Raw genomic sequence first — 68,199 nt, 5'->3', positions numbered from 1 at the left:
CAGATCCCACTTTGGACCTGGTGCAGAACGAGGAACAAGTTTCATCCTCCCAAAGGCTTCGGGCCGGGATTAATCACTCATGCAAATCCAGCATAAGGCTTTTGTTTAAAGCACCATGTGCGATTTATCACAAAAAAGCTGCATTTGAAAGAAAAGGCACAGTTATCCTAAGCAATTCATGGTGTACCTGATCATTAATAGCTTCTGACTTAAAATGAAGAAAGAGGGTGAAACTAGGGCTTAATTTAACACAGAGCCCAACTATATAGAGAGGAAGTTCATTTTGTGATTGGTTACACATGCACTTTGTTATATAAGCAAGGCTTAGCGACCTCACAGGGGAACCTATCCTTCTTTGTTCTTCTATAACAGACTTCATATATTTCTAGACATAATAAGTCAATTTAGCAATAGCTCAACCGACTTTGTGACTTTGATCATAATATGAACTTGATTTGGTTCATGCTGTAAGTTAACTTTCCATTAAGCAATGGAAAATCATATTTATACTGAACGGGAACTCAGAATATTTATCAACACGAAGATTTATTAATACAGAGATGCCAGCGCATGTTCATTTCTGCACACGTGAATTGCTCACATTATGCCTGGAATCAATAAAGCTGCACAAAACACAAGACTTTTGGATGAAACAGAGCCTCAGAACATGTAGTCAGTCCTCTGGCACACACACACACACACACACGTCTGTGCTGCGATGGGATCACGTTTCAAACACCTGTACACTCTTTATGATGTGAAAACTTGGTGCAAACAAGTCCTCAGTGGATCCGCTTATGAAAATGAAACAGACTCTTAAACTGAGGTTTTACTGTTACTCTGTACCTCATTTATTTAATCCCTCATGTCACCAATGCTGCATTTATTTGATCAAAATGCTGTTCAAATTATGAAATATTATTACAGTTTTAAGTAACTGTTTTCTATGTGAATTTGTGTTAAACCGTAATTTATTTCTGTGATGCACAGCTGTATTTTCAGTGTATCTTCAGTGTCACATGATCTTCAGAAATCGTTTTCATTTGCTGCTTAAGAAACACTTCCCAGCAGTGTTATCTCTTTTTGTGGAAACAGTAATACAATATTTCCAGGTTTCTTTGATTAATAAAAGCATTCATTTAAAATAGATGATTCTTTGTAACAATTACTTCTAAACAATATGTGCTTGCTGAATAAAAGTATTTCTTTAATAAATGTTACTGACCCCAAACATTTGAATAAGATGATTTTGTGTGTCATTTTAGATTGATCCTTTCCCCAATTTTGCTATTTTAATGACATTTCATCTTGTCCGTGAATATATTTATGGGTGCATCACAACATAAACTTTGCTAGTACATGAAAAAAAGTAAGAGGTTCAAGAAGCATTGCAAATGACATAATCAAATAAAAAATAATGGTGAGACATGTAACTATTCAATTAAAGTTGTTGATTATAGAAAAAACTGATTTGGAGTGGAATTTTTGGAGAATCATGGGTAAAGTAGTATTCACCAGGAATTCTGATGTTTAACACCAATTATTATTAAAAAATTTTTTTTTTTTTTGATGTGTGCTGATGACTTCAGCAAAAGCATCCTCATGGCTCACAGAAGGTCTGTAATAAACGGTTTATAGGTTATCATTAAAAATCCTTTTGCATTTGATTTATTGCTTTCTCCTGCAGTGCATCGAGGGTTAAATCTGTTTTGTTCCAGCCCACATTCAGATGCTGGTGGTAAACACGCTCTATTCCTGCCAAAATTATAGAAAATCTGAGCAAAACCGCAACTTAATAGTGCAAATGCTGCCTTGTAACATTTGTTTCCAATGGTTTGATAAGCTAAAAAGAATGATGATATATAATTTATTTAGATTTATTTCGGGATTCAGACCTCTCCAAGTCACAGTTAGTGCAAAACCACAAGATTTTTGTATTGTTTGAATCATCCAGTATTATTTTTTCTTCAGTCTTGTCCATAGGTTATATAATATGCGTGATGTCTCTTTAAGAACTCATTCAAGACTGTGTTTCTTGGCCATTAAATTTGGCTCCCTGTATGTGACGAGCTGACCTCGTAAAATAAAACAGCTTTTATTGATCTACTGATATGACTGAGTCCTCATCTCCTTCTCAAAAGTGCTATTCATTTGTTTGTGCAAAATGTTTTTAATTATTGTTAAGAAAAGCAGTCTTCTGGCTACAGAAAACCAACAAAGAAATGACCCAGACTCCCATTAGCCCTCATGCTGTGGGACTTCAAGCCACTGCAAAATCATTCATCATGCCTTGTCCAAATAATCAGACGGCCACTTTAGCTCAAACACTTCAACATGCAGCAGCAGCTTGATGAAAGCAAGTTTCATTACGTGCAACATTTGACTTGCAATGATACAGAAGAGGAAAAGGGTGACCTTGTGATAGCACTTAGCGTGAACATTGATTACAAAACACTGCAGCCAAGATTAGAGGGAAATGTCTCGTAGATCAAAAGTGTTTTTACTAGCCCACAAGTTCTACGTCTGCAATGAACCTCGACGTCTTTAACACATCTTGTCACCCGTTATAACTCATGACAGTGTAGATTGTATAGCAGTGCATGCTGCATTTGTTTTTTAAAGTGTGGAGTTCATTCTTGAGTTCTTGCATTGAAAATGACAGCAGACCAACCTATTTTCAAACGTTGCAACATTTTTCATTTATAGGGAAGCTATTGCCTTTTTCATTGTTAGTTCATGTTAACTAATGTAGTTAATGTTAGCGATACTGCAACCTGACCATGCATTGATGAATATACTCTCTGTGCATGTCTGTATTGTGTAGTTTAGTGCAGCTTTGGTTTAAATGCATTACAGTCACTGAAGAAATAAACGTGTGCACATGTGTGAGACGGTAGGTGGGGGTTACTGAGTGTCTGCTTTGCCTCATGCATCACCAGGTCGTTTGGCTGATGCCTGTAAAGCCTTTTTTGCCAGCAGGCAGACTCCTATGGATGCCAGGCTTTATTTACCCACAAAGCCATTCTCTGGAATGTCCCAGGTCACCTCGGGTCACATGGCAGCACTCTACATGCAGTGGATGATTTTGCTGAACTTTGACATTTGCACTCTCAGAAAAAAAGGTGCAAAAATTGCAACTGGGGCAGTATCTTATTTACCCTTAGAGTGCATATGCCCCCAAAAATGAGTTAATCAAACATGAAACATGAAATAACAATGAACAATACATTTGTAGCATTTATTATTCTAGGTTAATGTTAAGGTTAAAACATCCTGTTAAATTCTTGAAACGGCAGCATTGGTGACAATGTTTCAAGTGGTACTGAAAAGCATATTTTTGCCTGTATATTTTACAAATTATCACCGGTTATAGTTATATGATGTTATTTTTTTTTCACTATAACTATCAAAACATGCTTTTTATGCATAGAACATGGCCAATACTTGTTTATAGACAATGCACAGGTTCATAACATCATTGGGGTAACACACATGAATAACGCAATAAATTAATGGAATATTGAATAATGCATGAAGATGATCTAACAAAACACCCTACTATATTAATGATGGCAGTAATAAGAACAAACATAAATATTTACATAAAATATAATCAAATGTCAAGTCATGCAGTGATTTTTGGGCGGTCCTTTTACGGTCTATGGTAGTTCATAGATTTTGTTTTGTTTACATTTAATTTTTAGTAAAATTGCATATAATGCAACAGCTTTCACTGAGGTAACTTTTTTTCAGCGCGTAAAGAAACATGAATTAACAACGAACAATAGATAAGCAAATGTATTAAGTCTATCTTCATGTTTCATTTAACGCTTACATAAATTAATCCCTCACTAACCAGTGTATAATAATAAATGCATTGTTTGTTTGTTTGTTTTCAGCATGGGTATGATTTTGACTTGACTTACGAAATAAATCACTAGAACCGCTAGCAAAGAATAAAGCTCATATAAAAACACAGACACATTCTCTCACACATGCACACAAAGTCTTCTTACGTTAGTCTTTCAGTCTATACTGCCATTGGTTCAATGCTGACTCAATTACCCCCAGGTTCTCTGTATGTGAGGGGCTGTACGACTACACGGACCCTCGGTTTCATTCATTCGTGTGCTGTGTGACTGAATTCTTCAGCTCCAGCTGTGCAGAGACAGGACTGACACTAACAAGCTTCTTTCTGTCTCTAAACGTCCTCTTTGTTTCCCAGCAGATAACACGGTCCACATGAGTGTGATGACCTCTGCTGAATCTGCTGACCTCACACACATCCCCTGAATGAGGGGGTCAATGACAAATAAAAGTGTTCACAATAAGGACACACTAAATCTAGTTTAAAACACATGTTAGGTAGAAACGTAATCTTTGTATTGTTTTGGTTTCATATGGTTTTGAAATTCAATTTTCAAAAATCATACAGTATTTTTATTGACCATGGTCAAATTTTCTGATATTTTAAGAGACCTTAACACACAGTCACAATCAATTTCTGTTACGTTTTCTTTTCTGCATGTTTCTGCATTTTCTTCACATAACAGGACTTTTTTATTATTATTATTAATCAACAATTTTTTTTTCCTGAAAATATGTACAAATAATTTTTTTTTGTTTATATATATATTTTAATACAATATTAATAGGTCTTTTTAAGAATTTCCTTATTTTTATATTACTTTAATGTGATATCAAGGTAGTTGTATCACCCTGAAAATTTGGAATTTAAGCCACATTTTAATTTATGTGTTTAATTTATGTGTGTGTGTGTGTGTGTGTGTGTGTGTGTATCTGCACATTGTAAAAGCTTTTTGTGAAGTTGTAAATAAAACAAAGATTATTGAAGAACATTTTATATATATATAAAAAAAATACAATTTCAGTCATCCTACTTTAAAATTTCATGTTTAATTCAGTGTTTCTCGCAGTTTCTTTGTAATTCATAAGTAAATTTACCAGTGAAATTTCTAAGTTAAAATAGTTTTTTTTTTTTACATCTTTCTATTTATTATTAGATCTGAACAGCAACAACAACAGTTGCTCTTTTTAAGATCTCAGACATTTAAAAACATCAGCTTATGATTCAGTTTGATGATTCCTGCTGTCTAGCCTACCAGACTTTTTTTTTTTATCACAAAGACTGAATATTCATTTCAAAGAAATAGTTATGAGAAAAATGTGCAATCATGAAAGTATGATTGCTGTGTGTCCTTTGGGGGATAAAATATTCCCCTATAATAACAGCTCCAGTTTGTGTGAGCCAACATACCTCCCTGTTATTTGACTTCCTCTTAATGTAAAGGAATGAATGTGCTGAAGAACTGAACTTACGCTAGACGACGTTCAACTATCAAAGGCCCTTGGTTCCTGCCAGAGAAAACATACATCCTCTGATTATTTATGGCAGGGGCCTGACCTGTGAATCTCGATAGAAACATGTATTGTGGAAATAGTGAGTGGTGCGGGATTGATTGGGGTTGAAGAACGAGAGAGAGACGCTGAACTCCTGCAAGCTGGCTCTCATTTTCTCACAGGAACATTAATGAGAACCTGCTGTCAGCGATGAAGACTGAAGGTGAGGGTTATATCTCAGAACTGGTCTGATGACAGCTTTTAACCCTGCACTGATTCTTAGGAAAAGCGCAACTAGAAAATACATGCAATTCATGCTACAACTCGTGGCTGCAGCGTGTCATGTTAAGTGATAAAAGCGTCTTTGTTTCATCTTTTGTCTTCTCCAGATGTTCACTGATGGACTGGAGTGCTGTGGATTATTGTGATGTTTTTACTGACTCTCATTCTGACGGCACCCATTCACGACAGAGCATCCGTTGATCCATTGATCAGATCCATTACTGATTTTCATAATCTTTCATGCCAAAAATCATTAGGATATTAAGTAAAGATCATGTTCTGTGAAGATATTTAGTAAAGTTCCTACCGTAAATATATCAAAACTTCATTTGAACAACTTTAAAGATGATTTTCTCAATATTTAGATTTTTTGCTGATGTATAAATCTCAATTTCGAAAAACTTACACTTGTGTTTCGGGGTCACGTAAACGCTTTCCAATAAAACCAGACCCTGACTGATGCAAACTCTAGAAGACGCCAGCCGCTCTCTAATCAATGAAAGTTACAGATGAATATTGAGACGTACACACAACACAAACACAACAAAGGGGCAAACAGAGGACACAGATCTCCCAGAGAGCTAAACTTGTCTCATCATCATAAAGACCAAGGGCTATTACTTTACAGCTAGGAACAAGCCTTTAAATGCTTCCCAGCAGGATCCCAGAGATGGGAAACCAGCAGCTAACCTGTATTTAATGGGGGCCTCTGACCTATGACCTTTAGAAGCCTTAGGGGGATTTCTCCATCAGGACTATTCCCAGTAAACCCAGTGTTAAGAAAGATCCGAAGAATTCACAATCTACCTTAACATCGCTACATAAACACTCCATGTATGTATAAAGTGTTGCTTGAACACTTAACAGGACACTCACGCTTTGGCTCAGAACTGTCGTCGTCCACTTTAAGCTTCCTCGGACTCTGTAAAGATGATCCGTCTTGAGATGAGAAAGTGTTTGTTTGTGTGCCCTTACAGACTGATGAATGATGCAGGAACCAGAGCCACTGCAAACAGTTCAGTTTCACTCATCGCTTCATTTTCTCACACACACACACACACACACACACTGATATACATGAAAAATGTTACCCATATTATATAAACTCATGAACTATACCTCGCATATTTCATCTTAATGATGACAGATGACTGAATGTTGAAAAGGTAAACACCACAGCATCACTCACGAATTAATATATGAAGTCTAGAGCTGCCAAATGAAAACCTTACCGCAAAAAAATCACTTGCAAAGTGAAACGTTACACATTTTCTGATAGTAATATGTGAAAAATTATTATGTTAATAAATGTTCATTGAAAGATTGTTTGAGGAGCCCAGAATGGTTCTATACCTTAACAAAATGAAGTACTTATTTGTGTGATAGTTCACCCAGGGATTAATCATTTACTCTCCCTCAAGTTTGAGTAAGAAACTTGTTCAACGTCAGGGAGAGTTTTCATTTTTGGGTGAACTATCCCTTTAAGCAAACTTGAGGAAGGTTCAAGTATATTAGTATACAATGTATTCTTTTTGTGACTAAACTGGCATATTTAGTTTATATAGTATACTGTTAAGTGTACTTGCAGTTTATTAGTAGCAAGTCTGGTACACAACTACACATGTGAACCTGGACCACAAAAGCAGTCTTAAGTGTAAATGTCCCGAAATTGAGATTTATGCATCATCTGAAATCTGAATAAATAAGATTTCAATTGATGTGTGGTTTGTTACGGATCAGACAATATTTTTGTGAGATATAACTATTTGAAAATCTGGAACCTGAGTGTGCAAAAACAATAAAATAATCGACATATTGATAAAATTTCCTTTAATTTTGTCCACATGAAGTCCTTAGCAATGCATATTCCTAATTAATAATTACGTTCTGAAATATTTACAGTAGGACGTTTACTACATATCTTCATGGAACATGATCTTAATGATTTTTTGGAAATTTAGATATTTTTTGGCTATTGCTTCAAATATGTATTTTTAAAAATGAACTATTATATTTTATGTTTAAGTATTTGTTTTGTATATAGGCTACTTAAATTTTGTATAAACCTCGATAGGTTTAAATCTCTTGATATAAACAGTAAGTGTGCAGTCTAGGAGGATGAATTACTTCGAACGCTGCTTCTAAAGAGCTTTATGAGCAGAAAACAGCAGGATGGACATCTGAGCTCCTTCCCTGGCTCCGCCCACACGGCGCTGTGAGAAGAGCAGGTAGAGAAGCGCGCTCACGCAGTGGTCCGTGCGCTCTCGAGTGGAACGATGTCGCGCGCGTGTCTGGCTCTGCTGCTCGCGCTCTCCTTACCTGGATATCTGCACGCGCTGCACGGATTATACGCCTTCGATCAGCCCGAGCTCTTTCAGAAGAAGAGCCACTGCAAACCCATACCTGCAAACCTGCTCCTGTGCCATGACATCGAGTACACGGACATGCGTCTGCCCAACCTCCTCGGACACGAGAGCATGACCGAGGTCCTGCAGCAGGCATCCTCCTGGACCCCTCTGGTGCAAAAACAGTGTCACCCGGACACCAAGAAGTTTCTGTGCTCTCTGTTCGCTCCGGTGTGTCTGGATGATCTGGACGAGCCGATACAGCCGTGCAGGTCTCTGTGTGAGAGCGTGAAGAGCGGATGCGCTCCGGTGATGGCCGCCTTCGGGTTCCCTTGGCCGGACATGCTGGACTGCGCTCGCTTCCCTCTGGATAATGACCTGTGCATACCACCAGCGAGCGCAGATGCCCTAGTGGAAGGAAAGGAAGGTAGGAACTCACTTTTTAGATGCGTGTTGACCCTTTACCTTTTCTGCTATGTTGAGCTTCTTCTTTTTTTTTGCCCAGTTCCAAGGGTGTGTGATGCCTGCAAAGAAAAGCCTGAGAATGACAATGAAATTGTGGACAGCTTATGCAAGAATGACTTTGGTAAGGCTTTATTTATTCACTGTTTTATGCATTTTAATTAATGTAGGCCTAGTGGTTAATATAGTTTACACCCCATTAGGGAAATGCACCCTAATGCAATAAAAGCGAAGCTACACATTAAAAAATCCTGGGATGTTTCAAACCTAAATATGAACTATAACCCAACTTTTGGGTTAAAAAAATTTATTGAAAAATGTAACACAATGGTTCGGTCCATATTTGACCCAAAGTTGGGTTGAAACAACCCAAAAACATGAATATAATTTACTCAACCTCGTGTTGTTCCGTAAGACTTGCTTTCTTTTTGCAGAATGCAAGTGAAGATATTTTTAGGAATGTTGTTTTTTTCGTCTGTACAATACAAAACAGCACTGGACTGGAAAAAATATATATATTTGTGTTACACAGAAGAAAGAATTGCACACAGGTTTGGATCAACATGAGGACGATGAGTAAATGATCACAGAAATGTGTTATCTTCAGGAGATTTATCATTTAAACTCCACAAATAATTTAATCATTTTTAATGATTTATGCAAATATTTGAAAACCATCTGATGCTTTGAAGAAACCCAGTCTGAAGAAACTATAATTTAACTTCAAGAACCTTTTTAATCTCTAAAGATTAAAAAACCTGCTTAGACCAGCCTAGACTGGTCTTAACTAATTTAGGATGGACTCAATCTGTTTAGCTTGTTTATTTTAAAGAGTTTAGAGAAAAGTTGTTAATCTATTTGTTCCACCTCTAATTAAAGCTGTTGTTTATATCAATTGCTCTCAACCTTTCAATCGTATTTACACACCAGCTTTAAAGATCAAAGTCAAGGAGATCTCCTACATGAATGGCGACACCAAGATCATTCCAGAAACCAAGAGCAAAACGATCTACAAGCTGAACGCAGGAGTTACTGAGCGTGACCTCAAGAAGACGGTGCTCTGGCTGAAAGATGGTCTTCAGTGTGTGTGTGATGAGATGAACGACATCCATGCTGCTTATCTGGTGATGGGCCAGAAGATGGACGGAGATCTGGTCATCACGTCGCTGAAGCGCTGGCAGAAGGGTCAGCGCGAGTTTAAGAGAATTTCTCGCAGTATTCGTAAACTTCAGTGCTAGGAATCTCCTCCGATCAGAGCACACACACACACACACACACACACACACACACACACAAAAGGTCTTGAATATAAGACCAGTATCAGTCACACCATAGATCAATGCATTTAAAACCCTAAAGTCTGCTTTCCCAGGCCAGTCAGAGCTCAGGATTTAGGGTGATGGAAAATAGCACCTAGCATAGATTCATCTTTTTGTTTTCCCTCTTAAGTTTTGATCAGTCAAATTAACTATTCCCAAAACCCATTCGCTCATTCCTCTCTTCAAACATTTTTAAATATAGAGCCCCAAATAGAGTCTGACAAATTGCATTAAATGAACAAGATGTTGCATTATATCGCTAGAAGTGTGTGGAAAACCCGTCTAATTAACGAGTTATTAACTGCTATCCCGTTATTTCTACTGAACTAGAAATCTCCATCATCATTTGCTCGTCCTCAAGTCAGTCCAAACCAATCAGACTTACGTTCATCTTTCGAAACACAAATGAAGATTTGTTTCATGAAACTTGAGAGATTTCTGTCCCTCCATTGGAAGCCCGTGCCTTCAGTTTAATAAAAAACATATAAACATTGATCAGTGTGCATGCGTCAGCACAAACATATGGTGAATGGAAGCTCTGTAATTTATTCATGACTCACAATAAGCAGTTAGGTTTTATTTTTGTGCCACACACACGCATGTTTGAGCTTCAAGAACCAATGAGATCCTCTATCAAATATCATTAAGAAGCATGTTTTTTTAGCAATGCATGGTCTTTGTGGACTTGAATCTGCCGCAGTAAATAAGTGAGAGCGCTGAAGTGTGAGAAGTTTTGCTTTTATCAGCACAGAGAGATAGCTGGCTCTATTCTCAACATTAAAAATAGATATCCCATGTAACACTAGCCTGTATGTTAATGTGAATGTTTTCATTTCTCCCCAGATGAGCAACACGCTCATGTTTTCTTTAGCCCAGACTTTTTACCTTCTTTCTACTTGAGCCTAATTACTGCACTGTATCTGTATTGTATCTTTTAAACTACAATCAGCAGTTTTATATAGTATTGGTGTATTTCCTTTCTGTGTCAGCTATTTTAATAATGTTGTACTGTATGTGTCTGTGTCTTGTTAAGCTCACAGAGTTGTTTGCCTAAATATCCTCAGTATTAGAGTAAGGTCACATGCTGCACCGTTACAGCAGTGTTGATTTAATTGTGTTTTATTGTGCAGTTAGTCGGTGAAGAACATCTCAAGATAATATCCAAACTTTTGTGGTACTCTGTAAATATTCAGATTTTTATGCTTGTACATAGTTTCAGTATTTTGTCATGTTATTAGTGTAAGTGCATTCATTTACACCCACCGCCATGTAATGTAATTTGCATCATTTTACTTCAACAGCCACACAATACAAAATAAGAGCAAATAAAATTCAAAAGAAAATCATAAGCGGTGTTTTTATTTTAAAAAGTATCTTTTTTTTTCTTTTTTTTTTACAATAAAAAGATTTTTAAACATTAGTAATGTTTTCTCTTGTTGCAGGTATTTGTAGTCTTTAGTTCCCCCTACTGGATGGCTTTCAATTCTCATTTTAATTTTTTATATTTTTACAAAATATAATATTTTTATACTTTTACAAATCAGTGCAGAGAGCATATTTTAACTTTAAAAATACATGCATATTTATTTTGTTTACTGTTAAAATTAGGGCTGCCAACAAAATTCAATCACAGTTCCTAATTTGAAGGCAATGCTACTCAAATTAAATATTGCATTACATCCAGCTGTATTATAAGAACATGTACATTTTACATTAAAATTGCACAAAAAAGTTACTTAAAATAAAAGGTGCTATCTAATTATTTTATTATTCTATTGGTGATTAAAGACAATATGATGCTCACAAAAATGATAAATGCTGCGATGGAAACTAACTGAAACAAAATGAGTTGAAGTATAAAAACTAAACTGAAATAAATATGCATTAAATCTAAATACAAGTGCATTTATTTACACCCACCACCAAGTAATGTCATTTGATTATTGATGGTTTGTAGCATTTGTAGAACAAGAGCAAGTAGATTTCAAAATCAAATCATGAACTGTTTTTTAAATGAAAGTTAAATAACACACCTGGCTACTATAAAAGCACATGAAAAGTAGACTGGTTTTGTTGGATGCTGCTGGTTGTGTAGTTGCTGTGTGATGCTGTGCATTGTTTCCCGATGTTGCATTGTTGATTTGACCACTAGGAGACAGACATGCTGTGGCTCGAGGAATATCTGCTCACACACGTCCTCTTCCGGGTGTGTTTGAAAAGGCTTTCTCTGAGCTGTGTGTGGAGGGCTTCGCTGGGTGTTGAATGAGACCCACAGTACCTCGAACTCAAACCGAGCCCATTTTTAGGAAAAGATCCGTGCAGCGTGGAAGAGACGCGCTGTGATCCGCGTGCAGGTGAGTGAGTGCTGCTGGACGAACAACTGTTGCGTCGCTGCTCGTGTGTGTGTGTGTGTGTGTGTGTGATGGCTTGAGTGTGCAGGGATGATCCTATGTCTCTCCTGTCATGATGAAAAGTGACTGAAGGAAATTCAGCCAGACAGAATAACAGACCGTCGACGTTCCACGTCTTGGATGATGAGGAGATGAGAAGAGTGGGGGTGAAAAAAACTGAATGTCACTTAGTCATTGATATAATAGCAATTATGCTGATGCTTAATGACGCTCGTATAACTGATATAAAAGCTGCATTGAGAGTAAAAATGCAGGTTTATGGCGTTTTGTAACGCGCTCGAGGAATAGGAAGTAACTCAATCGCAACTTTGTGACGCGCGGCGCAACAATGTAGCAACAGAGAGATTGAAACTCCCGGGAGGAAGAAGGCAGCTTGTGTTTACAAAGCAAATGTTTTTTTAACAAACACCTTGTATATGTGCGTGTTGTGTCGTCGGAAAGTAAAAAAAAAGGGTTTACGTATCCATGATGCGAATTCTACTGTGGTAAAGGATTAGCTTATGAATATTAACTAGGTCACGTGACTGGACGCTCCAATGAATGCGTGCAAAGCGTGACCTGAGCCTTCGCCGTATTAGGTTTCATCATTTTATTTTGGCTTTTTTTTTTTTTTTTTTTTTTAAGTTTCCTTTAATTTTCCTTGGCCTACTTTTACCATCCTTCTATCAAAACGAAATAGATTCTTAAACTTTATGAATATTTTATTTCAAACTGACTGAATCATCACAATTTACAATGTCCTGTCACAAGATGGTTTAAACATGTACACATTTTAATTACATGCTGACAGTATGGAATTTGACCGATCAAGTGTATGAACATATAAGAGTTTGCTTTTGGCATTTAATTGATCATTTTTGATATTGTCATTTGCTGAACATGAAAATATGTCGAACTCAATAATAAAATGACATCTTAGCCTTGGTTTAAAGAAAACTGTAATTGGAGCTTATAATAAGTGCACTTTCTAGGTTAACTCATACCGAGAGATTAGATTATTCATTAAGCTGCACTGTAGCTCATCATAGAAGAGAATAATTCATAATTCTTCTCTTAACCATCCGTTTCCTTATTGAACCATAAACACTTTGGGTGTGAGTCGTGTAGACTGGTGTACAAAGTGCTGCAAATGTCTTTTTATGGAGCGGACACATTTATTAACTGAATTTGTCTAAAGGAATGCAGGATGCAGTCTTTTTTAAACCCTCTCATTGAAAATTTCATTTCAGCATTCAACGCTGGTTTCTAGGTATATCTGATCTGTAATAATTACAGGTTGTATGTACTTCAGACAGACTTTTGTTCCGTGATGTGCATCATAATGCCAGAACGCCTTCAAGCCTCAAGAAGGGAAGACTGTCGGTCCGTGGCTCACTCCTATGTTTACTTTCAGGAATGTCAGAAGCTAGTTTTGTCTCGGAGAAAGATGCCTCGCAGGATAATCGGTCGGGCCCTAATGAGCAGGGCCCTCAAAATACTGCTGATTCTCTAGAGCAAAGCAGAAACAGCCTTGATGAGACACACATGACTGAAATTGACATCAGTGAGGACAAGGACGCTGGAAAACACAGATATACTCCCAGTGATGATGATGATGAGGAAGAGGAGGATTCTCAGGCCCAGAGGAAAACTAGTGGAATAATTGAGGATGATGTTGAAGCGGTGAGCAGTGTGGAAACAGACGCTGATGTGAAGCTTGGCTTATGCTTGATCTCACTCCTGCATGTTGCTGTTAATTTGATTTAGCCGAGTTTTCTGTGAGTTTAGAAGAGCTAGACCTCTGCCTGAATGAATTCTGAATCATATCTCTCTCAGGTCTTCGTGAGGTCTCCTATATTTCTCTCTGCAGGTGGTGGTGCATTTCTTTACCCTGTTATGATTGCATTTAAATATTTAACTTTTTTTGTTTTTTAGTTTACAGTATTTTATGTATTTTATAGTATTTTTTTCTTCAGAATTTTAATAACATAACCATTTATTGGTCATCAGCCATAAGATTTATTTTCAATTATAATTATATATCAGTGATCATCTCAACTTATTAATGATGCTCTTAATGCAACAGTGGACTCCTAGCAGAGAAGTGTGAGCATTTCTTTCGAAAGCAGATGATTAGTTTGGTTTCATTATATAGAGTATTTTCATTTGCTGCAACGTCACTTTTTTTTTCTTGCCAATTAGGTTTTTTCAACAAACAATATTTTTTTTTTTGGAGTACAAATACTCCATGCAATCTTTCTATTGATATCGCACAAAAACAGTATGTACTGTATACCAATAATTTAAACTTTTTATTTTTTTTAATAATCAACAGGACACTTCCATCAACTTCTATTACCAACACAACAAGGGTTTTTTTATTTTTGTTTTACTTTTTTACTTTTTACAATAACAACCAGACGTTCTAGAGCCGGTCCTGATGAGAAAATGTTTATTTGATGCTTTATCTTATTAAAAGTTTTTCCTTTTCTTCTGATAACTAAGAGGTTTGCTTTAGAGATCCATCTTTAATTTTTCATGAGGAGATGGCTATAAGGGCTCTGTCTGAATATACACTGTGTGCTGTTTTCACCGGCCAGGCAAAGCGTCCGGTCTTCACCGAGCCTCTCAGCAGAACACAAACCTTAATAGCTGTTTTTATAGTTACATATTAAGCCACATGCAAGGGCACGGAGAAACCAAACCACCTTGAATTACGCTGTTATTTAGCTTAAACTGCAACCTGAGACCAAATAGTGACAAAAAAACGCTCATATCTGGCTTTGATTTGCATATGTATCTGAAGAAGGCACTTTAGGGTTTATTGGTGTTTGTAAGTCTGAAATATATCAGCACTGGTCAAAATCCATATTGCATATTCAATTGTGAATGCTCATTTCCATCTATTTTTACCTTTGCTGTTTTGTAGCACGGATTAAACACTGATTTAGCAGATCTTTATCTTAAAATTATATACAACTTTTACATTTATTTGTTTTATTTTTACATGAATTTTTATGCAACCCAGTATAGAATCAATATAGAAACTATTATCAGTCATCAGGGACTTGTTTAATAAGATTTTTTTTAGCAGAATTATTTTTTTTATCTTATGCTAATTTAACAAAAAAATAATTAAGTAAATAGTTAAAATAATTTTAGCTGCTGTTTTTGTGTTTGCTTGGTTTTTATTTTGTGTTTATGTAAATCTTGTGTCGGTGCATCTTTGCATGTCCACTTTTCCATCATTATTAATCGAGACAAATCGAGGACTCTCTGGTGCGGACTTCAACAGCATTACAGCATGTAATATTTATTAAAATAATAGGTCAGGTTTAGCCCTAATTGGTGCATTTTCTCTTTTGTCAAGACTATATGTTATACACCAGTTATACTGAACATTATGTGTATTAGCTGCAGAGAAAGGCAACACATACTGTACTGTTTTGTAAAAAATATGTAATTTTATCATATTCCAGCATAGGATTAATTCTATTCAAAAGAGTCTCTTATGCTCTTAGGGTTGCATTTATTTGATATACATGCAGTAAGTAAAGAATTTAAAATAACTTTTATTTTTTATTTTTTTATTCATTATTGATGTAGTTAAATGTATGCATTGTTTTAAATGTGAAAATGATGTCTATCTAATAATAAATTGAATGCATCATCACTAAATAAAAGTATAGCATTTTTGCTTATTTCCAATCACACTTGTGAATGCTAGTGTATTTGAAAGTGTGTCCCAAACTGATAAAAATGATCACCAGATGGCAGTGCAGTCAGACTGGGCTATTATTCCTGTAGCTGTAGTAGTACAACTCCCCAGTTGATGTTAAATAATTCTTCTACAGCAGCAGCTGACCTGATCAGTTTGGTTTATACAGCTGTATTTTCTCTGCTTGTGGTGCTGCAGTTAACCCTTCACAAGCCTGACGAGCTGCGGCTGTGCAAAGCTTTCTGGTGGTGGCAGCGCTCTGCATCTGAACTCTAGCTTTAATGCGGTTTCTGCCCTAGTTCTCCTAGTTATTGTGTGTGTGTGTGTGTGTGTGTGTGTGTGTTGAAGGTGGCTATGGCAGAGGAGGCCCACAGAAGCCCAGCTGCTCAAATCTCAGTCACCAGAAACGGAGACGACAGTCACCAAGAAGTGTTTCAGAGGGTAAGTACCCATCATGCACCGCTTCCACTGTTTCTTGTCTTTAGATCCTCTAAAAGTACCTGTTTCAAGCAATGTTTCACCAAAAATTGTCGAGAATGGTGTCTAGCACCTCTTTTAACCCTTGATTATACATGCATTTGGTTCCGCCAGATGTGTACAATGTGAAACAATGGCACTAGAATGACAGGGTGAGTTTCTTAGCAACAGACGAAAACAATCATGAATTAATTAGTGTTTACCTCATTAAATATTCATGAGCTTTGTACAGTCACAGAAACTTTCACACACACACCGTATTTAGTTTCGGTGTCCGAGGGGACTCAAGAAGACTCAAAATGCTTTAATTTGCTTTTATGCACTTGTGCATTTAAGGTGACTTATAACACACACTGCAGATTTACCAATAGTTTTTACCTATAATATGCCCGTTATAGATTGTATCGTCAAATTTATGTTATTCACCTCAATTAGTTTTCAGTGCTTGGATTTAAACCAGCTAATATCCCTGGTACCCAATGTGCTTTAACCCTTTTTAAATGTACAAAACTGATGCTGTTTTGAAATTAATGATTGAAAACGGAAAACATGTCACACTGCTTTTTTTTTGTGATATCATATATTTTTATTCTTGTTCTCTCCCCGTTTTATTTCTTTCCAGGGTGTTTCACACATCGTCTCCTCTGGACCAATCACATCACACTTCAACAGCTCACCTGAAGACTGTGTGGTGAATGAGGGCGAGTACACAGGTAAAACACGAACTAATCATTGAACATGACTATCATCTGAGTATTCGTGCAATGGCTCAATGAATGTGCTTACATAAGATTACACAGAGATTCACAACTTGCTCGGAAACACTGGTGTAACGTTGCTCATTTAAAACACCTCTTTCAGTGTAATAAATGAGATCAGGTTAGGGTTGTTGTATTTTAGGTGAGTAGTGTTAGAATATCCTCTCTCTGTCCAGTTCCTCTAATGTGAACCACATTTGTTTGTCTGCGTTTCTCTTTGAGTGTGTTGCAGAGAAAAGCACAATTTGAATTTAAAAAGAAAGGTGTTCCTGTCTCATTACCGGGTCGTCTGTGATCTTTTTTCCCCTATCTACTTCCCCTTTCATTATTTCATCCTCGTCTACTGTGTGAATTAATTAGGACGTAAACCACCTCTTTTTATTATTCCTCTGTATCTCACATGTCACTTATCAGCTGAGGAGAATATGGAGCTGGATTCATTCATGTGCTGCAGTCGCAATATAATGTCTATGGGGTTTAGGATTAGACAAAAAAATGATATCTCAGTATTTTTGAGTTGGGTTTCGATTGGAATAATTAAAACAATATTTGGCTGAGTGTGTTTTTGTGCTGGTACTTTAGCTGGTTTAGGCCTGTGATGGATAAATATGACACTAAAACTGCCAGTAGGGGGCAGTAAGTCCCTCTGTTAATGAACGATTCACTGAATCATTCATTCAAACGATTCATTCAAAACCCCTGATTCATTTAGAAACCAAGTGACTGTCTTTATGAATGGATCATTGAATCATTTAATCAAACGATTCATTCAAAACGCTTGATTCATTTAGAAACCAACAAAGTGACTCTTTATGAATGGATCATTGAATCATTTAATCTAACGATTCATTCAAAACGCCTGTTTCATTTATAAACCAACCAAGTGACTGTCTTTATGAATGGATCATTGAATCATTCATTCAAACGATTCATTAAAAACGCCTGATTCATTTAGAAACCAACCAAGTGACTGTCTTTATGAATGGATCATTGAATCATTCATTCAAACGATTCATTAAAAACGCCTGATTCATTTAGAAACCAACCAAGTGACTGTCTTTATGAATGGATCATTGAATCATTTAATCAAACGATTCATTCAAAACGCTTGATTCATTTAGAAACCAACCAAGTGACTGTCTTTATGAATGGATCATTGAATCATTCATTCAAACGATTCATTCAAAACGCCTGTTTCATTTATAAACCAACCAAGTGACTGTCTTTATGAATGGATCATTGAATCACTAACTCAAATGATTCATTCATTCCAATGTATTTTATTTAACACCAGTGTTTTTCAGTAGTTCAGTCTGTTTTAGTTAACAGTAACAACAGTGAACTGATCTGATTTGTCAAACACAGAATTATCTTGGATGTAAATATTGATTGACTTGATTTAGCCAGTCATCATCGTCTTATCAAATCAGATGACATACTTTAGTCTTCTAGTCTTATTTTCGTAACCGGATGTGGTTCTGTCATCAGGTGCTTTGTCAGAGTCAGGAGCAGTGGTCCTCGCTGATGACATTAAGAGTCCTGCCATCGAGAAACTGGAGCTGATGAGGAAGTGGAGCATCAACACCTATAAAGTGAGGGATTCGTGTCCTAGTGGTTATGACATGTGTCACTCATCCACGTGTTTAGCGTTAACATGCATGTGCAATTCTACTTTAGTCTGGCTAGTGACATTTCTCAGATATGATCCCTTTCAATATTTCATGTCTTCTCTATAATATTGTTGTTACAAAAGATACAGAGTTCTATATATCCTCTATGCCCCTTTAAAAAAAATCCTTTCTTATTGCCCAATTTGCATTGTTAGGTGTCTTTTTTTTCTTAGTGATTCATAAAATGTAAGTTGGCAGCTGCATGTCTTTTAAGAATTTTTAAAAATGCATATTTTATGAATTGCAAATCTTTACTTTTCTACCGAAGAAAAAAAGTCACCTGCATCTTGATTGGGCTGAGGGCGAGTAAACAAACAGCACATTTTATTTCTGGGTGACGTGTCTCTTTAACAGATTTTGTATCTTGTGCTTGTCTTGCAGTGCACGAAGCAGATTCTGTCGGAGAAGTTAGGACGCGGCTCTCGTACGGTTGATCTGGAGCTGGAGGCTCAGATCGAGATTCTTCATGAAAACAAGCGAAAGTATGAGCATGTTATCAAGCTGGCGCAGACGCTGTGCATGCAGCTGGCGCAGATGCTGCAGACGCAGAGACAGCTGGGCGACGCGTTTGCTGATCTTAGTCTCAAAACACCCGAGCTACATGCAAGTATAAAACTATTTAAAGAAGCTTTTCCCTGTAGTGTTGCATCAGCAATAGCCTCTTGATTTTAAACAAAATGCCATCAGTTAAATTTAAAAAAAATGGATGGTAAGCGCATTAAATTTTAAATGTGGTTATAAATGATGCATACACATTTTAACAGCGTTTTCACTCTTTCTATCAGTATTTTGAGAGCCAACGATCTCAGATCATCTCACAAAAATCCTACATATATTTTTTTTTTAGGTTTTAAATGCACACTTAAATTGCACACTTTCTGGTTGTCAAACTTAGGTCTTCACTATCACCTTTTTTATCAGTTTAACACATCCTTGCTGAATAAGTCTTAATTTATTTAAAAAAAAATTAAATAAATCTATGACCCCAAATATTTGAATGGAAGTGTATTTTGTTACAAAACATTTCTATTTATTATTTACTGAAAAAAATCACCGGTTAAAAAAATAAACAAATCCGTATATTTTCATGATTTCTGATGATCATGTGACACTAAAGACTGGAGTAATGATGCTGAAAATACAGTTTTAATTGCAGAAATAAATTACACTTCAACAGATACTCGCATTGAAAACTGCTATTTTAGATTATAATAATATTTCCCAATATTACACTTTTTTCTGTATTTTTGATCCAATAAATACAGCCTTGATTTCATTTAAAATCATTAAAAATCTTACAGATCCCAAACTTTTGACCAGCAGTGTTTACAAACTAATATTTCACTCTAATCCAACACAGATAAATCTGCATAGAATATGGATTGCCTTCCGTACAGTATAATTCATTCATGGACTGTTTTGGACACACTTCTGGTATTGATGTTTCCACCATGAATACTAAACACTTCATGACTGGACTCTCTCCAGAAACTGCATTGGCTCTCGAAGAGAGCATTTATTTGCAGACGTGGTGAAGTCTCAGTGCAGTGCATCTGTTTCTATGTCATTCTAGTTGCTGCAAATACAGATGCAATCTCTATTTATTAATGTGTTTCAGGAGGAATTCGGCTACAATGCTGAAACCCAGAAACTCCTGGCCAAAAATGGAGAGACTCTATTAAGAGCTATCAACTTCTTCATCTCCAGTGTAAAAACTCTAGTGGATAAAACTATAGAGGACACCTTGGTCAACATCAAGCAATACGAAGCAGCGAGGTCTGAATAGATCTTCACAAGCCACTGTGCACTACTTTATATTCATTTATTGAGCAAAGCAACCCTCATTCTCTAAATTGTTTGCTCTTTTTGGGTAGGATTGAGTATGATGCGTATCGCACAGATTTAGAGGAGCTCAATCTGGGTCCGCGGGATGCCAACACGCTTCCCAAAATCGAGCAGTCTCAGCAACGTTTCCAGATCCACCGCGAAAAATACGAAAAGATGCGCATCGACGTCTCAGTCAAACTCAAGTTTCTGGAGGAAAACAAGGTAGGTTGAATGTATCTTGTGACGTTCGCTACATTCAAATAATCCTTTCATGCTTTGAACATTTACATATTAAAATGAAAGTTAATATGGTGAAAATCACTGTTGCTGCTAACATGCTATGTGAGTTATTCTGCACATATAGGGTTAATGTTAGCAACGTTTGCGACCTAAAAAATAAAAATGACTCCCTGACTGTATGTACATTTTAAATCTTGCACCTTGTGATACTGATGTTCCTGTAATCTTTAAGAATATATTACCTCCTCCATCTCTGAAACGGAAACCTTCATTTTTGTCTGATCGTACCAAACCCTCTTGTTTTTCTTGTTCTGTATCCCGGAAACAAAAGCATTGCATTACAGAAGTAAAATATGTTGCAAAAAGATGAACTTAAGCTGAGTTTAGGCTGATCGTTACTGTTCAGATTATGTATAATAAACATAAAAACAGCTGTTTATCACTAAAGTTGCCTAGACTACCATATTTTGAAGACTATAAGTCACACATTTTTTCATAGTTTGGCTGATCCTGCGACTTATAGTCAGGTGCGACTTATCATAAATTAATTTTACATGAACCGAGAGAAATGAACTAACAGAAATCATTACCGTCTCCAGCCGCCAGAGGGCGCTCTATGCTGCTCAGTTCTCCTGTAGTCTACACTGAAGACATAGAGCGCCCTCTCGCGGCTGGAGACGGTAATGTTTTCTCTTGGTTCTAAATAAATGCGACTTATAGTCCAAAAAATACAGTAATCTAAATGTAAACACATTTTAGGATATAATCAGCAATACATTGATTGATAATTATTTTATTTAAATGTTTTCTAATGCATTGTTTGAATTTACTGAAATAGTTCAATTAATAGTTGAGGTGTGTTTTCATTCCTGCTTTGACCTCAGAGATTTATTCTGATTCATATTTTTAGATGACAGTTTTGGCCATCATCAAGTTTTATCAGCAGTTTTATTTCATCCTCTTCTTCTCAGGTGAAGGTTTTACACAACCAGCTGATTCTCTTCCACAACGGCATCGCCGCGTACTTCGCAGGCAACCAGCAGCAGCTGGAACAGACCCTGAAACAGTTCCACATCAAACTAAAGTTACCCGGAGGAGAAACCCCCTCTTGGCTGGAGAAGCACTGAAAAGAAAACCATGAGGCAACCCTTATCACTCCTTTCCCTTTTGACTCCTTTCTGGACACTAAAACTCTCAATAAACCCATTCGACAGGAGCCCGTTTTGATAAAAGAGAAATATCAAGCTCCTCTCTTTGTCCTTGCTGTGTCTGACTTCACACTTGAAGTTCAGTTTTGAAACCAATGCTTTTTCTCCAGGCAGAGAGTTTGAAACAATCGAGTTACCTGCACTTTAACGGTAGACGAATACAGACAAATAAACAGGAAGAAATGAATGTTGTAGAGACGAAGATGATTTAAAATCAGTCTGAGACTACTTGCTTTTTCACTCTTTTTAGACCAAATTTTTCTTTATGTAACCACACTGTTATATTGGTATCAAATACATTGGCATAAATGTCCACGCTGGCATGTAGATCTGAAAAGCTGGCTTAATTTAGTACAAAGTTGAAGTTTTGCTGCGCTGTCACAAGAAAGGGCAGGATAATCAGAAGCTGTGGATTAAATCGTTGGCTTCTTCTGTCGTGATCCTTTTGTAGATCGCAGTGAAAGGTGACGAAGCTTTGTTTCTGACCTGATGTGCCTTGCTCTTTGTCAGTCATCGTCAGTGTTGTCAGGAGGTGGAAGAACAGATGCTCTCATTGCCTTCCTACAGAACACAGAATGGACCAATAAACACAGCCACACATGCATACAGACCAGCAGCTTGAAATGACAATCCATGCTATCTGTTCTTGTCCAGTTTGATTTATTTTAAAGCATTGCATTTCTTAGATAACTAAGCCAGGAATCTATTTTGTATAAAATATAAACTGATTTGATATTAGAGAGCATGCATCTGTGAGGACTGACTGACATGCATACACGCTTCTATATATTTGTAAAATCTTTGGGCATAAAAGAATTTTGTTTTTGAGGATTTGTTGGTTAATGATGGATTGGGTGAAACAGACAGTCCTGAATGTTGAACCATGGGAGACTATAAAAATAAAACTTTTTATTCTTAATTCTTGTGTATAACTCGTATGTTTTTTTTGTTTTTATTACATATGACGTCACGGTGCAGACTGCCTTCAGAGGGCGCTGTTGTCTTTCTTTCTTCTTCACGCAGTGTTGCCACGGACTTTATCTAGTGTTACATAATCACTCAATTATTCTCCACTTTTTGGAATCCAAAGCCCCTTTTGTCCCAGACAATATTAAAAAGCCTTTATATCTGAGCTGATAAGTACTTGCGGTGCTTCTGTTATACAAATAAACTCAAAAGATTATGTCGGTTTAATGTGCATCTTTAGTTTTATGTTAATATACAGTTAAATAATTCTAAAAGGGTTTCTCTTGAAGTTTGTCGAGGTCTCCTAGTGGCTCCTAGTTTTATTATTATTATGTAAAACTATGATGGCATTGAGAATGTAGTTAATTATATTTTTACATTAAATTGATAGAAACGGGCTTGAAGTAGCCTATGCTTGACTCTAGTGCCTAAAAGCAGCTTCATTTCGTTTCCCTAAAAAGCAAAATGTATGCAAATCACTGCGCGCTGCCTTTGGATTTGGAAAAAATGGTAATGGTATTCGAGCTCATACAGTTTTTGAAGATACTGAACACATTTCAGTCAGCAGTTCTTAAATTACCCTCGAATTGCTATTTGTTTCTGGACAATGCTCCATCATCTCCATGGTTGCCAAATACACCTGCTTATGTTTAATAAACAGCCAGCCACACGTCAATATCAATATTTGTGTTACACTCGCCACAGCTGACGTCACACTCTTTCACCTGAGCCGGTCCCTGCGCGTGCGCGTCAGCTCAGCTCGCTCCTCTCACGCGCACGAGCACGCGCACGCAGTGTGTCCGCTGGCTGTAACGCTCTGCATCTTCGAGCGTCTCTGCACTGTGTCTGAGCTCGACACACACCTGCTCTCGAGACATGCACCTGCCGCATCACACATTTATACATCCGTTCCTCAGACTGTAAACACGGTGAGTGCTTCAACCCAGTTTGAACGGCTTGTTTAGTTCTGTAAATGTAATTGTGGATTTTACAGGAAATTCAGCTGCTGAATGATTTTGATGTCCTGTTCTAGACCTTATGCGTCCCTTGGGCATATATGCATGTGTGTGTACCTTGTATTCTCACATCATGGGGACCAAGCGAGGATTGTAAGAGCAGTACATTATGACCTTGTGAGGAGTTTTTTTTCTGGTTCTGCTTATAAATCATACAGAATGAAGTTTTTTGATAATGTAAAGATGCCTTTAGTTATGTGTGAGGGGTAGGGTTAATGTAAGGTGATAGAAAAGCCACTTATGCCTTTGGAATGAACCCATCAAGCGTGGAAACACATGATGTGTTTCTGAGTACACTGCAGATTGACAGGTGTATTGATTCCACCGTTCCAGCCATCATTCTCTCTGCTCTCTCCTCATTAACACTCATCTTTAGTTCAGTAGCCTTTAGTGTGATCGCGTCCCTTAAGGGTTTTACTGGAGGATCCTCATGAGTCAGCTGCTTTGTGATCTCAACGGACTTTAATAAGAAAACTATAGCACGCTTCCTGCTCAAAAGCCACCAGTGCCTCCTTTATTTACCTTTTTTTGTGTCTGACCACGGTCTGCAAACATTACATCATCTGAATTCTGTCATAAGTCATAAAAGGTGAAGAGTGTAAAAATAGACTTTTGAAGGTTTGTGCTGTTTAACGCCCCGAGGAGACCACTAGAGCTGCTTTTATTGTAATTCTCTGAAGCCGGCTTCTTTAGGAGACCGTCTCATTTCTCATGGTGAGATGAATCGGGAGACAATCCATTCAGGAGTTCTGGAACAAAGCTTCGGGAACAGTTTTCCCTCGGGGTGGGGTGAGCAGGGGGGGTGTCTGTTGTCATGTTGCCATGGTGACACACCCTAAAGTGCCCTTAAAGTACTGACTTGATAGATTAGCATGGATACACTATCTTAGCATGACTGTGAATCTGTGAGCTGCTTTGGGTTCTGACAGTGAAGCTTTTTCGTTCTTGGGTGAATAGTTTAGTGGGTTATTGCTAACTGTACAGGAGATATCACAGTGTGGATTTGTAATCAATAAACACAGACATATTAAAGCTCAAATCTCTATTCACAGACAGACAGAACAGTTAATAACAGAAATATGTTTTTTATTTAAGCTTTGGTTTGTTTTTTGAAGGTACATTTTTGAAGCTTAAACTTATTTTTCAATTTTAGTATTAGATATTTTAGTTTCAACTTATTCTATTTCAGTTCTGCCGATGCGACATTTCTAAAGTTTTTTTTAGCTTTTTCCCTGGTAGGCTTAATAATTGGTGACATTTAATAATTGTTCTTAAAAAATTATCTAATCAAATAAACAGATATTAAAGATCAAATTTCTATTCACAGAAAGAATTAAAAACAGGAATACAGCATCTGAACAGAAAACACTCTTATTTTTATGTTTTCAGTTTTCATCTCATTTTGTTAAAATACATTTATTTGAATTCTACGTTTTTTTATTTTTTTTTTAAATGTTTTACATTTCAGTTAGTTGCCAATGCCGCATTTCTAATTTCCCAAGCTTTTAAAGCTCACATTTTAATCAATATAAATGATGTTTCTTCAGTATTGTATTTAATCTTTATTTCAGATATTTTAGATTTTTAATACTTTCATTGAACAATAATAACACTGCTGTCATGGTGAACGCTTCTAGTTGTTGTAATTCTAATGGGATCTACAGGGACTCAATTCAGCAGCAAGCATCTAGATCCTTCATTTGCACACACATAAACATCAGCCGTTTGGACCTCAGCATCCCTACTTATCTGGCAACCCAAGCCATTGATTCATTCCCTGTATAAAATGATCAGAAATCCAGTATGTTGATATTGCGCAGCCGCTCTATATTAAATGTGAATGTCATTTTGCTAGACATCAAGATGCATTAGGATTGTTTTGGTATTCCGGGAGCTTGGATTACACCAGTGTGCTTTTATTCCCACTCTCTTTGTTTGCACATGATGCTGTTTATATTTCATTGCGGTCATTTCACGTCTACTATTACTAGCTGTTCCTGTTGGGACTTTGGCAGCGAGAGACAGAAAATCGTATCTGTTTGTGATGAAGAACACGTGTATGTTAGTGTTGAGTGACTGTGATATGAGCATGTGTGTGTGTGTGTTCGTGTGTTTAAACTAAACGCTCATTCAGTTCAGAAGATTTAGTATTAATGCCCGGTACGCAGAATCAGTGACAGTTTCCCAGTCAGTGCACTTTTAAAGCTTTCCCAAGTGGACAGGATGATCTTCATGACTCAAATATCCCTCATGGGTTTCCCAGAAACTGAAAAATTCCTTCTCATATCAGATTTGCTCTGACTGATGCTTTAGTGTGTGTTGCGCAGAAATGGTTGTAGTTTGTGATTCATTCTTTGACCTTCAGCATTAGTTTGTCTTCTAGGAATTCTTGAAGATTTCCCTGATCTGATTCCCTCTTTCTGTCTCTTCATTATAATATCATCCTCTCAATCTGTATTTAGGTCAAGCCTCATCCGGCCTCTCAGCTGTGGTTAAATTTAATAAGGAGAAGATTCATCAAAGAGAAATCACGACACTATCACACTAAGAAAAATACATTTCATTTGTTGAATTAAAAATAAATAAATCACCGACAGAATCAGACAAAGAGAGCTTTATAATTAAAGATATTCTGCACCTTTAGTATGCGTATTATCAGTACAAAATCAACTATATTACACTTCCTTACTCAAACGTACATTCTCATCACTCTAGATTTTAAATGAAGTATTTATTTTAACATGTATTCAAAATAATTTCTTGCAATTTTTTTTGTGTCAGAAATATTGATACAAATTTATAATACAAAAAAATAGTTTGAATGCGAATCTAAAATATTAATATTTTTCATTTAAAGTTAACGAAATAGTTAACTTAGTTAAAAGAAAGAACGAAAATTTGCTGGCCATCCAAGATTATGATGAGTTTGTTTCTTCATCAGGTTTGTAGAAATGTAGCACTGCATCATTGTGTCATCAATGGATGCTCTGCAGTGAATGGGTGCCGTCAGAATGAGAGTCTGATAAAAACATCACAATAATCCACAGCACTCCAGTCCATCAGTGATATAACAATAACTGTGTCCTCAGTGACTTAAAGAGATCTTGAAGCTGAGAATATTTCCCTTTTGCGAGGTCTAAAGTGTAACAGCTGGTAAAAGATCAAAGTAGGCCACACATTGACTGTAATACCTGCTACACAAAATTACGGTGGTCAGCGTTCCTGAATGTTTTCCTTGCTGTATGTATTTGACATATGCTGAGATCCACAAATCATCAGCATCACACTTGGCATTGCATGAAAGTTTGCCTCATGATTTGCATAGCAGATGACGTCAGCATGTCTGGGTCTCAAACAAACCTGTGGCTTCTATCAGTGGTCTTTGTGAAAGCAGCTTAATCTTCTCAAGACCCTGTGGCTGTTTGGACTTTGATAAATGGCTGGCATGCAGAGATACACTTGCACCAAATGCTGAATCCAAAGCACAAGCACAAGTAAGACTTGAATCTGCTCAACTATTTATTAATCTCTCAAAGCTTCTTTGTTTGGGTTCTGTTCCTTGCTCCCAGATATTCCTCTGAAGGAACTGTATTACACATCCGGTGTGTTTCTGATTAAACAGACCCAAAGGCCTAGTGTTATGTTAGATGAAAATTAATCCAGTTTTGTACTTTTGTACTTCACTGAAGAAAAAAATCTGAAATAATAAATTAGGTCAAAAATATTATTTAACGTCTGAATCAACCTATACACATGAACTAAATGTAAGAGGTAGAACAGTGTTGAACAGAGGCTTTGAAATTGAACAGAATTAAGACCATAATTATGCGTTTAACCTGAATACCATCTACTTTATTAGATGATCCTGTCCTGACATCCTTTCTAAACAAAAGGATTAATCGCTGACAAACAAAGAGTGAGAAATATCAGGAGATTTTCTCATAAGGAGGATTAATTTGGAACAGCCGAGCATGTGAACAGAAGTGTACTGGTCTGGGTGAAGTGTGTGTGTGTGTGTGTGTGTGTTTATTAACACACTGTTCCACTCTTTCCAAAGGTGCTCCGAAATCCATCAAGTATACTTAAAAATGTCTGTAACACTCAGATTTGTGACGAGGTCGATTTCAAATCATAGTCCAGAGACTCTTTTTATAATTAAACTGAAGTATTCTATCGTGTAATGCATCGTAGCATCATTCATGTATTTAAAAAGAATTCAACACACTGTAGAAACAAGGACATGCTTTATTGTTTCAACAGTTTTAAAATCAACCCTGTTTGTGAATGCTACTCCAAAATGAGGTATAAATAAATAAATAAAACAGGATTTGCAGCAGGCAGAAAAAAAAATCAAATGATTTTGTGTAAGGAAAAGAACAGCTGAATCACTTATATTATCATATTGTTATAAGAACATGGATTATTTATCAAATCCATGTTAAATCACCATACAGCATCTCAGCTACTCTTCTGAAGAAGAAGACTTTAAAAGGAAAAATACACCTACTTTTACATATGAATAAATTATACATAGTAGCTTGTGCCAAACTCAGCTGAACCAGCGTGGAAACAGAGTCTTCCTGTGACGTCTGCTGTCTTTTAATAAGTAAAAGCCTAGAGGATCGAATGAGAGCCTGTAGCTGTATGATGAGCTCCGGTTTGCAGCACTTGGTGTCTTGTGTTATCTGTTTCTAGAACATCCTTTCATCTTCTGCACTGATCAATCCCAGCACTCACAAGTAGCAATGTTACAATGTTACAACTACAGTGTATCTGAAATCTGTGAGAACTGGTTGTTGGCTGGTCTCCTTGACAACCTCACTTTACTTTGATGTCAGCTGCTTTGCATATTCAAATAAGAGAAGTGGCACGAGTGAATCACCACCAGTATGAAAACTACTCTAATTATGTAATTCTGCATTGAATGGCCAATACACTCACCAGTATTAATTTATAATAGCCTAAAACGAGTTACTAGCAGATAAACCAGAACAGTGTTTAGACGATTTACCCCATGAGCCGTTTTACCTACATTGTAAAGATGCATTCAGTAGGATTTTAACTGGTGTTAGTATTGCTGTTCTTCAGGTATTTTAAGTAAGTGTTAGCTGCACGGATCAACCATCATATCCCAGGTTTATTTTTTATTTTTTTGTGGACACAGAAAGCTATTTATAGTAAACTGGTATTATTACATTTGAGTGTACACCATTCGGATGACTTTTCACAAACAACACAAAACAATGTATTTCTTAATAATAAAACAGCATTTTTGCATGTGCACCGAACTGAATGCACCCTTAAAGCATTAGTTCCAGAATAAAATGTGCATTTAATAACCCCGTGTCATCCAAGACGTTCATGTCTTTCTGTCTTCAATCACAGAGAAATTAAGATTTTTGTGGATTTTTCTCCATGTAGTGGACTTCAATGGAGACCAATGGGTTGAAGGTAAAGAATTGCATTTTCAGTGCAGCTTCAAACAGCTCTACATGATCCCAGCTAAGGAATAAGGCTCTTATCTAGAGAAACCATCAGTCATCTTCTTTAAAATTATTTATATACTTTTGAACCACAAATGCACATCGTGCACTAGCTGGACGTCACTCTGGAACCATACGGTGAAAAATCCTGAAATGTTTTCTGCAAAAACCTAAATTTCTTTGCGACTGAGACATGAAAGACACGAACATCTCGGACGACCTGGGTATTCTGGAAGTGGACTACTCCTTTAATGTAGCCAGATTTGTTATGTAAAGGTATTTAATGATGAGTGCTGCCATGAGAAGTACAAATCCCTTTTGGAGGTTTTCATTAGTGAAGATTTGGTTCGTCCGTCAAGATCGTTTTACACAAAGCAGGCTGTCCCCAGTGAACAATAGCACTGCCTTAAGAAGTGCACAACCACATCTCTTTTGATGTCTGTTACGTTCTCATTTCCTCTGTTTTTAGGTTCCAAGTTCCTTCGCCTGACTGCACCTCAGTAATTTTAATTCTGTATATGTGTGTGTGTTTTGTCTGTCCCTCTTGCAGTTCCAAGGGTTGACCTCTGACCCCACCTCAGTGGGCAAAAGCTCGGAAGGAACAGCACGGCATTATGCGACTAGGAAGTGAAGATAAAATAAGTGAGAATGTCAAGACATCGGCTTAACGTTCAGTTCTGAATCCTTTGCGATCAATTCTAATTAAGAGATTGATTATTTACCCGGCTGTTAGTTGTGTTAGCGACTATGAGTGAGAGATACCTTGGGACTCCAACAGACACCACCTAGAAGCTGTATACATTTCCCTTCACATCCTGGTCCTCCAGGACTGGTGTCGTTGCTAATGTAATGCTTGTCATGGCAAGCGTAACTGATGCGGAGGGGTCGGCAAGCGACTGTACCAAGCCAATAGTGAAACCGCTTCCATTTCAGCCCTCTACAACCTCAACGAATTCTCCTAGTCATGGACACGACAGCACTTCTTGTCCTCCACCACCGCCTCCGCCTCTTCCTCCTCCACCCCAGACTCAACCGCATGCTTCACGCAAGAAACGACGGGTGCGGAGCTTCTTCTGGAAAACCATTCCAGAGGAGAAAGTTCGGGGGAAACCCAACATTTGGACTCTAGCAGTGAGACAGCAGCAGTATCAGATTGACGTGAGGACGGTGGAGGAGCTCTTTGGGCAGCAAGAGGAGGTTCGAGCCCAGACAAGCGGTGGACATCCTCGTCCCGGGAGATGCAGAGGTTCATTTAAGGAGAGCAAGGATCAGGTGAGGAATCTTCCATCATTTGGAATAGCTTCAGCTTGTTAGACAGTGCATTTATTTTGTCTCTGCACGGTAGACGTGTGTTTTGCACACCCAGCAGTCTTGAAACATCCTATTTAAGTTGAATTGATTTCTCAAATTGACTGAATAGAGTATACTGTGTTGAGATCTTCCCCAGGCTCTACCTACTGTACGTCTCTGCCAAACTCAAAACATGCAAATAAGTAAAAATACAGCAGTTTCCAGTTGAAATGAGCGCTTTTATTCTTGTTTTATTTGACTAAATTTAAGATAGAATACAAAAAAAGCCCATAAAGACTTATTCATACACATTTCAAAACCGTCCCTAGGCTTATTTCCATTGTGGTCCTCGAAATTTCAACAATGGAAGAAGAATTCTATAAATTAATCATAAAAAGGCCATTTTATAACTTCCCTTGTAAAAATAATTTCAACTTGTATCTGTTTAATACATACAGGTAAATTATTCCAAGCAAAAATCATTTCACAGGGTTAGAATTCCAAACTAAGTAATGACTTTGTAACAATTTGGAGCAGTTTGTATTGTGACAATTGTAACATTCGGTGAGATCTGAAAACTGATACTTTTGAAAGTTGGCGTCACTGTAGGTTTGCTTTGTAGCTCACGTGACGTGATACTGTGTTTCACACTGGTACAAATCCTGTGAGAACAGCTCAGGTCTGTGTTAAAGTAAGGTAAAGTAGCACGGTTGTGTCAGTGAATGCATTTTTCCAGTTTAAGGTTGGGTTCGGAGTAGGGGGAATGTTAGGATAGAGCATTAACCTTTAAGTGACAGTCACCGGACGTTTAAATACTGAACTGCCACAATACTTGAACCAACCTAATAAAATTACAACTGCAATTCAAGCCTGTAACGTGCATTTAAGTGCCACATTTCACTTTGAAACTGCCACACAATATAAGGTACTTATTATCAGTGTTGCAGAAACCCAATATCACCAGATTTTAGGGATGCACCAATGTGGAAAAGATAAATCGGTATTGATAACCAATATTGCTTATATATCAATATTGGCCAATATTAGATATAAATATACATTTTGTAAATTTGAATCTTAAAACTTTACAAGTAAACAATGATACATGCCTGGGGACAAATTTATTATATAAAAGCACAATGATAATTTTTTTCCCACATAGCAAAAATAAAGAAGCATGATCCGATATGGATTTGACTATCAGTGAATCATGCATCTCTACCAGATACCCAGGTTTTTCATTTCTTTTTGTGTCTTCTCTGCCTTCTGAAGAGCTTCAGCTCTTTGGTCTTTGGAAGTCAGTGTAATTGGATCTTGTTAATCTGTTAAAAGCATATTTAGGAAAATGACGTGTTGAACAGCGTGCGCTGTATAATCACATGTCGACTTGGGTCCCTGATAATTTAAGATCTGAGAAACAAATCCCTTAATCAACACTTACAGCACATCAATACTGATATACATCATCTCAACTGAGTTACTGCACCTCTCCCAAAACGATCTATACGCATTGTGCTTAATTCAGCAAAGATTTATTCCCATTCTGAAATCTGTCTATTATACATCTACTATATCAAGTTACACTGGAACATCTTTATATTTAACACGGTTTTATTAGTAATTGTTGGTTTGCGTACATGCATGCATTTTTGTAAGTTTGCACAGACACTGAAACTTTTATTTTTAATGTGTCTAGAACATATTTAAATATGTAAAAAATTTAGCTATTTATAAACAGCATGAGCATCTTCAATTCAAATCAATATTTATGAATCTTTTTAGATTCATAGAATGAATATTGTATTCAATCTATAAGATTAAAATAATTGCATCATATTTTTAAGGGGTTTACTTGATTTGGTATTATAACAGTATATAAGCATTATGCACAAATCATTACTGTTCCATAAAAATTGCACTCATTTCGTATGATATGATGTATTTTTGTAAGCTACCAGTTGCTTATAATGCATGCATTTCCTTTCATGTATGAACATCTTTTATACTAGCTTATAAGAAAGATTATTGAGTGTGCAACCACCTGCACATAAGACAAACATGTCCCTGTGACCCAAAACACATGCTCCCGTGAGCTTGCTGATTTGTGTCTAAGCGACCAGCTGTGTTTAGTGTTGTTTTGTGTGGTTGTCGCTGGTCTGAGTAGCTTTGTAATTATCCACGAAGGCATGGCGTGTACCTGTGTGGATCTAATGACGGTTCTGTGGCGTGGAGCGTGTGTGTGTGTCTCGTTTGTAATTTCAGACGCCACCCAGCTACTCCTTTGAGTTTGTGATGTGTCACATATTACACGTATCACACACAGGTCATGTAAATGTGTGTCAGAGAGAGAGTGACAGATTGTGGGTCTGTTTAGTTGCCAATAAAATGACTCAGAATGAGTCACTACTGAGGTTTTCATAGTGCTGATATTATGTTAATGAGAAAAAAACATGGACAGCATTGTGGCCTTTAAAGGGATAGTTCACCCAGAAATGAAAATGATGTCATCAGTCACTCACCTTTTATGTTGTTTCAAACCCAAACCAAATTGTTTTGTATGAAGAACCGGTTTAATTTAGGCTTTAATCCATGAATAAACATTGCTCAAAAATGCTTGTTTGATGCATGAGAATCTAGTATTTAAAGTGTGAAAATTTTGGCTCTCAGTGGACGGACAGAAATTTATCAAGGTTTATTACAAAAATCGCCATTGCATTCTGAAAATGGATGAAAGTTTTATGGATTTTAATGAATTACATTTTTTGTTGAACAAGCCCTTTAAGATTAATTTAAATTAATTTAAAAATTCATATCATTTCCAGAAACTAGAAAGATATTAATTCCTGTTGCATAATAATAATAACAACAATAAAAGAGTTCACTTTCATGTAGCATTGTCCAGTTACTCCCAGTGTGTTTATTTTTGCAATAATTGTTTACATTTACATAACAGTGTCCCTGTTACTACTAGTAATTAGTTTACTATAGAACAATGTAGTTACTATAGATTTAGGGTTAGGGTTATGCATAACTGTTGTTATTATTATTATGTTAAGTATATGTAACATGTAACAAGGACACTGTAAAATAAGTAAAAAGTGTTACTTCACTTGTCTTTGAACTAGTTGTTTTGCGACATCAAAGACAGGAGTTTTCTTCATTCAAATCAGCGTGCCACAAAACCCTGAAGGCCAAACATTTGAATGGGAATTAATCACAGAACACACACATTGTCTGTGCTTTGTGTATCTTTCCATCCGTTTTAATCACCATCTCTCTTCCTCCGCTCTCCCAGATCAGCATCTTGGACTCCAAGAGAGGAATGAACATTGGGATTTTCCTCAAACAGTTCAAGAAGTAAGTTTCTCAGCGTCTTCATGTGTAAAAGCTTGTGTGTAAATGAGCTCCAGCACAGAAATAGGATCTGGCGGTCAAGAGAAACCCAATGCTCTTGTGGAAAGATCAATAGCTTTCAGATTGATACTTGGAGGTTAACATTAGGATGCCGTCTGCAATCACTGTTACGAATACTAGTTACAGATATATATATGATAAGATATGTTTTAATGAAAAAAGGGCAGGTGAAAGTGGATGTGTCCTGTGTAAACAGGGATTCTGTTTATTTATGAACAGGTTTTTCCACATCCTCAAAGGCAGCAGGACTATCAATGATTATGCAAAAAGTCAATGCTTTCTTCTGTGCTCAAGTAGTAAAATCATATTTGTGTCACTCGTACAGGAGACAATGTTACAATTAGTCCCAGGCCTCGAGAACAAAGGACTTTGGGAAAAAGCAATGCACTTACACTATCAAGTTTTTTTTTTTGTTCAATGTTTTCACACCTTTTTGACTTATTATTCATATTTGAAAAGTAATTCTGTGTTTTATTAAAAGAAGTAATCACCAAAACCTGTTAAAAAAGAAGCTCAGATGTACTCAATGCAGATTTCCAGGTGGGCGGTGTACAGTATGAGCTCACTTTTAACAATCAGCCAGTAGTTAAATGGTTAATTGTTACTTTAGTTTTATATATGTACTGTTTTAGTTTAGTTTTTAAATTGATTTTACATTTTCTTTTTACTCATTTTGTGAACTATTTCCTTTATATTTTGTTTTAGAATTAAATTTAGTATGTAATTTAAAGTTTTTATTATGAGTAATGAGTCGTGCGATGAACATTGTGCATCGTATACTGAAGGTAAGAACTTACTAAGTTCTGATGTTCACATCGTATTTTTGAGGATTTTTACAAATTTTATCAGGAATAATAATTGTTTTTTTCAGCTATGCAGGCAAAATTGTGGACCAATAAACAGTAGAGTGAACTTTTAGCAGGATTCGATTAATAAAAGTGATCTTTGAATTTATTTTATGTTGGATATCAAAGGTTTTGATGTCTGTTTGGTTATGGGGATTTGTGGACACCAATATGCATTTACATTTTTACAGTGACAATTAATGAACTACTAGGTAGTTAGATTTTTCTACATAATCTTTAGGGCAATTAATCAGAATCATTCAAATCAAAATTCCTAGTTTATTGCTATTATGACACACCGTCATTAAAAATACAGACTTGTAAATCATTTTTAGAGCCAGTGTTGATGGTATGCAGTGTAACATACCCCTAACCTTAATGTAATGTACTGTGAGTACAAAGTAATTTGTCCTTGTGAAGGTACAGCTTTCTTTGGATCATACACTGAAGTGTCCTGCGAAGGGTTAATCTCATGTTGAAGAAGAATAAGATGGCTGAAGCAGAGCCTAAAGCGAATCGTCTGTTTGTGCTTGTGTTTTGCTACCTCAGGTCCAATCATGCAATAGTAGAAGATATTCGTCTGGGCAACAGTAAGCAATATGGAGCAGAACCGCTGAAAGAACTGCTCAAACTTCTACCAGAAGCACCTGAGGTGAGAAATACCTCACATGTGCACTGTATTATGTTATTAGGAGTTAAAGAGATACAAAGTGTATTATAAAAAAATGATTTAAAACTCTCTGATTGTCAGAGATACATGTAGCCAATTTTCTTTTTTTATTAATCTTTTTATAAACAGTTCAATATACAAATAACATTTACTTAAAATATTAATAAAAAAAATACAAATAATAAAGGGTAAATAAATAACCATTAAAAATGGAAAAAACAAAGAGCTTAAACAATATTTAAAAAAAAATCCTTTTAAATTTATTTTAATCTTAGTAAAAAAAAAAAATCTATATATTTTTTATTATTATTCCTATAAAGCTTTAATTACTTTTTGTTAATCCCTTAATATTTCAGTAATTTTGCTAATTTATTTTATTAGTAACATTTCAAATTTTTTATTTTTTTTCTATCTAATATTAATCATTTATTGTAATTCATCTTTACTTCAATTAACAAAAATGTTTTTTTAGAGTTTAAGGTTTAGTTAACATTAACAACAATGTTAGGGCCAATAGATAATTAAAAGGAATTTGTACTAGACTATTGATTAGTAAATTAAATGTATTTTGTTCAATTATTATTATTATTATTATTGTTTTTAAACTGGAGCCTGTACTTGGCACAGTCTGTAATCTTTAATCAGATGAATGCTTATAAATACTGGTGCTAATAATTATGTGTTATATACAGGAATTGATAAATGGCAGAAATTTTAATTTATACTACGTATTCTATTTTCATCACAACATAATGAAAAATTTGCATTAAGATTAATGTTTGAAAGGATTGTTATTAATTAATATACAATTATTAGTGCTTTAAAGATTAACATTGTGCTAGATGATAGCAAATAAATCAGCCGTTAAATTAAAAATGGTATGAATACATTGGGAGTCCCTAGTACCGGTGCATATGGATTTAAATAACATGTAATCACTAGGTGAAAAGACTGCGGGAATTCAAAGGAGACCCAAATAAGCTGACACTGGCTGATTCCTTCATGTTCCTGCTGATTCAATTGCCTTGGTGAGATCTCTCTTCTGAATGAAGTACAAAACACCTAACAACATGCACAAAAGTCAAGTCACTTAAGATTGTCTGTTCACTTTTAAAGCTATGAAGTGCGTATTGAGGCTATGGTACTTCAGGAAGAGTTCCTCCCGTCCTGTGCGGTCATGAGTCATGAGATTAACATTGTGCGTCAGGCTACTGAAGGTAAGATCTTTATGTCATATTTTGGAGGAATTTTTTTTTTTTTTTCAGCTTAGCAGGCAAAACACTTTGAGGGGTCATGCATGCCTTTTATTTTGACCTCTGTGGAACATTTCTCATTCTTTCTTACACAAACTCATCCTTGTAATTCAATGCACAATTCACAATGTGGACTGATGAACAGTAAAGTGAACTTTTTAGCAAGATTCAATTCGTGCATTTTGAAGAGTTATTTTTTTGTCACTCAGCTGTGGCTGTATCAGAAATCAAAGGTTCATGACCTTTCAAGTCAGCAGCATTGAAATGTAAAGATATGGCACTCCATTGATGCTGGGAGCCTTTAGAAAACTCAAATTGAGTTTTATTAATCCTGCATTAAAGGATTAGTTCACCCAAAAATTTAAATAAGGCTTCGTTTTACTAACTTATGTCTCTCTCTGTTAATCTTCATTTCTACATTTATTTTCCTTGTTGGCTGATGCAAAGTATGCTGGGAACTAGAAAATGCAATAATTTTAAGTTCACCTTACTACAACAGCATTTTGAGTTTACAGAACGTATTTCTATTAAGTCCAATGAACTTCATTATTATTTGAGTGAAATTAACTTAAATTAAGTTGGTTTTACAGTGAGTGTATATGACTTTCTTCTTTCAGTCGAATCCAGTCGGAGTTAAAAATTGTCTTTGATTCGGTCCAAAAGAAGTGAAATAAAAAGCATGCGGAAGCGCAGCGGAGAGGTCAAAACAAAACAACGGTCACTAATTAAAAAGTACAAAACGAGGATCTGTAAAGAAGAATATCGGGGGATTTTGATATATAAGCAAAGAGGAGAGGTTTTCCTTTGCTAAAGTAAGGAAACTTTACTTCTTTTGACCCTGTAAACAAACATTAGTTTTTACAAGACTTTTCTTACAAAAACACATTGAGTCGCTACAGGAGGCCTTTGTTTACCCCCCGGATTCGTGTGAGACACCTTTCTTTTTATTGATGGGCGCTTTTTATTTCACTTCTTTTGGACAGATGCAACGCAACACCCGCTAACTGCAATGATAGAGTTTGAAAGATCAAAGACTATTTTTAATATGACTCCGACTGGATTCGTCTGAAAGAAGAAAGACATATACATCTAGGATGCCTTGGGATTAAGTTAAACGCAGCCTAATATTTATTTTTGGGTGAACTAACCCTTTAACTAATTCTACTGTAGCAGTCGTTAACTTAAATGTGGATTTGATTGCTTTAAATGTCTTACTCTGTAGACAGGAGGACAGTAATAACATTTAGAGTGTTGGTGTTGTGTAATTATAATTTAATTCAGTTTACACTGATTATTCCACAGAACTAATGACTTGTGAAGAGCTCCATGCCATTCTACACTTGGTTCTCCAAGCGGGAAACATCATGAATGCAGTAAGTCTCTTTCTGTCTCTGTTTATTGTCTTTCCAGTGTTCCTTTACTCCTCATCTTCCCTCTTTTTTGTGGACATTTCCCCCAATCCTCTTTTCACCTTTGCTCTTTCTTTTCAACTACTCCTCCAAAACATTCCCTGACATTTTTAAATCAAGAAAGGGTTGATGGCTTTAACAGCACAGCAGACACTGAGTGATGTTCTCTGTGTGTTCGTAGGGTGGCTACGCAGGCAATGCTGTGGGCTTCAATCTGTCCTCGCTTCTCTCTCTGGCTGACACCAAGGCCAACAAGCCTGGCATGAACCTGCTTCATTTTGTGGCACTAGTAAGTAGGACAAAACCAGATGCAGATTTACTGATCAAATTCTTTTAATGTTTCAGGAAACGTTTTGTTTTAACTGCTTTGATTCCAATTTTTCTCCCAAAGGAAGCTCAGAAGAAGGATGAGGCCCTTTTGAAGTTCCCAGAGAAGCTAACACATGTTCAGAGTGCAGTCAGGTTCAGAGTGAAACGTTTCAACATCTTAAATTGAGTTGTTTTAATACTGTAAAGATCTGGCCATGCAAGACTACACCAGTATCAAACCAAACTACCAAACATCTGTTTTGATTTAACTACTAGTATTAATATTTCATTAGTGTTTGGCTTTTTCTTGTAGTCATTATGTACCCAAACTTTTTATGAGCCCTTCCTCAGCTTACTTACATTTTTATTGTTGTAGAATTTCAGTAGAAAATATAGAAGCAGAGTTTTCCTCTCTCTATGTAAAAACACGTTCCTTGGAGCAGAAGATTCGGGATGATGATGAGCTGCGACAGCAGCTAGATCCATTTTTGCAGGTAAATAAATCATTCACTCAATTTAGATTCAATTTACTATATGGATTAATGTTTTTATGTGAATAAGAATGGCTCACTTGCATTCTTGTTTGCTAGAGCTCTACACAGGCCCTGCAGGACCTTAAACATCGCAGGCTGGACTTGCGCAAGGAGGGTAATGCCCTCATTGACTTCTTCTGTGAAGACAAAGACACCTTCAAACTGGACGAGTGCTTTAGAATTTTCCAAGATTTCTGTCTAAAGTTCAAAAAAGCTGTAAAGGTACATATCACATTGACAAACATGAAAAACTTCAGATTCATATGAAAAACAGTAAAATAAATAATTTCTTAAAAGACTTTAAAGGCTGGGACACACCAAGCTGATCATCAGCCATCCACGAGCGTCTCTCGAAGTGTGAGAATGTTTGAGGTTCTTGAGATGCACTGCTCGTCCGGCTATAAATCTAAACTGGTTTTTAGCTTTACTTTGGCCAATCTCTATTATTGAATTGCACACAAACTGCATTGCAGTCATTTCCAAAAATGTAATTTGTTAGGAATTTTTATGAAGTCTGTGAAACGGAGAAAATACTGCTCCAGGCAGATCAGGCACGCTGGTCACGATGCTCGAAATATGGGAGGACAAATATGTGGGGGTTTATATAAATCTACCTCCGAGAGGAACTGACCATCTTCAGAAATGTTTTGATGGCATTTCCTTTTCATCTTACCTCAATATAATTCATATTAAAGCAGTCTTTATAAGCGCAGATGCTTTGTTTACAGCTGTAATGCTGTATCACTGCTGTTCCATAAGCGCCACCTGCTGTCAGAGTATAAATCTGCAATTTCATTCAGTTCGTCTGCTGTTTCTGTAATATCACAGATTTAATGTCCGACCATTCTGTTTTTGCTTTAAATCTTGAAATGATAAACATCTGCTCATGCTACATGTCACTGTAGCCTGTTAAATTGCAGCTTTTTGATTTAGACGCAGCTGATGTGAGGCAAAAACACCGTTGTTCTTTGCAGACAGCTTGGTGTGTCCCGGCCTTAAAACTACAAATCATGCTAAACATTATATTAGTGAACACACACTCCTTTAGTGATCTCTTATCCACTCTCCTGCAGGACAACCTGGACAGGGAACTGAAAGAGGAAGCTAGACAGCGGCGCTTACGGGAACTGGAAGAGAGAAGGTGTGCCTGGGGTGCAGCCAATGCTGAGGCAGGTAGTAGTGAAGGTTTTGGTCGCAGCAGCAGTGAAAATGATGTTGACATCCTAACCAAAGAAGGCCTTCTGGACTTCCTGCTTCAATCAAGACCTCAAAGTCCACACAGTCCTTTGGGGCGCTCGGCTAGTGCCCGCCGTTACCATCACACAGAGTTCAGCTCTCCGTCTGCAGCAAGTGACTATACGAAATTCAACAGCCTGCCACGTTCAGGCAGGAACCATCAACGAAATACATTGGCATGGCTTCTCTTACAGGATGATAATAGGGAGCTGGGTCCACAAAGTCAGGTTTACCATGAAAAGCTAGCTTCTTCACCAAAGGCTGAGACAGAACCCATCAGTCCTTTAGCTAGATACTCAAGCTTTGGCTACAACACGAACAATGGTCCCTACAATAATAATAATAATTACACTTCTCTCTCAGAAGGTGGAGTCACACCACGAATAAGTAACACAAAGCACGGGATACCTGGTCAAAGTGTTGGACACATAAATGTCTCAGTGGAGAAACACAAACTAGTTCCAGGTCTTCTACCCTTTGATATAACCAGCCAAATCAATAATAACAGTCATGTTTCTGTGGATAACCAGTGTGAAGTGGTTGTAACAGATTTGAGAAGGAATGAAAACTCTCCCAAATTATTTGTCCTTGATACGCCCCCATCTAGTCAAAGTTCTGAGGAGGGACCTAAACCAGAGAAATTATGGAATGACAAAATTATCTCATCACAGAGAGAGGAAGCAGACTCGAGTACTTTTTCCTCAACAACTTGTGACACCCCGTTGCCTCTGGATCCCACTGTTTCTAGTAGGAAATCTGTGTTGTATGTCATGGACTGCACTGAGACGGATTGCTCCATTGTGTTGGACTGTTCCGAGATTGAGAGTTCTCCTAACATAAAAGAAAGATCTGAACTTAACCCAAAGCCACAGGAATCCAACCTTCCAAGAGTTATTCAGGACACCGATTCCCTTTCCTCCAATTTTGAGTCCACCGATCGTCACTTTGTGTCAACGTCAATTGATGAACATCTCACGGGAATGGTCAATCAAGCAGGTCCAGAATCTGTCAGTCCGTCTGTAACAGCTGAGGAAGGAGAGACAGATAGCTGTGACACAGCTGAAGGGCGAAGAGTTGGCGAAAGAGCATTTGGTAGACCCAAAACAAAACTTGTCAAAACCAAGATTCCATCCAAAGTAATTGCTCATGCAAGCCGCCCGACAAGAAACCTCACAGCAACTGAGACTCAGAACATGCGCAAAGTGGTGCCAATTACAAGACAGAATCGATCTAGTAGCAGCATGAGGAAAGCCGAAAAACCTCCTGAAAATATTGAACCCAGACGTCCACTTCGTGACCAAAGCATGCCAGCCAGAAGAGGCGAGAGGCAAGGTAGACCTACACGGCATTCAAGTCTCCCTCCAGAGGATCCCAGGGCACCAAGAGGAGTAACGCCAAGCACCTCTCTGTGGGCGAAGGACTCGGCTCAACACAGACCTCCCATTAAGAAAACGAATTCCAAAACTGTTCGAAACATTTCAAAACCAGCACCAGAGGAAAAGATGTGTCGTTCCACGATGCGTGCCTTGGCCCAAGCTCAAGCCCAAGGAACCTCAGAAGGACAAGCACCTGACAGTCCTAGCAACACCCCGAAAAGTTCTTCGCCTTTGCCTAGCTTTGCTCGCAACACTGTAGCATCTTCTTCCAGAACTATAAAAGACTTGCCCTCACCTGCCGTATCAGGAACACCATCAAAGAGCGTATCCAGGAGTAGCTCCCAGAGATTGCCTGGTGGTAGAACGGACTCTGTCAGTAGTGGACCTTTGCCAAAGAGTGGGGATCAACCTATTAGGAGGGTTCAGAGTGTAAAGGCCTCCAGTCGAATCAGTGAGACAACTCCTTCAGAGTCTGGACGAGGGCGTTCCCTTAAAAGTAGCAGTTTCTCAGAGAAATCCATGCAGATTAGAGACTCCATCTTGAGCAGGACCAACAAACCCACATGGAAGTAGAGTGAACATATTACACAGTGGCTCTGTTAAACAAGGATGATCAACATTTTCTGCATAGAGTGAAGAGGCACAATAGCCTCTTAAATTATTCTGAATGTATCTAATGAATTTTAAACGTAGCTGAAGTTGTGTCACTGGATGCTCAGTCGAACAGAAAGTATACTATGGTGTTTATGTGTACGAGAAGGTCTGCATAGAGTGAGTGTCACACAAATATCTTCAACAGAATAAGTAAGCACACCACCTGATTTTTGTAACTGTGCGAACTTTACACACAGGTGACACACATGCATTGAATTTATTTTGCACTAATCAGTTGTTCCACGAGGTGGAAGCACAGGCCCAAGCCATTGCTTTACAGTAGAAAATTAAACTAAAAAGACGAAACAACTACAAAAAAAAGACAGCCACATTGACAAGCGCATGCATGAGGAGAGCAGTAACTTTAGTTTAACCTGTTAGCGTTCCATGGTACACGGCGTGTTTTAGTCGATTTCAGCTAATTTTACAGGAATGCTAAGGGGTCAAAAGAGTGCATAATAATTTTATTGCTAATAACTTCTGGACGACAAGAAAGCTTTGACTCTTTCATAAACCCCTCACACATGCTTTTGTCAATGCTTGTTGCAGTCTCTTTAGTTTAGTTTTCTGCTGTGAAACAATGGCCCGGGCCAGTGCTGCCACCTTGTGGAACAACTGATTAGTGCTAAACCAATGCACATGTGTGACCTGCATGTGCTAATGGATGAAAGTTGTGTCACGCGCACTTTACCCTCGTGTACACTTAAAATCAAAGTATACTTGGCCTTAAGAAAGCAAAGTGGGCTCCAGATGTTTAAGAATCACGTGGGCTACTGTCACCATTTGACAGCACATTTAGTAGCACTTCCACATCCACACGAGGATGGTTTTCATGGCCTTGTCTTACATATGCTTGATATATTTTCAGCTGTCACAGAAAACACATCAATCACAAATTGTAATTAGTGTTAGATTAACCATATATATTATCACCTCTATTAACTTATTAGATTTTCTTAGCTGTTCTCACAAATTGCTGTAAATAGAAGACAATTTGTCATATATCCATATGCTTGCTTTGCAATTTTATATAATGTGTAGTAAATGTAACATTTCCATTAAAACAGCTTAATGAGCACTTAAAGATTCATCCACATTTCACTCCAATGTTTTCTGTGTATGATGACAAATCAAGCTGAAGACTGTTTGAAAAATGTCTATGAATGTTATCCAAATACACCTTAGTGTAGCTGATGCAATGAGTATTACAGCTACAGTATAGTAGTTAGAAGATGCCTCTCCAGTCACAGTGATGTTTTTGGAAATGTTAAAAATCGTTGCTTGTTTTCAAATTGCCTTTTCATGCAGGGTACATGCGGCTGTACACTGTCTTGCTGCTGATGACACTATATTTGTCACTTCTCTGTGAATATACTGCTGGCGCTTTCTTTTTAAAGCCATACTGTTAACCGAGAGTGGCAAAACCTGGTGCTAGAGGAAAGGCTAGTTTAGCCCAAACTTTTGAGAAAGCACAGACACTGTATGCATCAAATATTCTCACAGTATCTGTTTGACAGATAGTCGACAAAAGTATGTGTTGCTCAAAACTAACAAATCAGTGTTAGAATAAGTGGCAACACTTTACAATAAGGTTCTAAACATTAATGCAGTAGATAACATGAAATAAAAATTAACTAGGGATGCAAGATATTATCAGAAATTTATTGAAATCAGCCGATAATGACTTAAAATATGAAAAATTATGCGGATACACTTTGCTAATAAGACGAGTAAGTTGCATGTTCTCAGGGTGTGACCGTGATAAGATCATGTCAGCAGTGTGGTTATGATTAAATAAAGCAGTAATTAGTCATAAAATCACAAGAATGGTTTGATTTAAAGCTCAAAAGGTAAAGCTTATACAAATAAAAATCACAAACAAGATACTTGTAAATTCAAAAATGTATATATAAATACAGATTTATTCATTAATGTGTAATATGTGTTTTTTTTTTCAACTGAATTATGAAAACTGTTTTGCTTTAGACCATCTACAAATATTATATATTCAAATAAAATAATTAGGTTTGCTTTATAATTACCTTATAGTTATTTTCAAAGCTTTCAATGTATACTCATTATAAACAAACTTCATTGTTTATTTAATTCTCAAAAGTAAGTTTTAGTTCAAACTAAACTAATCAAAATGTAAAAAAAAAATGTTTTTAACTCTGTACAGGAGAGACTTAGTGTTGTTTCCAGTCTAATATATCAATGTAATATATCAATGTATCTGCATCGACTAAAATGAGTTGAAAAATATAAAAAAATTGTGCATCCCTACAATTAGCGTCTAGGTTACGTATATAACACTCCCTGAAGGAGGGAACAGAGAGTTATGTCAGAATAGTCTCACAAATAGGGCCTCGCCCAAGAGCCCAATCACTTTTGAGAGGTAACAAAACAAGCCAATGGTACGCTGAGTACCTTGGTATGCGGGTTTTGCATCGCGAGCTCCGCCCCACTGTGTGGGTATATGCACAAGCACAAGCAACTTGTATTCAAATGTTCATTGAGGAGCCAAGCCATGTGACCCGTCCATTCAGCAGAACAGTGATTGTAGCAAAGGAATGTAATGTAATGTACATACGTAACCTAGACGTTCCCTTTCAGTCGGCTAATGTCTTTTGACATTATGTCATAATAGACTGACGAATGGGGTCCCTACAAAACACCACAATGGTTGTCTTATAGTGACCTGTGTAAGTGATAGCACCCTGTCGTGAGGCCTGGATGGGCGAGGTGTCATCTGGATGGAATAGGAATATGGAAGAGAGATAAAGAGAGAGATGTAAATAAAGAATATCAATACAAACAAAAAAGAGAGAACCTATAAATCACCCAAAAAACAGCAAAATATCACCGTTTTCATTTGCCCTCTTTATGTTTACACACATTACAGCACTAAACCTCATAGAAGCTCAGGCCAAACTCTCTTTATTCTGTTGTTTTAAACATTTCCTCTACTAGAACCCCACCTGCTGTTGATTCTCTGAAGGAGCATAAACAGGACTTGTTAAAGCTGGCTTTTCCTGCATCCTGACTTTCCTGGTAGTCTCTGTTCTAGCTCTGAAGTTACCATAGTCACACTGTTCCAGTGGAGAACTATTTACCCTTAAAGATGCTTTCATTTGTAACACTCTTCATATCAAATAACTGTACAACTTAAAGTGAAAACCCCTCTGTGCATGACACTTAAAGGGACAGTTAAAAACTGCAGAACACAAAAGAAGAAATTTTGAGGAATGTTGGGGAAAAGCACTTCTCAGAGCAATATCTTCTAAAGAAAGGCATACATTTGAGGAACTGTATTAAATACATCATACAGAGGTTAATTAGATACGACAATAATGTTGCGGGATTGTTTTGCACACCGTATTAAACATTCCTGAAACTTAATATAAAAAACAATAAACTAAACGATTAAATTTGCAGAAAGCAAATGCTCTGTGGTCAAAATGAACCTAAATGCAAAATAATACACCTGATTAGGGATAGCAAAAAATCATTTCCAAAAGCACAAAATAACTTTATTTGAAAAGTTGTAATTACTTTATACTCACAGTCTGTGAAAATATTAAATACAATCAGAACATGTTTGTTAAATATAGTTTTATTCATCATATGTTCTCATTCGTATTGTTTTATTTGAAATATGATTTTATAAAGTCAGAATTGTATTATAATCTTATTTTTATCAGTTTGACAGACTCAAGACAGTGACATGCAGAAGAAGAGAATCAAGCATATGCTGTATTCAAATTAAATACATTGAGTCTAGTATAAGTGATAGTTTTTTTCTCAGAGAAACTATCCGTGCTGCTCTTTAACATGCGTTAATACAATGTATCTATTTATAGCCTATTATGTAGCATTAATACTACAATTTAAAATGATGTGGGTTACTAAACATGTTTTTTAATTTACTTCTATTCAGTGACATTTCTTCCCTCATGTGACTCAAACAGGAGCATGCAGATGGAAAAAGACATTCACAACGAAGATGAGTATTAGAAATGTTTCAGAAGTATACGAAAAATGTTTTTGTGTTAAATTTAATCATATGTTATTCATTAGCTATATGTATTTCTATAGAGATTTACCGAAGACTTCGTTCGTCCAAAACACACACAAGAACTAAATAAAGACTAGAGATCAACACAAGAACTGTGTTCCAGTGCATGACGTCATGACAGAACTAGAACGTTCAGGCGCAGATGAATAATGAACAGCTGCAGCTCAGCGCGTCTCTGATTACGTCACTGGAATGTTTGGAATGTAAACAAACCAAAGAGCGCTAAAATAACACAAAGCACAAGCGTAGTCCAGAAAACTCCACACTGATTAGACACATTAGTTAAAAACGAACAGCAGCTAAATATACTTCTCTAATAATATGACCTGTTTAAATATAAAGATTTATCCAGCACGTGAACTTATTTTCCTTCATAAAGATCATAATCATAAACGCTGATCACTAGCTAAACAGAAAATGCAGAAAATTAAAGGGTCTTTTGCTTATTTTCTTTGATCACACCAGGTAAAACAACATAGATGTTTATTATTTACACGTTAGCTAATTAATTTAATTAACATTTTAATTAATAGCCTAATAAAAAAAAATTGGGTTTAGGATTTAAACAATTATTTGTCAAGCTAATCACATGCAAATATTCACGCTGATCTTTTGAATCAAAACACTAGAGGGCAGAAAATCACTGAAAAAATTACTTCTGAATTTGATTCTGAAGATACTTTGTTTTAAGTGCTGTTAATAAAAATGTCATTACTCAAAAAGTACTAACTAACTAAATAAATACATAGCCTTATATCTATCTGCTGTATTATTCAAGTATGATGCATGTCTTTCAGTATGTTTTTAAAGAAACAGTATATTATGTTAAACGAGAGAAATAATAAATCTCATTATTTTATTATAGCAATATAGCACTGATTTCAATATACTCAGCCAAGACTTAAGACAGGTTTTTGCTTTTAATTTTTAAGGCGACTTGTCATGCATCCTGAGGTCTAAGTGAAAATAAATCTTTTGATGACATACACAATTTTGACCTTGCATATTGTCAGGTTATTTAGCGTATTTATTAGCTTCTTATATATATATGACTCATTCTTCATCTCAAAGCACAATGATCTGAATTCTCCCTTACGGTTTCTTACTGTAGTTCTGTGGTCAGTAACTCTCTTCAATTGTATCTGGTTTCCCAAATGAGAACAATTAAATTTTGTCAGATTTAACTCACTTCTAGGCAAAAATCTGTCCCCCCAAATAAATATGATTAAATAGGAACACACGCGCGCACACACACACACACACACACACACACAGGAATTTAGATCATTTAATGCACAACACAAAATCAAGTACAAAATTTTTATTTTTTATTTTCAATGGTCAAACTTGCAAAACGTCTAGAAAAATATACAACAAAATGCAGAACCTTACCACAACAACAAACAAAAGAAAGAAGAGCATTCACATTTCCCCGCATAACAGATAAAAGCAGATGGTCTTCTTCCTGGTTTGCTCACATCTCGCCGCAGAAGCCTGAATCGCTGGAGAGCTGCGAGGTGGAGCTCCGGTTCGAGGACGAGGACTTCCATATGTCCAAATGCATGTGTGGTCCAAAGGGGTTGAAGCTGGAGTACTGTTTTCTCGGGCAAGCGCCGCCCGGTTCACGGCTGAAGGGTGCGACGGGCGAGATGTGTGCGGACCGCTCCGAGCCGAAGTGACTCGGCTGAGGCTCGCTTTGAGGAGTCCAGATCGAGCCGAACAGACTGGACATGGGTGACAGACTTCTGGTTCCTGAAAAGTATGGCTGGAAAAACAACACAAAGATTGCTTCAATATTCCAAACACCTACTTACAAACACCTCGAAGTTTTAACTCTTGCAAGTGAAGAAATTGTGTCACAAGTACGGTAATTTTAAAATAATTAATATAGTTATTGTGACCCTGGAGCACAAAACTGGTCTCTGGGGTATATTTGTAGTAATAGCCAACAGTACATTGTATGCGTCAAAATAGATTTTTCATTAGGATATTAAGATCATGTTCCATGAAGATATTTAGTCAATTTCCTACTGTAAATATACCCAAACTTAATTTTTTATTAGTAATATGCATTGCTAAGAACTCTTTCTGGACAACTTTTAAAAGTTATTTTCTATATATTTAGATTTTTCTTTTTGGACCGTCAGATTTCAGATTATTTTTTCCAAATAGTTGTATCTCAGACAAATATTGTCCGATCCAAATATACCATACATCAATGGATAATGTGTTTATTGCATAAATCTCAATTTCAAAACATATATATATATATAGTTTTTGTCAACAAATGTAAACAATGCCTAATTTGCATATTTAACCCTCTGGTGCTGTTCAGTCATTTTTGAATTTATTTATTTATTTTTTTTTTTTTACATCTTCAGAATAAGTAACTTGGTAAAGGTTTTGGCTCTTGCTATGTGAATAAAAATCATGGACATGACTCGAAAAGGTTAAACTGTCCTGAAAATAATAGTCTCACTTGTATTGTTTGCGGTCAAAAAGGACTGCGTTGGAAAGGAATGGGAAGCGGGTTCATCTAGTGGAGATGATTGGTACTGCACCCAAAAAACTCACTGAAAGCTCATTTTTTGAGATATCAACCTCAAATTTGCAACACAACTTAACAATAAATGTATGCCTTTTTTTTTTTTTTTGCCATTTTAAAAAATATTTGGAAAACATTTCATATTTATATGATGTACATTTTTCATAAACTTAAGAGACTTCCATAGCTTTTTTAATTTCACTTTTTTTCCACTTCAGCAATAATCTGCCAAGTGCGTTCATTAAAGCATTAAAAAATGTATGACAGTTTATACTCATAAAGTGGTTAACAGGTAATAGATGGATTATAACTTTTCAATAAATATAATTTAATACCCAAAAATTCCCTAAAAATACAAAATATTAAATAGAAAATATTATCAAACTGAACAAATAAAATAAATTGCTAATACTTTACAATAAGGCAACAAGGAACAACAAAAAGGAACATTATTTAATGCTCTGTGTATAAACATGAACTAACAATTAACTTCATTAACATCAACAAAGATGCATAAATACTGTAATGAATGTATTGTTTGTTCATGTTTGTTCAACCAAGATTAACTAATGGAACCTTATTGTAAATTGCACCGCCACACGAACATCACAAGAGGGTTAAACACCACATTTCAGAAAAACTTAAAGTTATGTGACTTTTAGAAAGATCTGGACAAAAGCGAGCGCTGCTGTCGATCTCACCTTGCTGGTGTCCCAGGTGGAGCTGATGTTTTGGGTGGTGTTCTCACCCCAGACCGGCTGATGGCTGTGCGTCACAGTTTGGCTTTCATGGCATGAGAATGCATTTTGGTAATTGCTGTTACCTTCAAGAAACAAAGGAAGAAAACGGTCACTCATCTTTGTCCAGCTGCATGCTCCAGTGCTGGATGAGCATCACAACACTCACCTGATGACACGTAGCTGCTCTGATGATTGTAGGGAGAAGGACTCTCAGCATGCTGGCTGTTCATGTTGTTCCAGAGGAAGCTTCACAAAAAGAGTTTTAATGTGATGGCGTGTGGTCAAAAATAACATGCAGAATAATTAAGAGACATACCTGTGGAATCCCGATGAGGGGCTCTGGGGGACGAACGGGAGGGATTCGCTCATGTTGTACCTGAATTCATTGGTCAGAGGAACCGAGGCGGGTGACCACGTCTCTTCAATCACACTACAGCCGACTGTGTCTGCAGGAAACCGCACGAATCAAAAACATTATTTAATTAGAGTGGGAACAAAAGACAAGGATCGACTGAACTGTACAATCAGCTCTTTATTATACATTGCATTATCATCTGAGAGCTGAATAAATATGGTTTTGATGTATGGTTTGTTATGATAGGACAATATTTGGACGAGGTACGACTATTTGAAAATCTGGAATCTGAGGATGCAAAACAAATAATAAAAAAGTAATTGAAATATTGAGAAAATCATCTTTAAAGTTGGTCAAATTAAGTTCTTAGCAATGCATATTGCATGAAGTTTTGATATATTTACAGTAGGAAATTTACTAAATATCTTTACTTAATATCCTAATGATTTTTGGCATAAAAGAAAAATCATTTTGACCCATACAATGTATTTTGGGCTATTGCTACAAATATACCCCAGAGACTCAAGACTTCAGGGACATATGCAATCATGTAATCCATAAAAAAGTAACTGTAATCTGGTTATGGACATTTTATAATGTAATCTATTTACAAGTACTTCAATTGTGCAATCTGATTACATCATCACTACCCAGAATGCCCCTCACCGATGCTTTTGTCCACACCTGCGTATACATCGAGAGCCGGCACGGGACACACGTCTGGGCTCTGGCACGCTTCCCTGACACACAGATTGTTCATACTGTGGACAAACACGTTTATAGATCATTAAAGCACTTTCAGAAACCTTAAATCAAGTAAAAAACATCAAACGTGAGAAATCGACTCCTTTACCTTTGAGTTTTGTAGGAATAGTTCATGTAACACTCCCGGTCTTTCGGACACGGGTGGTACTGGTTGTTGTCTCCTAAAAACAAACAAACAAATTTTGATTAAAAGTGTTATTGATAATAGTTTAGCACTCAGGTTAGAATGGAGCGTGTGATCTCTTACTCCTGCAGGGATGTCTGCTGGGGTCCTTCTCTCCCTCTGCACTGCTGGCACTGCTCCAGCTGCCCCAGGACCCACGGCTGGCTCTCACACTGCCTGATGAGCTGCTGGAATCAGAGCCGGACTCCCACTGCAGACGCCGCTCTGGACATTTACGCCTCGGTCTGCTCAAACACGAACCTGTGTTTATGTGAAAAGAGAACGTTTAACAAAACTCATGTGGAGAGAGATATAGTAGATCAGGTCAGTGTTGTGCGCATGTTTAATAATTAAGATTTTTAAATGTTTTGATAGTTTCTCGTGCTCATCAAAGCTGTGTTTATTTAATCAAAAATACAGTAAAAATTGTGAAATATTATTTTAATTTAAAGCAACTGTCTGCTGTGAATTGCTAAAATTAAATTTATTCCTGTGATAAAAGACTGCATTTAATTGATCAAAAATACAGTAAAATTTGTTAAATATTATTTTAATTTAAAACAACTCTCGTCTGTGAATTTATGCTAATATGTAATTTATTTCTGTTATAAAAGACTGCATTTATTTGATCGAAAATACAGTAAAAATTTGAAATATTATTTTAATTTTAAACAACTGTCGTCTATTTAAATGTAAGCCAAAATGTAATTTATTCTTGTGATCAAAGGCTGTTTATTTGATTAAAAATACAGTAAAATTTTTGAAATATTATTTTAATTTTAAACAACTGTCATCTATTTAAATGTAAGCTAAAATGTAATTTATTCTTGTGATCAAAGGCTGTTTATTTGATTAAAAATACAGTGACATTTTTGAAATATTATTTTAATTTAACACAACTGTCGTTTTAATTTATTTCTGTGTTAAAAAATTGCATTTATTTGATCAAAAATACAGTAACATTTTTGAAAATATTTAAATTTAAAACAGCTGTTGTCTGTGTGAATGTATACTCAAATATTATTAATTCCTATGATCAAATGCTGTATTTGTTTGATCGAAAATACAGTAAAATTTGTTAATTATTATTATAGTTTAAAATTACAGTTTGTTATGTGAATATATAGTAAAGTGTAATTTAATCCTGTGATCAAAGCTGTATTTTCAGCATCATTACTTCACTCTTCAGTGTAACATGATCTTCAGAAATCAGAATAATATACTGCTTTTCTGCTCCAGAAACTGTTGAATATTTTTGTGGAAACCATGATACACTAGTTTGGGGTGGATAAAAAATAAAAAGAAAGAAAACATTAAGTTTATTCATCAAGGTCGCAATTGACAGTAAAGACTTTTATAATGTTACAAAAGATGTCTATTTTAAATCAATACCGTTTATTGAAGTTTCCGAGAAACACTATTAATCATAACACTGATAATAAGAACCATTAATAATAACTGAGCACACTGATTTCTGAAGATCATGTGACACTGAAGAATGGAGTAATGATGCTGAAAATACTGCTACGCATCACAGAAATAAATTACATTTCACAACATAATAGAACAGAAAACACAGCATCATGTGGTCATGTGGTCTTCGAGAGCTGTAGATGATCAGGATCAATGGATGACATCACTTCCTCACCGCTGTGTTTGACAGGGCTGTCTGGATTGGCTCCTGCTTTAGTTGGTTCAGTGTTGCGGGATCGAGCAGCATTACGCTGAGACTCTCTCTCGCTCTCCGTCACCACGAGGACGCAGTTTTCAGGAAGCCTGTTGGATTACAATAGCAATACTATTAACCCTCTGGTGTTGTTGTCATTTATGACCAAAATAAAACGTATACAATTTTTTACTTTATTAGAATGGTTTGACACATGATAAGGTTTTGTCACTTGTTTTGAAAAAAAAAAAAAAATCATGAACATAATACGAAAAAGGTAATACGAAATGGTCCTAAAAAAAAAAGTCACTTGTATTGTTTGCAGTAAAAAAGGACAACGCTGGACACGAATGTGAAGTGGATTCATCTAGAGGAAACGTTTAGTCCTGCACCCAAACAAAATCTCACTGAAAATTCTTTTTTTTTTAAGATATTAACCTCAAATTTGGAAAATAACTTGTCATGATAAACAATGTTTTGGAAAAAACATTTTTCATTTAAAATTGTAAAATATTTTTTTTTTTGCATTTTGCATTATTATTAACTTCTAAATTAAACTTGGGCTTACTTTTAAAAAAAAAAAATAATAATAATAAAAAAAATAAAATAAAATAAAGTAAAACCTGGGTCCATCTTACAGGACATATTTGATAAAAATAGTTTGTCTTGGGACCAAAAATATGTTTAACAGTAAAGTGCTAAAATATTGACATTTTAGTGGCTCTTACAGATAACAAGTTGGGGTTTTTGTTTTTTTAATGAGATTTTAATCAATGATCATACATTTACAATTCTTATTCATATGCATCAGTTTGAAATCTAACTTTTTAATTGTGAATAGTATACCGTTGCCAATAAATGATTCAAATGCTTACTGAGTTGTTAAAATAATCTATTTATAATATATACACAAGTTATGTTACATGTGTGAATTAAAGCGATGCTAGAGTGCAAACGTTCTTTAGCGTAAAGAAACAGTGAATCAGGAATCAAGACGGTTCGCTGTCGGTTCCCTCACACATCTATCAGATGAAGGTTTAAAGCAGAAGTGTGCAGCTTGTTACCCAGGATTGAGCTCGACGGCTCTCCTGCGGCTCCTGCCCGTGCTTCTCTTGGCTTTGGAGCTGGAGACCGACACTCCGAGTTCTGCATCTTTCTCCGGTCTCTTCTTCGGACTTCTGCATCTTTCTGTCTTCTGAAGCACAGGCACAAACACTTCATCAGTGATCAGAGAAGCTTCTGCTATAACAAAAGGCCATCTTCTTATGCCTATCCTTTCTTACCTCTACATTATTTCTCGTTTCTGCATGATTTTTTCTTTCACACTCCTGGTTTTCCGCTGCTTCGCTCTCAGGATGAGGGACTCTGCTTGTTATGAGGCTTTCCGGAAGGATTTCCATAGGAAACATATCAGCTGGCACTGCCTCGTCCCCTCTGGACTCTCTAAAGTGCTGTTTCTTCTCGCTTTCATCTAATACGTTGTTGTTATTGTTATTACAAACTTCTGGGTGTAACTGGAAGCTGCGCTCTCGATCGTCGTCGGTGGGAGGACTGCAGCGGTCCGAGGCAGCGGAAACACCAGAAGCAGACGCAGGGCTGTTCTTATATCGACCGTAAAGGAACGACACCTTCATTTGCTTCTTTGGAGGCTGGGAAGACGCTCCAGAAGTTTTCTTGGATGAAGACTGAGGTCGAATCGTCCCGTTGGCCACAGCTGGAGATCCCCTGCCTTTGCCTTTATCAGACGGGTGGCTCGTGTCCGAGTAGTTCTTACAGCTGCCTTTTCCTCTACTGTAAAATAATAATAATTAAAACTGAGATACCATCATATGAACATCACATATTGCTGCTTCTTAAATTTGCAGGTAAAAAAAAATTATAAATAAAAAGGGTGTGTGAAAAACTAACAAGCAATACCTTAATAACAATAATAATTTGATTCATATACATAATATTTCTGAATATCGCATCTTTAGTTCACAATACTAGTCGTAAAAAATAATAAGAAAATAAAATAGATTTTTTATTATTAAAAATAATGATTTTTATAAAATAAATTTACAATTAAAATATTAAATATTAAAATATTTTTATTAAATAAAATTTGCAAAACACAAACGAACAAAAAAATCATAATAATGTTTATATAATAAACTTTTTTTATAACTGAATGTTTTATCTTTAAAATAAATAATTATTTACTATTTTTTTATATTACTATTATTAATTATGTTTAAACTTAAAACTAGTATTTTAACAAATTTTTTTTTTTTTTTTTTAAGTGTCTTCTGCTCATCAAGCATGCGTTTATTTGATCAGAAATAAGCAGAAAAAGCAGTAATATTGTGAAATATTTTTACTATTTAAAACAACTGCTTTCTATGTGGATGTTTATTAAACTGTAATTTATTTCTGTGATGCTCCGCTGTATTTTCAGCATCATTCCTCCAGTCTTCAGTGTCACATGATCTTCAGAAATCAGAATAATATACTGATTTGCTGCTGATAATATATTGTGTTATTATTATTAGAGCCGTCTCACCTGACGCCGTTCGAGACGCTGATATTTTCTCGAGGTACTGAGTTGTGATTGCTACGTGGACTCAGTGTGGAGAAGTCGCTCAGAATGTGCTGAGCTTGATGGAAAGCCATCAGACAAACAGCAGCTAGAGAGGAACTGCGGAGAGAAGAGCTGTGATATGAATACACAGAAGCACAGCGGGGTGTTTGGTGCTGGTTTGAGTATGATATGAGCTCCTGACCAGGTGAAGACCAGTGTGATGATCCAGAAGGGATGCTCCCAGCCGGGTCCTGGGACCACCTGAGCACACAGAGGCAGCATGTGGTGAGGAAGAGTCACGTTCAGGGTGAAGAGGAAGAGGGAGCCTCGTTCTGTCACCAGAGTCAAGTCTCTGATCACCCACGAAGAGGTGAAGTCTGGAGTGAATCTGGAGAGATGCAGGGAGAATCAAAATAAAAGTGTCTTTAATGGCATATGATCTGCACTTCATTAAAACAGACACATGCACGTGGCTCTTTGACATTAGCACTCGAGACTCACGCGATGGTGATTTCTGAGGACGAGTTGTAGTCCACTTGGAAAGACCTGCAGTCTTGCACCTCAAAGCCATAACCTTGACATTTATATCCATTAATGCTCATGGACACTACAGTCAACGGCAGCTCGCCTGCATTCTCCACCTTGAAGCTCTTCTGGATGGAAAACAAGGGCTTTCTTGACTGTAAACCTGTGAAAAGACAAGAAACTGAATGGAAGATGCTGCTAATGCACTTTGCATAGGGTCCTCTTTCACTATTTATCTGTGTTTTTATATATATATATATATATACTCCCAAAAGCAAGTTTTTTTGTACAGGAGAGTCTTGGTGTAGGTATCGTATCGGTATCGGTATCGGTATCAGTATCGGCCAAATGAGTAAAAAAAATATCGGATATCGGCAAAAATCCAAAATTAAATAAAATTATTTAAAAAAAAACCTTTAACTGATGTTAACTGAACAGCCAATCAGTGTTTGGCCAGAACATGCTGAATCAGCCAAACTGAGGCTGATGTGAGGAAAGCCCCACAATAGCCCACCGTCAGTTTAATAGAGATGAGCTGACAGAAGAAGTGGAGCTCACCATCTCTGCACTCCATGAGGCTCGACTGGGGCACATTGAAGCGCAGTGAAGCTGCAGGACCGGGGAGCTTCCCTCCGACTCGCAGGAGCTCCTTTGCCCCGTAGCCTTTAACCAAAACCATGTCAAACACGGTCAGGTTGTTCCTGTCACAAAACAGAGAGAGCCACAGTTACTATGTGCTAACAACTCCTAGAAAAAAAGAGTCTGCTTGCATTTGTGTGCACTCACAATATCGACAAGATGTTGTGCTTTTGTAAAATCAAGAAAACAAACGTGTGATTTTTATTGGTTTTTAAAGAAGTCTCTTCTGCTCACCAAGGCTGCATTTATTTGATCAGAAATACAGCAAAACCAGTAATATTGTGAAATAATTTTATTTTTTAAAATAACTGGTTTCTATTAGAATTTATTTTAAAGTGTAATTTATTTCTGTGATGTGCAGCTGTATTTTCAGCATCATTCCTCCAGTCTTCAGTGTCACAACATACTGTTCAAAAACTTTTGACTGGTCATGTATATTTAAGGATATGTAATTAGTCTACTGTATGACTACTAATGGACTAGATAAAAATTAAAGTTTGCAGATTAAATTGTAAATAATTTTTTACATTTTGAGGTTATGACGACATATCGGTCCATAGCAACTTAATCCATTCAACACATTTCTAATGAAAGAGCTCAGTGCTAAAGAGATAAATGATTTGCGCAGAGCAGAACCTGATGAGGATCACTGAGGAGACGTGTTTGTGTTCTGTGGGTCGGTACAACACCGAAACCGTCCTGGACTCCTCCGGCCGAAGGAGGAATCTCAACACACTGCTCTGTTTGCAGAACACAAGAGTTATTAGATACACAACACACACTTCATAGTGTTTAATAAGATCATGAGCTTACCTTGTGATCAGCAGCCAACAGAAGAAACTCTGCTGTAGTGATGTTCACAGAAAGTGGACTAATATTAAACCTGGAACAGATACATAGATGTCCTGGAGTTATTTTTCAGGAACACTGTTAACTAAAATAAAAAATAAATAAAAAAATAAGATTTTTTTTATTAACTGAAAGCTGAAATAAAATAAAACGAAAAAAAAAAAAAAAACTATTAAAATTACTGAAAACAAACAGACAAAAAAAAAAAAAAAAAGAATAAAACAAAATAAAAAAGATAAAACCAGAAATAAAATAAAATATAAATATCTGCTGAAAAAATTAGAATGATCCTGTGAACTAAATAAATAAAAAAATGAATAAAATAAAAGTAAAGAAAATAAAAAATGACAAAAGCTAAAATAAAAGAAAATATAAATATCTGCTGAAAAATTTTGAAAGATCTTGGGAACTAAATGAAAAAAAACAAACAAACAAAAAAAAAACAATTGAAGTACTAAAATGATTGAAACCAAAATAAATATAAAATAAAATAAATTAAATAGAAAAAAAAAACCATGACAAAAGCACAAGAAAACACTCAAATTAAAGCTAATACAAAATACAAATAAATACTATTATAATAAAAAAAAACACTAAAATAACACATCTCATGACTCTTTAACCTTATGTGAAAATATATGTCCTATTTAAATCAACAATTTGGCATTTAAACGTTTGTAATTACTGTATTTCATACTGCACCAGATATTAAATTTTTCATAAAGGCATTGTATTTAATGGTCAGAATTTAGGCCACATGAGTGTGTGTTTACAGTAAACACCATTTGGTCAGCACGTGGAGGGCTTCGAGGGGAACCGGGTATGAGGACAGCATTCGGACCTCCACAGAAACCACCGAACCGGTCGGGTTCTTCAGAGTGAACTTCTTCACCTGGAATTAAATACAACAATTAGCTGTATAATGCACTAAAACAAGCCATATTTGATTCCCACTAAAGAAACTCTCTAAAGAGTTTTAACGTGTGAGTTTAAGAGATCTTTACGAGTGTTTCATACCTTACTCTCATTGACAGGTGTGGCCCCGAAGTCCAGGGGTGAAGAGTGGTTTACAGGAAGTCTGGGCCACCTGACACACACACACACACACACACACACACACACACAGCGAGAGAGAAACAGATGCATACAGACTCAATAAAACAGTATGTATATCTGCAGTGCATGCATATATGTTTAAACATCTTTCCACATGTTCACCTGCATGAAAACTCTTTGCTGCAATGCCAACGGCTACAGAGCGCAGACGCCAGACTGCTGTCTACTCTCCAGAGAGATGAGGAGGATTCTGGGAGAAGAGATTGCTGCCACTCAGCATGTCCTGCACGGATCAAACCAAAAACAATTCAGTTTTTACTTGCACCGAGTGCATACTCTTAAAAGATGCAAAAACTACTATATCACAATCTATTCAATCCACTTTTACACACTAGAGGGCTTTAAGATGATCTAAAAGTTATTTAAAATAAGACCAGATGTGCAACAATAAGCTGAAACATCTAATAATTACAATATTTATTTTATAATAAAAAAAAAAACTTCCTCAAAGGGTTATTATGGAATACTAAAATCATAAAAAACATAAAATAATATTATAAAAATCTGTAAACATATTTCAGCTAATTGCCAAATCAACATTTCTAATTTTTATGCAATGCAATTATATGTATTAAACTTTTTAGAAATTTAAATGAAAAATAAAAAAAATAAATTATATATATATATATATATATATATATATATATATATATATATATATATATATATATAATATAATATTATATTATATTATATTATATTATATTATATTATATTACATTACATTACATTACATTACATTACATTATATTATATTATATTATATCATATTATATATAAAGATCTCAATGATACTACAATAACACTTCTTCCAGGTTTTAAAATTATTATTTCTAGACCTTTAAAAATTACATTAAATAATAAAAAAATGAAACGCCATGGGCTTTTTTTTTTTTTTTTTATTAAATGCTTTTTACTATTTATGCCAAGCTCTAAAATAATTTATTGGGTAGAAGTTGTGAATAAAAAAAAATATTAGTAAAAATCCTTCTACATTAATCATGAAAAATAATCAGCTTCCGAATCATTTTGATTAATCATTTTAGCTGTTTTTTCAGTTGCGGGAACTAGATTAAAATAAGTTTTCAAAACCAAACCAGGGCTAAAGAAGCCTTCGAATATTGTTTAGACAATGGAGGACAAAAAGGTGTGTGTCTCACCTGCTCTGGACAAACGGACAGGACAGAGACGTCCACACTCCTCGGCAGACGCAAACACAACCTCTCCCTGCTGAGGATCAGTTCAGACAAAAACATGCAACGTCCGGGGCTTAATAATGTCTCCTGAAGTCAGATAATGCAGCACAAAACACACAAACTGCTTTTTCCCGAATATCAGCGCATGAGCTCGATCGCAAACAAAGCCGGAGCAGAACATTTGTGCGTCTCACATTTGTTCCAGAATGAATCTTTGTTTGAATGAATCATTTGAGTGAGTGATTCAATGATCCATTCATAAAGTCTTGCTTAGTTTCTGAATGAATCGTGCGTTCTGAACAAACTGGTCACTCACTTGATTCCTTTCTAAATGAATCATTTTAATTAATGATTCAGTGAACTGCTCATAAACAGGGACTCGCTGCCACCTACTGGCAGTTTTAATGTCATATTTATTTATGAAGCATGTTCAGAAGTATTTTTTACCTTTGAAGCGGAAGAGTATGTTTGGAGGTGAAGCTCCACTGGAGTCCCCACACTGGTTCTCAGAGTCACTGTGCCCCTGAGGATTGTGGGTAAAGATGTGCTGAGCAGCTGAAGAGACAGAAGCTTCCAGCTCCCAGGCCTCACTTCAAGGGACTTTGTCAAATTTAAAATCTATGAAATGAGAAAATGTATTTTATCTCCGGAAAGCTGTAAAAACGGCAGGGTCCTAACTAATGTCATATTTTGTGTGCTATTCATTTATATTGATTTTTAATGTTTTTTTTTTTTTTAAGGAAATCTTTTCTGCTCACCGAACCTGCATTTATTTGATCTGAAATACAGCAAAAGCATTAATATTGTGATATATTTTTATTATTTAAAATAACTGGTTTCTATTAGAATAAATATTTAAATGTAATTTATTTCTGTGATGCTCCGCTGTATTTTCAGCATCATTCCTCCAGTCTTCAGTGTCACATGATCTTCAGAAATCATGAAAATATGCTGCTCGAGAAACATTTTGATTATTAGTAATATTTAAAACAGTTTAGTAAGTTTTTTGATGAATAGAAAGACCCAAAGTTCAGAATTTATCTGAAATAAAAAGCTTTTGTCTTTCTTTTTTGGGGAAATAAGTTATAAAAATCAATACTTTTATTTAGCAAGGATGCTTTAAATTGATCAAAAGTGATGATAAAGACATTTATAACTTTACAAAAGATGACTATTTCAGACAAATGCTGTTCTTCTGAACTTTCTGTTCATCAAAGAAACCTGAAAAATTATACTCAGCTGTTTTCAACACAATAATAATCAGAAATACTAGACTAACGATGCTGAAAATTCAGCTGCGCATCACAGAAATAAATTACACTTTAACAGAGATTCACACAGAATGAAGCTAGTTGAAATAATAAAAATATTTCACAATATTACTGCTGTATTTTGAATCAAATAAATGCAAGCTTTTGAAAAAAACATAAAAAATCGTACTTTACAGGAATTTTGTAACTGGTCATGTATCATTATCAATATCATTTCGTATTAATAGTGTATTATTATAGAACTATGTTAACTAGTTAAAAACTACATTAGCATGTGATTACCTTAACGAGTCTGTGCTGGGACAGAGAGATGTTAGTGATTCTGAAGCTGATGAAGAAAGGGTTAAAGATCCAGAGCTCGAGCTCAGACTCCTTCTGCTTCTGACGCACCTGAACTAAAGATCTCAGCTCGGAGCCGAAGCGTCTGAAACACACACACACACAGCGTTTACGGTCACTTCACACGTCTGATGAAGGCAGGACACTTCTGATCACATGTGCATAAGAGACTTTAACATTTAAAACATTGGGTGCGATTACAGAGAATCAATTTACCAGTCAACACTGTGTCTTCACAGTCTAACAGTGATTTAAATATTACATTTAAATGCAGATAAAGTTAAAGCATAAGGCTCTTACCTGTGTGTGCTTTCCAGCAGTGGATAGAAATGCACCGTTCTGTTTGCTACAATCTCTAAGCCGAACTGACTCGGACAGCTTTTACTAGTAGCCGACAAAGAGCCTAAAAACAAAAAAGGGAACCCAGTCAAGCAAACGCAGCTGACGTCCGTATGAAGTAGTATTTTAGGTTACTGACGTCTACAGAAGAGCCAAGCCACTCGAGTGAAGTTCTTAGAGGAAGGTTTGAGCAGCGCTTCGCTCAGTTCAACACTGCTGTGTGTTCTGGACAAGAGCTGGATCTCCTTAAAAACACACGGGATGAGTCAAACCAGGCGTTTCGGAACTAAACTCATCAGAAGATGTGTGCACATACCTTCACAAAGAGCGTTTTATCCCCCGAGTTCAACACCAACACTGATATCCTGGGATCTGCTGCATTAAAAATGAACAAATGATTAGAAAATACATCATTTGAATATTGCTTCCAAATGAAAAAAAAAAACAAATGGTGGCCACAGGGTGGCGCTGTGACACCAGGAGAGCAGCGGAGCATTTTAATAAAATTAAAGCATTACTTTATTATTATAATAAGGAAGTGAAATAGTCTTTGCTCATATCTAATTACCACTTCAAAGAGTGCTTGGATTTACAGTTAGTACGTAGAGTAAAAACGGTGCAAAATAAAATGCAACAAAATGAAACAACCATAAGTATGTGCATTATTTTCGGAGGCTTAATAACAATTGTTTATAATGAATCTGTTGCACTGAATAACTGATTATTTACATACTATAGTTAAGTAAAGCATGCTGTGTGTGCTTTCTCTTAACAAAAGAAAAAGAATGAAAATGTCGTCTTGCTGTTGTGCTCTGGTTGTTTATATTACAACATTTTTACACGACTAGAACACATCTTTATGATCTCGCCAAGAGCCCACGAAACAAAAACATGTGCGTCAGAAATCATGCTGAAAAACACCATGGACACGCAACAAACTGACCAGTGTGTGTGTGAGAGTGTGTGTGTGTCTGTCTGAGTGTGTGTGTGTGTGTGTGTGTGTGAGAGTGAGTGAATCATAAAAAATGTAAAATGCTGACGGGGTCAAAGATAAACGAGAAAATGAAACCAAAGCCAAAAATAAATAAAGGCAGCAAAACGCTTCACACAAAAATCACTTGAAGGATTTGAGTTCAAATAAAAAAGGATGAAAGTAGAAAGGGACGAACCGGCATCATCTTCTGGTGGAGCGAGGAGCAGAAGTACCAGGATGTTCTCCAGCACGTACAGCTTGAGTTTGTCCAGGTGTGTGTCCCCTCTTTCAGAAAGACTGAGCCGAAGTGCAAACCTGCCGTCCTCAGACACTAAACACCAGCCCTGAGAGAAACAGAGCCCTTCAACACAAACCACAGGAATACAACGCCAGCAGAAAGATGATCAATCAGATAAGAGAATTAGATGTGAGTGTAAAGCTGTGATCTCGTAATCTAGTGTCTTCAGATTAGGGCTGCACGACCCAACAACCAGAAATAATCTTCATTTGATTCTTACAGTGAAGACTAAGCAGCACTGAATACTACGGTTAGACTAACCTGAAAAACTTAAACCGCTGTTTATTTCATTTTATCTGTCGTGTTGTATTATATTTGTGCTATTTGTCAACCAGTAAACAAGTCAAACAACTATTATTGTTTTATTTATGTTTATTTAATAATTCAATAATTTATATATTTAATATTTATTTATTTTTTTAATATTATTTTATTATTTAATACTTTATTATATTATTTAATATTTTATTTAATATTATTTTATTTATATTTATTTTATATTTTATTTATATTATTTTATTTATATTTATTTTATATTTTATTTTATATTTTTTTATTTATATTTATTTTATATTTTATTTTATATTTTTTCATTTACTTATTGTGGTACGGTAGTGCCATTTTAAGTAAAATGTTTTTTGTTTTGTATTTTTTTACCTTTTTAATAGTATTTTACATTTTTTAGGCAGATGCACTTTCCACAAAATCCCAGTCTAAAAGGATTCATCGTCTCCAAATAAAGCAATCAAGTTTATCTATTAAAAATTCCTGTTTTTCTTCATAATGCAGAAAAGCAGGATATCGTGATGACAGTTTTTTCCAGTGTCATTCAGCCAAGCTTTAGTTGTTGTTTCTGAGAACAATACAGTAACAATAAACAGTAAATGAAAAAAAGTAGTTTTCCACACAAGACAATAGCAGCAGCAACAACGAGGCTTGGAACAGAGCTTTCTTTACTCTCTGGATACCAACAGTGTGATCAAAAAGCATTAAATAAATTAGCTTGGCCAGATTCCTTCAGAAATGAGAACACAACCCCATTAAAACTTTTTTTTTATTTGCATTTAAAGCATGCAAATGTTCGTTTGATGCATTCAAATTGACGTTTATGGCACTGAATATTAGTCTCTGTGTGAACAGGCCTGAGACTGGAAGGCAAACTGAGATCAATATTTGTCCCGGATGAGTTACAGATATATTCGAGGGTTAGTAAGAGTAACGTTCTTTACCTGGGGCTGACCGTGGAACATTTTAGGTAAACTGCAATCAAGCAGCAGACCTAAAATAGTTATATTAGAAGAATCTTCCTGCAGGAGCAAAATAAATTTAAATACACCAAATTAAACCGTCACAAAAATACATCTCATTTACATTATGAAGCAGGAATATAATCTGTAGCAATGTAATATTATAACTACACATGATAAAACAAGAATTTTTATTTAAAAAATGCCAGATGCAGGAAGAACACACACAAATGCAAAAATGGCTTGAATTCTGATGGCTCCTAATGCAATAATCGTTTCTTTCTGTGCAGGCTGCAGGAAAAATATCAACAGGAACAAGACTTTAGTCATGTGGGATTGCATGAGTGTCTCTCCTGTGTGTGTGTGTGTGTGTGTGTGTGTGTCGCTGGACCTCAGCACAAAGGATGAACAAATAAGAACATCTGCGTGCTTAAAAACACACCACAGCAAGCAAGAAGCAGATGCATGACACACACCTGAGTTTGTGTTAGATTAATGCTCTGTATGTGGGGGAATAACAGAACACTGTCTTTCCTATAGACGTCCTTGACTGACCCCCCATGGACACCAACCCCGAAAACCTGAGAGAGAGAGAGAGAGAGAGAGAGAGAAGGGGGGGGGGAGAGGGAGAGAGAGGGAGAGAGAGAGAGAGAGAGAGAGAGAGAGAGAGGGAGAGAGAGAGAGAGACTAAACTCATTTCATGATATATGAATAATGCCATACCAGTGTATTTCTCAATCATTTAAATATTTTTATAAAATGTTTTATGCTTAAAAGCTTGAAGTTTAAACTGAGCGCATTATTAGATAAATCAGTCAACAATTTCTTAAGAAAAACCAGTCACTTTTGTGACAATCTAATCGTTTGCTTTGAAGTACATTGTTACAATGTAGCAGTTTCTCATTTACTTCACTTTCACAAGGAAACATTTATATTCCCATCAACGGTTAACTGTTCTGGTACGGATCATACAAAAGTGGAAAATAATCGTTAAAAAGATTTTTATTTCAAATAAATGCTGATCTTTTGAACTTTGTTCATCTGAGAATCCTTAAAAATAAAGTGTATCACCATTTCCACAAAAATATCATGCAGCACAACTGTGTTCAACACTGATAATAATCAGAAATGTTTCTTGAGCAGTAAATCATATTATTCTGATTTCTGAAGATCATGTGACACTGAAGACTGGAGGAATGATGCTGGAAATACAGCGGAGCATCACAGAAATAAATTATATTTTCACACATTCACATAAAATTTAACATTCTAATAATATTTTACATTTTTTCCTGCATTTTTGATCAAATAAAAACATAAAAACAATAAACATTTAGAATTAGTAGCCATTTCCAAACTTTGGACTGAAGGCGTGGACATACAGTTTTATCTGGAGTCAGTAACAGACTACAGTTTGTGAGTAATCTGTGATCTACACGCACTTCTGTGGGAATACCACTTAACAATCACTTCATGCTTCTGCACTGCTGCCAAGCTAAATAAACCTCTCCGAAGTATGAATCCCTCCCACGTCTCCGTAAGAATGCCCCTCAGTCATATAAAGTGAGTGTGATGGGAAACTTGCCTGGTATGATATCAGCCCATGGGTTGAGGTGTTAATAAATAAAGTCATTTCTTCATTGCCCTCCACTGTGGGGAGGAAAATGATTTTAAAAGACGCTCCCCCTCCAGGTGGAATCACCTGTAACGTGAAATAAAACACACTCTGAGCAAGAATGCTTTGATATGGGAGAATGAGAGTGATTCAAGAGTGGAGCGAGAGAGAGAGAGAGCGAGAGAGAGAGCGAGAGAGAGAGAGAGAGAGAGAGAGAGAGCGAGAGAGAGAGAGAGAGAGAGAGAGAGAGCGAGAGAGAGAGAGAGAGAGAGAGAGAGAGAGAGAGAGAGAGAGAGAGAGAGAGAGCGAGAGAGAGAGAGAGAGAGAGAGAGAGAGGGGTCATAGTTACCCTTCTGTGGAAAGAAGGCGTGTGGAAATGTCTGCTGGATGTAAACACAGAGAGCAGAGACACTGGGAGCTCTGGGCTGGGGTTGTGTATGTGTACAGTTTCAGCTCTGGGCAGCCACAGCGGCCTACAGAAGACAAGAAGCATCATCATCAATAACCCTCTGCTGCTGTTCGGGCATTTTAGACCAAAGAAATAAAATTGGGGAAAATTTTAAAAGTCAGTACTTCATTGGATTGATTCTAAACTTGGTGAATTCTAGGGTTGTCCATTTTTTTTTTTTTTTTTCTGAATTTAGAATATCCGTCGAAATTCCAATTAAAATACACATTCAAATGCAAGCTTTTAGGAGTGCGTTAATTATCTGCGATGATGATGTGTCAATGCATTTCAATGTTTTTGTTAGCATATATCCAGTTGAAGCCACTAGGTTGAAGCGTTGTTAATTACAAATGTTGCAGGAAACGTGAGAATCATTTTTTGTAGAAGATGTTGTTTACGTTAAAACTCAAATCAAGCAGTTCACAAAGAACGCATATTTCGCGCATTTTATATCAGAGCTGCATTCGTGTCTCACACACAAAAAAAGCAGCAGCATGTTAATAAAGCAATGTACAATTAATGACTTTACGGCGGGGTTTGTTTCCCATTCCACTGCAACTCGTGTTTTAAATGAAAAATGTACTCTGTGTGATTGGCTTTCCACCCTCTGTATTAAACTATGCATGCATGCGGTTTTGTTTATAGTTAAAGAACTTAATCATAATTGGTTATAACACTCGTCACGTTATCCTATGCTTCGAATAAAAGTGCATTAGTAATAGTTTGCTCGATGCGCCCTCTTGTGGCCTCAGGAGAGAAGACAAAAGCTTTTCTTCACCCTCATGGAAATTATGCATTTTAAATTCAAATATAATTGGAATTCTTTGATAATTTAATAATTAATTAATTATATAATTAATTGATATTTAAGTTAAAAAATAATAATAATTTAGTTTTTCAGCCATTTTGAAAAGTTGGCAGTCACTATGTTATACTAAAAAAAAATTGTGGACTTGATTCAAAAAAGCTAAAAGGTCATTTCGCTCTATTTTTTTTACTTAAATACTGCTTTAATTTAAAAATTACATGTTTTTTTGTTTTCGTTTTTTTACATTTTATGACGAAAATATTCCATAATTTATATATTAATATTAATAAACAACATAAAATACACTCAAAATGCAAGATATTAAAGAAAAAAAACTATTGAAATTAATTGCAGTATATTCATTTCACAAAAAGAGGGTTAAAGCATGTCACTCTGAATGCAACATGTTGTTGTGAAATGGAAAAAAAACCCAGATCTAAACGATGCTAATATGAAGTTTGTTGCCTTGAAACATAACAATGCTCAAAAGGCGATCATTCGTCGATGTCTCCAGACTCTCACAGAGCTCACACTTCCCCAAACGAGAGCAGTGTTACAACACTTCAGCAGAGACGAAAGTAAATGTCACTCGTAGCCACATACGTCTATTAAAAGACTCGGGCTGGCCTTTCAAAGCTGAATCTGACCACAAGCTTAGCAGCTCGGCTCTTTATCTTGCAATGTTCCTGTGGTCAAAGGTTTCACTTCAAAAGAGGTGAGGAAACATCAGCACGTAAAACACGGCAGCCAATAAAACACCTAAATCTTAAGTTTTCATGTGTGTCCGACCAGACATGCTACAGCTTATTAAAACTCAACACTGCTAAACAACAGACTACATTTAACAACTTGCCAGCTATTGGTTCTTTACGGAAAGAATAGCACCCAAAAGCTTTATGGACAATTACTCAACTTTTAAAACATTGAAACTAGATATTAAAAAGGTAGTAATAAAATGCATAAATAAAGAAAACAAGTGGACTGTTTAAATCACAATTTAATTTACAATAGTGATGCATTGCACTTCCAGCCGAAATTGCAACTTCTCCAATTAAGAGTTTTGCACGTTTTTACACAATGCATATCAGCAAAAAATGATGCTAGTGAAGCAATATGTAAAATCGGAAATATCAAGAGTTAACTCGCAGCGAGAACT

At 36.2% G+C, this 68,199-nt stretch overlaps 4 protein-coding genes across 8 annotated transcripts in view; 3 read left to right on the top strand and 1 right to left on the bottom strand.

Annotated features, from left to right (window-relative positions):
• Positions 1 to 7,843: 7,843 nt before the first annotated feature.
• Positions 7,844 to 11,115, top strand: LOC113107958 (secreted frizzled-related protein 2-like). The gene is made up of 3 exons (XM_026270795.1): positions 7,844 to 8,415; positions 8,494 to 8,574; positions 9,381 to 11,115. The coding sequence occupies exons 1-3, from the start codon at positions 7,920 to 7,922 to the stop codon at positions 9,686 to 9,688; spliced, it is 885 nt and encodes a 294-aa protein (XP_026126580.1). The 5' UTR covers positions 7,844 to 7,919; the 3' UTR covers positions 9,689 to 11,115.
• Positions 11,116 to 11,877: 762 nt separating this feature from the next.
• Positions 11,878 to 22,976, top strand: LOC113107943 (arfaptin-1-like). Of its 2 annotated transcripts, XM_026270775.1 has the most exons (9): positions 11,878 to 12,123; positions 13,574 to 13,842; positions 16,226 to 16,318; positions 16,977 to 17,067; positions 18,601 to 18,704; positions 19,164 to 19,385; positions 20,401 to 20,558; positions 20,657 to 20,831; positions 21,821 to 22,976. In XM_026270775.1, the coding sequence occupies exons 2-9, from the start codon at positions 13,576 to 13,578 to the stop codon at positions 21,974 to 21,976; spliced, it is 1,266 nt and encodes a 421-aa protein (XP_026126560.1). In that variant the 5' UTR covers positions 11,878 to 12,123; positions 13,574 to 13,575; the 3' UTR covers positions 21,977 to 22,976. The 2 variants fall into 2 exon arrangements, with proteins under 2 accessions (XP_026126560.1, XP_026126568.1); XM_026270783.1 differs by lacking the exon at positions 13,574 to 13,842 and having other exon boundaries at positions 11,886 to 12,123.
• An 825-nt stretch (positions 22,977 to 23,801) lies between these two features.
• LOC113107935 (FH2 domain-containing protein 1-like) lies at positions 23,802 to 44,388 on the top strand. Its single transcript, XM_026270769.1, has 12 exons — positions 23,802 to 23,952; positions 30,073 to 30,794; positions 34,108 to 34,169; positions 35,621 to 35,723; positions 36,684 to 36,769; positions 36,858 to 36,958; positions 38,297 to 38,367; positions 38,585 to 38,692; positions 38,795 to 38,865; positions 39,089 to 39,206; positions 39,303 to 39,467; positions 40,319 to 44,388. The coding sequence occupies exons 2-12, from the start codon at positions 30,372 to 30,374 to the stop codon at positions 42,428 to 42,430; spliced, it is 3,420 nt and encodes a 1,139-aa protein (XP_026126554.1). The 5' UTR covers positions 23,802 to 23,952; positions 30,073 to 30,371; the 3' UTR covers positions 42,431 to 44,388.
• A 3,504-nt stretch (positions 44,389 to 47,892) lies between these two features.
• The window catches only part of LOC113107908 (transmembrane protein 131-like), a 35,502-nt gene continuing 15,195 nt past the window's right edge, over positions 47,893 to 68,199 (bottom strand). The window contains exons 5-34 of one of the 4 annotated variants that reach the window (XM_026270749.1): positions 66,137 to 66,260; positions 65,758 to 65,874; positions 64,649 to 64,753; positions 64,155 to 64,232; positions 62,824 to 62,971; positions 61,971 to 62,029; positions 61,794 to 61,899; positions 61,616 to 61,718; positions 61,259 to 61,400; positions 60,153 to 60,323; positions 59,670 to 59,739; positions 58,612 to 58,732; positions 58,411 to 58,480; positions 58,176 to 58,285; positions 57,358 to 57,427; positions 57,181 to 57,284; positions 56,464 to 56,606; positions 55,882 to 56,068; positions 55,583 to 55,768; positions 55,363 to 55,497; positions 54,104 to 54,611; positions 53,885 to 54,015; positions 52,803 to 52,930; positions 51,239 to 51,415; positions 51,080 to 51,152; positions 50,893 to 50,987; positions 50,188 to 50,317; positions 50,038 to 50,117; positions 49,833 to 49,954; positions 47,893 to 48,351 (exon numbers count right to left, since the gene is read on the bottom strand). In XM_026270749.1, the coding sequence (XP_026126534.1) occupies positions 48,061 to 48,351; positions 49,833 to 49,954; positions 50,038 to 50,117; positions 50,188 to 50,317; positions 50,893 to 50,987; positions 51,080 to 51,152; positions 51,239 to 51,415; positions 52,803 to 52,930; positions 53,885 to 54,015; positions 54,104 to 54,611; positions 55,363 to 55,497; positions 55,583 to 55,768; positions 55,882 to 56,068; positions 56,464 to 56,606; positions 57,181 to 57,284; positions 57,358 to 57,427; positions 58,176 to 58,285; positions 58,411 to 58,480; positions 58,612 to 58,732; positions 59,670 to 59,739; positions 60,153 to 60,323; positions 61,259 to 61,400; positions 61,616 to 61,718; positions 61,794 to 61,899; positions 61,971 to 62,029; positions 62,824 to 62,971; positions 64,155 to 64,232; positions 64,649 to 64,753; positions 65,758 to 65,874; positions 66,137 to 66,260 (4,084 nt within the window). In that variant the 3' untranslated portion in view covers positions 47,893 to 48,060. The remainder of the gene's footprint in view (positions 48,352 to 49,832; positions 49,955 to 50,037; positions 50,118 to 50,187; positions 50,318 to 50,892; positions 50,988 to 51,079; positions 51,153 to 51,238; positions 51,416 to 52,802; positions 52,931 to 53,884; positions 54,016 to 54,103; positions 54,612 to 55,362; positions 55,498 to 55,582; positions 55,769 to 55,881; positions 56,069 to 56,463; positions 56,607 to 57,180; positions 57,285 to 57,357; positions 57,428 to 58,175; positions 58,286 to 58,410; positions 58,481 to 58,611; positions 58,733 to 59,669; positions 59,740 to 60,152; positions 60,324 to 61,258; positions 61,401 to 61,615; positions 61,719 to 61,793; positions 61,900 to 61,970; positions 62,030 to 62,823; positions 62,972 to 64,154; positions 64,233 to 64,648; positions 64,754 to 65,757; positions 65,875 to 66,136; positions 66,261 to 68,199) is intronic. The other 3 variants (XM_026270764.1, XM_026270756.1, XM_026270759.1) reach the window with 3 other exon arrangements.

The sequence above is a fragment of the Carassius auratus genome, chromosome 1, assembly GCF_003368295.1.
Source record: "Carassius auratus strain Wakin chromosome 1, ASM336829v1, whole genome shotgun sequence".
NCBI classification, from domain to species: Eukaryota; Metazoa; Chordata; class Actinopteri; order Cypriniformes; family Cyprinidae; genus Carassius; species Carassius auratus.
The sequence above is the reverse complement of the archived record's forward strand: the minus strand, read 5'-3'. Positions and strand labels throughout refer to the sequence as shown.

Bases quoted from the DNA above. Each gene is read 5' to 3' on its own strand.
- LOC113107935 (XM_026270769.1), top strand. From the start codon at position 30,372: ATGCTTGTCATGGCAAGCGTAACTGATGCGGAGGGGTCGGCAAGCGAC. The intron at 34,170-35,620 runs GTAAGTTTCTCA...TTGCTACCTCAG, and splicing joins TTCCTCAAACAGTTCAAGAA to GTCCAATCATGCAATAGTAG. The intron at 38,866-39,088 runs GTTCAGAGTGAA...TTATTGTTGTAG, and splicing joins CATGTTCAGAGTGCAGTCAG to AATTTCAGTAGAAAATATAG.
- LOC113107943 (XM_026270775.1), top strand. From the start codon at position 13,576: ATGTCAGAAGCTAGTTTTGTCTCGGAGAAAGATGCCTCGCAGGATAAT. The intron at 16,319-16,976 runs GTAAGTACCCAT...ATTTCTTTCCAG, and splicing joins ACCAAGAAGTGTTTCAGAGG to GGTGTTTCACACATCGTCTC. The intron at 17,068-18,600 runs GTAAAACACGAA...TTCTGTCATCAG, and splicing joins GAATGAGGGCGAGTACACAG to GTGCTTTGTCAGAGTCAGGA.
- LOC113107958 (XM_026270795.1), top strand. From the start codon at position 7,920: ATGTCGCGCGCGTGTCTGGCTCTGCTGCTCGCGCTCTCCTTACCTGGA. The intron at 8,416-8,493 runs GTAGGAACTCAC...TTTTTTGCCCAG, and splicing joins CCTAGTGGAAGGAAAGGAAG to TTCCAAGGGTGTGTGATGCC. The intron at 8,575-9,380 runs GTAAGGCTTTAT...TTTACACACCAG, and splicing joins CTTATGCAAGAATGACTTTG to CTTTAAAGATCAAAGTCAAG.